Raw genomic sequence first — 72089 nt, forward strand, 5'->3', positions numbered from 1 at the left:
TAGTTATACTGTCTTTATTTTTCTCCAAATATAAAAATTCTTTACATTCAAATTCATCAATTGATTATATTTGCTACATTGTTCCTAGACCATTTTTGTTTTTGTGACATTAAGCTAGACCAAATAATCTGAGATAAATCGTATTAATAATTCCCTCTTAACCAATTTTTCTATTGACTCGTTATAGACCGCTGAAGTTTCTTATGTATTACTTCAGACAGAAATATTCCTTGTGTTCGAAAGGAGTCTTTCATTTGAGTTTTAAGGAAGAAAGATGTTCCATGATGTTGAAGAACGGATCTTAATTTAGACAAGTTAACAACCCCGGTTTGCGATATTTTGTAAAATACATATGCTTGTGACAAGTTGGATAAATCACAAAAATTTCTGAATTTTTCTTACAACTATTATATGTATAAGTTTTTATATTTGAAATAAAGTGAATTGTATTTTTAGTTTTTTTTTTTATATTAATTATGCTCCCCTTAGTTTTGCCATTTTTCCAACATCGATGGGAAAAGTGGCATGGGAGCCTTGAGGCTCCTATAAAATGAGCCTTAACGCCAATTTAAAAATTAAGCTTGCCCATCCGATGATGGGCAAGCAGTGAGCTACCGTTCAGATGGGCAAGCAGTGAGCTAGCGAAACTGGCTCTTGTTATTCAAGGAGTCGAAATGGTTCTACAGTAAACTTTTTTTTTTTTTTTTTTTTTTTTTTTTAATATAGAGGTGTTTTTGAGAAATCATTCTCAAAAACTCTAAGTGAAAATATTGTAAATTGCAATGTTTGTATTTTCAGTGTTTTGGAACAAATTGTTGCTTCAAACTGTTGAATAACCAAACATTTTCTTAGCATTTTGATCTTTGGGTTAAATCATATTTACCAATCAGTCTAATATCTTTGCATTACATTATAATTAAAAATTTTAAATTTTTACTACATCTAAATTCCTTAAATTAGGAATTTCTTTATCCATAATAATTTATTCAACAATAATGGTTGAACTAAATGAAAACTGAGCAAAACACCTAAAGGACTAGTACCGTGGATTCATTCATTGATCTTGTATATATGTGCATTCATTAAATATATTAAACTTTTTGCAACAAAAATACTTGGTTACTATTTAAAAAAAGTTTAGTAACAATTATAATGAATCTCCTATAGTACATTGTATTCATATACTATGAGTTACATATTTAAATAAACAAATTCGACATTAAATTACTTATGTATGAACTTCTCATATATAATCTTGCATTGATATACTTTCAAATATTTATTTAATTATAAACATTGGGTATTAACTTATTCGCGCAATGCACGTGTAAAACTAGTGTATATATACAGTCAAGCAAGTATCAATGCAACGTAAAGCATTTCAAAAATGCATTGTGTACTACCTAATTTTAATTGATGGTCAATTCTGGTGCATTTGAAAATGGTTTGACGGTGCACACATTTGTGAATATTGATTGTGCATTTTAGGAATGTTTGGCGATGCATATCAAAGGTTGAAAATCAATAAAAAGGGGAATACTGCGGACAAATCAAATCCGTGAACGATCAAAGTTTGAAAATTAATGAAAAAGGAGAAAATAATATGCAGTGACATTTATGTAAATTTTTGTAATTACGATTATGCATTTGAAAATACTTGACAGTACATTCACAAAAAACAGATATTACATTTAGAAAATCTTGTGATGACAGGGATGAGGTCGGAATGTGATAAAAATCAAGTAGTGCCTTCTTTTGCACTCAAAGCATTTCCAAATGCACTGTTAGACATTTTTAAATGCACAATCATAATTACAAAAAAATTACAAAAATATCTTCGTGTTTTTTGACATGTTTAATTGATTTTCAATCTTTGATGTCACTACATGGACGAACCAGATTTATCCGCAGTTCTCACTTGGAAGGTTATTCATTTATTGCCCCAATTACACTTAATAATCAAATATAATAGAAGTTATTTTCTAATATTAAAACTACATAATATTTATTTATTCATTGACGTGCTATTATTAAAAACAAAAACTCTTTATTTTCATTTGTTATTGATAAGGTTATTGGGTATGGGCCTTTATTTTAATTTTTGGTTTGGGACCAAGCCAAAAGAAGGAGGGGTGCAAGGCAAGAGACATGATTGTGCAAGATAGGTCCAAAGGGAGAAGGGTGCAAGCTAGGAGGCAAGCTCGTGCAAAAAGGAGTCCGGAGGGAAGCGGGGGCACTGGCTGCCGTGGGAGGCGCGGTCGCCGCCTGGGGCTGAGGCGGGACAACTGCTCCCCCCCGGCGCCCCAGTGGCGTGGCGACTGGTCGTGCCGCCACTTGGGACGACTAGGTGTGCATTGACGGACGCACGTCGCACTCCTTGGGTACGGCTGCCTGTCGCGCTCGGGCCCGTGTTTGCTTCTCCGTGTTCTTCGCGGGATGGTCGGAATGTCTTGGGTAAGTGGCGCCTGGTGGATGGAGGGGAGGTTGAGGCAACAGTTGCACGACAAGACAACGTGGGACACGTGTCTGGTGGGAGTTGACACCTCCTGGATGTCGTGCACGTGGAGGGTGCAGGTGGTTCCTCTAGTAGTATAAAAGGGGGAGGGGGTATCTAGTCCATGCAAATCATCTCTCAAGACATAATTAGCCTGTTATTGGTGATTTGGGTTTTCTCCTCCCTGTTGGTGTGACTGGGTTTGAGTACTGGTGGTAACTTATTTAGGCTATTTTATTCTGATCAATTTATTCATTAGTACTTTAATTATTCGTTATTATTGTTCGAGCCGCCTTTTGGGCCGGTATTTTGGGCTTTTGTATATATTCTTATTGGGCCTCACGCACCGGTAATAAAATCAATATTTTCCAACCCCGTTCTATATTTCTATACCCGGTTTATGGTGGATCCGGTCCCAATAAAACCATCATTGGCGTCGTCTGTGGGGAACGCTACGAAAAGCGTACGTTCCTAGTGTAACACCCCCGATTTTCATGCTATTTTAAAACTTAAATACGTAACTAACAGATATCATAAACAAAAGCAACAACGGAAGTCTAATATCAAAATAGGGAAAACCAAGGAGTGTTATGCCACATTCACCTCAACATGAATGCATAGGGAAATCTAAAACCATCAATCTATTTGTTCAACAACTGTGGCACACAGGCCAAAACACTAACTACATTGTTCAAGGGTTCTAATCTATCAACGGCTAACGCTCTCGCCATGTCTACTCAGGACCTGTAAAGCACATAAAGAAAGGGGACGACGCCCGGTCAGCGAATATTGCTGGTAACCTATCAATACGCGTTCAATAGCATATATAGATAGTATAATCAAAATCATTTTTTGAAACGGAATATAATATATATCAGTTCAAAGTCAAAGAGAGAAGTCAACTGCAAAGACTCTATTTCACTCTCAAAAGACCAAGGGAATCAACATCCCAAAACAACATCAAGACAAGGAAAACAACAGAACAACTCATCACCGCTCAAGATATAATCTACTGATCACAAAGTAGAAAACATCACGGCAAAGACAATGACAACAACAATTACAACTCGAGGCGTATTCTACTGATCACAAAGTAGAATACCACTCGACATGCTCATCAGAAGAGAATAGATATTCACACATTGGCACTACATGCCACAGTGACACTTCATGTCACAAGTTCCAAATTTCATCCTTATGCCCGGTTCCGACCTTATGACTACCCCCGACCTTATAACTAGTTCCAACCTTTACCTCCAAAGTCCAACCTTATGCCTCCGAGGACCGTCGTCCCCACTCCGACAATCTCCAAAAATTCCACCAATTTCAAAGTACACGAGGGTACCGTTCATTTCAATCACATAACCACCAATCACATGAGCCTGAAGCCCAAATCACATGAGCCTGAAGCCCAATTTACAACTCCATTATCATTTCATGGCCACCACGATGACCACATCTGTACCTTGGTGATTAATGTCCTATACCATTAATCGTGCAATCCAGGTACAGCCAACACACACATTCATCATTGGAATCAATCAATGGATCACAACAAAGATATGAAACAATACTCAACAAGGAAGGATTACAATCCGACTCCAAACGATGATCAACACAAGTTGTCATTCACAAAAGGAAAGAACAAACCGCACACACTAGCATTTCAACATCAAGCTAGCATGCTTATCAAACGGGTAAACCAAACATAGTTCTGAAGAACATACAAGACTCATCATGGTTCAACGAATCACAAAGTTGAACACTTAGCACGATTCAAGACACCAAATCCTACATGGAATCACATAATACAGTTCTAGACATACGAAACATCAAGAAAACAATCAAAAGGCCCAACAAAACAACATCGGAAAGTGAAAACATCAATTATCGAGTCAAAAGAATCACGGGAAACAAATCCCCGAACAACCACAACATTGTACCCCGCGGGTGGGGCCACAGGTGGACCTCCACCTATGATTCCGCCCGCGGGAACCAAACTCCACCAGTTGTGTACCCCGCGGGTGGGGCGGCGGGTGTTACACTACCTGCCGTTCTGCCCGCGGGTACCAACCCTGTACCAAAAATAATCCCTTTGGGGATTTTCAACACCAAGTCCAAATTCAAGTCCAAAACACCCAAAATCTCACAAAATACAACAATATGACTTGAATCCAAGAAATAGCCAAGCAATGGCATACAAGAACCCTAATAACAAGCTCTAGATATGCATTCTCACAAGACAATGCATCAAATCTCACATTTCATAGCAAAAATCACATGTAAAAGTCAAGAAATCATCATATAGGTAAGAAAATAGATTTTGTAAAGCATGGGTTACCTCTTGTAGCCTAAACCTTCACTTTTCACACCCTTAAAGCTTCTCCTAAAGCTCTCCTTCAACTTCAACTTCAAGAACACACCAAAAGACAACAAAGATTCTATCTTTTAGAAAAGACACCTAAAAAGGTATTAAAAACACTAAGGAGCCAAAGATCTTAGCCTCCCTTATGTCTCGTCAAGAAAGTTTGAATCTTGGAGACCAACTTGAAGAATCTAGGATTGTCCAAACTTGGCTTGAAGAAGAAGCTAACAATTTTTTTAGAGAGAAGGTGGAGCTTTGTGTTTAGGGTGTAAGGGAAATGAAATGAAGAATGACTCTAGGTTAGCTTGTGACACAAACATAAGGTGAAAAGTTTTCTTTGCCCTTACTAAAATGAGAAGTATAAGGATACAAGGGAACAATTCTTTAAGCCTAGAGTACAACTCCTTGACTTGGATTGACTAGTCAATTTCTAGTCCCCGACTATTTAATTTTCAGGATTTTAGGAATAAATTATCAATTAAGCTAGGATTAATTATCTAATTAATCCTTAAATAGATTTTGGATTTATGGGGTGTCACACCTAGTCTCTATCTATTCCCGAATAAGCCTAATACTCTAAAATGGTCGGATCGCAGAACGTAACTTATCCTCATAGGGTCGACGGGGAGGCACGAAAACCAACAAGGCTGGCCCCGCCCCCCTTCGGGGGCAAAGGTGCTCCAGTCAGGATAGCGAGGGCTGGTATGGGAACCAAGAGAGCCTACTCTACCTCGCTAGAGGAAGGGGCCGTCCCCGCGTATCACACGGTCGTCAATGTCGTGGGTGGATTCCCGAGACAAAACCCCCCAGCCCTGTTCTCTGGAAACTCCAGGGTTAGGCCAGGCTCACCCCGAGCCGAGCACAGCATATGGGGCAGAAGGGGTCATCTGGCCCCCTTAGATTGAGAATTTGAGTGGGGAAATGGGATTCTCGAGAAGCTCCCCCGACCCACTGACGAATCTGAAGCTGAAAACACATATCGTACCCCGATGGCAGTAGGGGCTCGTCAGTGCACGGGCCCCTTCCAACTGAGGGTTGCCCCGCTTGGCAGCTGGGCAAAGAAGATAGATGCCAAAATCACTGAGTTGCTCTAGTGGAAGGAACACAGTGACCTTCCGGAGGCACCCAAGATAACGGTAACCCCGCCGTTCACTCAAAGGATCATGAGGGAACCCATCCCTTCGAATTTCAAGCCCCCGAGTGTCAAGAGATTTGATGGCTCAGAGGATCCACAGGAACATATCATGGCTTATCAAGCCACCATGATGCTAGTGGGATTTTCGGAGGCCTTCTTTTCCACCCTGGCAGGGCAGGCCCATCAGTGGTTCACAAATTTGATGGGTAACTCCATTGACTCTTTTCATGATTTGGCTATAAAGTTTATTACCCATTTCATGAGGGGGAAGTAAGGTCGAAAATACTTTACACACACGTCACCACCGTGAAGCAAAACGCGGGGGAATATCTAATCGAATTCCTAGTCCACTGGCGAGCGGAGGAGGCGGACGTGGAGAACATAGACGACAAATCATCTATCGTTATGTTCATAGATGCTTTAAAGGTTGGGAACTCTACAAAAGTTTGAGACATAACACCCCGAACACATATATGCCGCTTTGATGGCGAAGGCGGACAAGTACACCCAGGCAGAAGAAGCAAATCGACTCAAGGGGAGCGGGGAAGAAAACCTCACAAAGAAATCCCGAGCAGAGGAACCAATCAAGAAGAAGGGAGCAGGCCCGCCAGTAGAAAAAAGCTCTATTGAACGCCCCACCCCCCCGGTGGGTGCCTCATCCTCCCGCGATGGCTCGTTCGCAGCCCCCCTCACCCCCCTTAAAGCACGACCAAGTAAAATACTCGCATACGCCGAAGAGTACCAGGTAGTTAGGGTCCGCGATCCACATGGTCCTGCGAATTTTTGTGCTTGACTAGGTCTTCGACTTCAATAGTTTCACTCAATTGAGTCCTCGATTGTTAGAATCAAAGACTAAATCAAGAAAAATCACTATAGTCAAGGATTAAATTGAGTAAAATTACTATAGTCGATGACTAAATTGAGTATTAATAGAGGTGAAATTACTAAGTTATCTTAATAGAGGACTCAGTTAAGTAAAAATATCAAAGTCGATGACCTAATTAAGCACCAAAAGTTGTTTAGAACTATAAAAAAAAATCATTATAGTCGATGACTAAATTGAGTATTAACTCGTTTATAAAAAGTTAATTTTCTTTGTAAATAATTTTCATAGTTGAATCACAAAACATATTCCTTATCAATTTACAATTAGAGTGTAGTCAACAAGTTTTGATCGCTAAACCTCTTATAATTATAAAATGTCTATTACCAACTAAACTACTTTAACCTTTTATAAGAATTTTGTATAATAGTATATTATTTACTTTCATTAAAACATCTACTCTACAGACACACATGCACACACAATGAGGGTTGAGTGACAATCATTATTACATGGACCATGGTTCACACAGTTGTGTGGACGATAAATAAAAAGTACATTTTTAATATATTAAAAATACATTATTTTTATACGTAAAGTACATTTTTTGAAAGTACATTATTTGAGTACTAAAAATACATTATTTTATATATGTTATCAAATAATGTACCTTCAATACAAAAATAATGTACTTTTAATATATTAAAAATATACCTGATATTTATGGTCCACACAACTATGTGCACCATGACCCATACAATAATTTGCCGTGGAGCGAGGGTGGGGGGGGGGGGGCACAAATTGACAATCGTTATAACGTGCACCAGGGCGCACATAGCAATGTGCGCCCCGCGCCTCTCAAAACGACGTCATTTTGGTAAGTTCTGTATTTTCAGGTATAAAATTCTGTGCATTCTATTATATAATTCTGTACATTCGAAACATGGGAATTTTCAGATATAAAATTCTGTGTTTTCAGGTATAAAATTATGTATTTTCAAGTATAAAATTCTATGCATTCTATTATATAATTCTGTACATTCTAAACATGGGAATTTTCGTTATAAAATTCTGTGTTTTCAGGTATAAAATTTTGTGTTTTCTATTATACAATTCTGTACATTCGAAAATAATTTTTTTTTAAGGAGTTAACAGCAGACACGCGAAAAGGTCCAAAACGACGTCATTTTGGACCAAAACACACAATGCATTGTACGCCTATTTGTATCTATTTAGTGATCAGTCCGCTAGTTTCTTTGATCCCACTCAGTGTTCCTTTGCGTATCAAGTTGATCCATCAATTATATAATTGTGTCAAGTTAATTGGGCTGATTTATTTAATTTAGCTATCGGATTGGTTACGTTAACCGAGTAAAATTTTTTTTTTTTTGCAAATTATACCATGCATCAGTGTCTACCTTACATTGTAGATTTTAGTCAAAAAATAACATTTAGATTATGCATTTATAGTTGACACATTCTGTACCTGCAGTTGATAGTTTCTGTACCTGTAGCTATCATATTATGTATCAGCCATGTAATTATCAAGTTATTTGTTTACATGTACAGAAACTGTTAACTGTAAGTACATAATGTGTTAACTGAGGCTATAGAATTTTTGTATCATGGTTGATGGTTCACAATGCAGTATGAACCTTGGTCCATGGTATAATAATTGAATCTTACTACCATGGATCATGGTTCACACTGCACTATAGACCCTGATTCATGTATATGTGTTTTGTGCTGTGACTTTTTGTATCTTGCGTTATGAAATTTTGTACTTTAAGAGTATGAATTTTGTACCTGGAACAAATTAGTAATTGTGTATTATATTATGAATTTATGTGTCTTGTGTTATGAAACTCTGTGCCTATGAACACGAATTATGTATCTAAATCAGATCTTTTTTTTTTGAAAGTTACTGGTTCTATTACATTGTAGTATCTGTTCATATACTTTCTCTAAATCAGATCTGAAAAATAAGTAAATATATAACATTCGTATGTGTCTTGTGTTATGACTTTTTGTGTCTTGTGTTATGAAATTTTGTACCTTACGAGTATGAATTTTGTACCTCGTCTTTTCAATCTAATTAGGTCCATAACAGGGGTGGATCCAGAAATCTTCTCCAGTGGAGACAAAAATTTAAAACTAACGATATATATATATATATATATATATATATATATATATATATATATATAAATGAAACACTTAGAGACCGAATCATAAATATTGCTGACTAGAGATGAAAAGTCAAAATACATCAAGATAAAATATATTTAAAACAAAATATAAAACATAATTAATTAGATAAAATAGTTTGAATGAAAAATACATTATAAATATCTCACTAATATTAATTACAAATAAACAATCCAAATAGAATTCTCACTATTAATATTAAAAACTGCCAAAAACAAAATTTCACTCATTTCATTATTAATATAAAAAAATGAAGAAAAAAAAAAAAGAAGCCACAATGTTACAAATAAAAGATCCAAACCATTACCAGGACTATGTGGTCTAATGGTATCCGGGTTGGACTTCCATTTGGAAGGTTATGAGTTCAAGCCTTAGTGGAGGCGTTATTGGTTCTTTGTGTTTCAGTAGGTTGAGAAAGTAAGGCGTTATTGGTTCTTTGGTTGAAAAAGTATATGAACAGATACTACAATGTAATAGGGCCAGTAACATTAAAAAAAAACCATTACATATTACATATTACTTAGAAGTTGCCCATGGCTCCACCCGCATTGTGTGTATATGTGTGCAGGGACGGAGGCAGTATAGGGGCAGCTGCCCTCGACCCACTCCCCCCACCCCACCCCTTTATATATATGTATGTATATATCGACATATATAGCATTAAATGTTATATAAAATTTATATTTATGTTTAATTTATTAATGGTTAAAGTGGCTTAGTTGGTTGAATTTCAAATTTAATTTCTAAACTAAAAAAGTGTATGGTCATAGGTTCAAATCTCATTAAAAACCATTTTCCTTATCTTCACTTATTTATTTTATATCATTCCTTCCTTCCCAAGATAAATATTGTTTAGCCTATTTTTATGCATCATTTAATTAACAAATTAAATGTTCTTTTAGTCTACTTTTTATGAATCATTTAATTAATGTAGTATACAAGTTTATATTATACTTCATTTTATTTAAATTATTTTATCTAATTGATTATGTTTCATATTTTGTCATAAATATTTTTACATTTTTACCTCACTCAAGTATATTTTTTGCTCCAACTCTAATTATTGTTTAACCTATCAAAAATATTCTATTGTAATTTATAATATATTTGTATTTTAACCTTATTATGACTATTTGATATTTCGTAATTGATATTTCTAACCGTCATTTAAACTTCGCCCCCGCTCAAGTATTTTTCTGGCTCCGTCCCTGTATGTGTGTGTAGAGATGTTTTGATGGAAGTAAATAATACACTATTATACAAAATACTTATTGAAGGTTAAAGTAGTTTAGTTGGTAATAAACATTGTATAATTATAAGTGGTTTAGCGATCAAAACTTGTTGGCTACACTCTAATTATAAATTGATTAATTAATTGATACAAAATATGTTTTGTAATTCAACTATGAAAATTATTTGAAAAGAAAATTAACTTTTTATAAACGAGTTAATACTCAATTTAGTCATTGACTATAGTTTTTTTGTTTTTTTTTTTTGTTTTTTTTTTTTTTGGTCTAAACAACTTTTTGTGCTTAATTAGATCCCCGACTTTGATGTTTTTACTCAAATGAGTCATCTGTTAAGATAGCTTAGTAATTTCGCCTCTATTAATACTCAATTTAGTTATCAACTATAGTAATTTTACTCAATTTAATCCTTAATTATAGTGATTTTTCTCAATTTAGTCTTTGATTCTAACAGTCAAGGACTCAATTGAGTGAAACCATTGAAGTCGAAGACCTAGTTAAGCACAAAAAGTCGTTTAGGACTAAATCGAGAAAAACCATTATAGTCAAAGACTAAATTGGATGTTAACTCTTTTTATAAACTGTGTAGTAAATGTAGTCTAAATATTTTAATTGTATGTCATCATATTCAAATTAATCTAGAAATATATAGAGCAGCTCTAATCAAAATAAAAAGTATTTATGAATATCATATTTTATCATAAATATTTTTATTGCGTTTTGAAGTTGTTTAACAATATTTTTGAATTTTCCCCCTTTCATGCTTGCACAAAATTCCAAGTCAAATGAATCTCTACTATTTTGTCTTCATAGACTCAACATAAGTAATTCATTAGTGTTTGACGTATGCGACTGCAAACCTCATTAGAGCCATTAGAAGTTTATTTTATTTTATTTTATTTTATTTTATTTTATTTTTTTTAATTTATTCTTTATTGTTTTCATTTTTAGAATAGTAAAACATTTGTGTGCTGGTTTTTAATTAATGTGGGGTGAGAGTTTTTTGTGGGTTTATTTTATTGCAAGTATGAATTTTTTATGGGGTCCAAGTAAAAAGAGAAAAGGCGAAATGGATCGTACTGGGCGCGTAATTACAAGCTTTTTATTTTTTATTTTTAAATTTTTTTGTCAAATTCCTTTATATATATATTTTTTTTTTCTCCCTCATTTATGTCCTAGTTGGTACCTCAAAAATCACAAAACATCCATTAAAAATTACTGTTTTCTATCTGGAATAGGTTTTTTTTTTTTTTTTTTTTTTTTTTTTTTTTTTGGATTAGTAGTGACTCTATTACAATGTAGTATCTGCCCATACATACTTTCTCAACTTATTGAAGCACAAAGAGTCAATGTCTCACTGGGATTTAAACTTGTAACCTCCCATTTGGGAGAGCCACAGAGGTGCCATTGAACTACAAGCTACTTGGCTTCATCTGGAATAGCTAAGAGAGGCAAATTATACCATAGACCCTTCAGCTTGCATTGTACTCTGATCTAAAATGACATTTAAATTATAGACGTGTAATTAACGTATTATGTACCTTTAATTAACATATTATGTACGTGTATATAAAATGAAGATACATAATATATTAATTGTAGTATGTACATATACTTTAGGGAAAATAACCCTTCTTCCCCCTAAATTATATACTTATAGCACTTTTTCCCCATTAATTATTAATGTATTGACATTAGCCCCCTCAATTATTCTAAAAGTGTTGATTTTTCCTCTCTGATATGTTAAATGGACATCTTTACCTTTAAAATAAATATTTCATTATTTTTCTTATCTAATAAATTATTACTTATATGTGGGGATGACCACAGTTCGGTTCAAACCGAACCAGACACTATACCAACGAAACCGAAAGGTTCCAGTTACAGTTTAGAATCGAAACCCAACATTTGAGCTTCAGTTTATTAAAATCGCAAACCGAAACTGTCAGTTTTGGTTCCGAACCAAAAAACTAAAATACATTAATTGTTGAATTTAGAATATTTTATAAATAAAAAATAGAATTAAAAAAAGTTCGAACCAGCAGTTCAAAACCGGATCCAGAACTGTGAATCGACGATTCAAAATCAGAACTAAATTTCGATCATATCTACTTATATGTGAATTCAGAATAAATACGAAAAAGAACATACACCCTTTGTAAATATTATAATTCTAATTTTAAGCTAATGTTAGTGGTTGTTTTGATTTCAAACAGCTGGTTCACGGTTTAGGATCCAATTCTTCCGGTTCGCGATTTTAATAAACCGAAACACAAATATTGGGTTCCGGTTCTGAATCATAACTGGAACTTTTCGATTCGGTTGCTATAGTGTCCAGTTCACTTCGAAGAATTGTGGTCATCCCAACATATAAGAAATAATTTGTTGGAGAAGAAAAATAAATGAAATAATTATTTTAATGGTAAAAATGTCCATTTAATATATCAGGTAAAAAATATCACTTTCAGAATAATTGAGGGGTCTAATGTGGATACATGAATAATTCAGGAAAAAAAAATTTCTATAAGCATATAATTTAGCGGAAAAAATGTCAGTTTTTTCATAATTTATTAATTGAAGGTACATAATATCTTAATTAAATTGTAATATGTACATAATTTATTAACTGAATGTATATAATATATCACTATAAGTAACATAATATTAATTATAATAGATACATAATTTATTAAGTGAATATACATAATATGTTAATTGCATATACAAAATTTGAATGCCATTTTTAACTAGTCACAGACTCATAGTATAACAATGGGTGAAGAGAACAATGGGCTCTATTGCCTTTGACCCTTGAGTTGAGCAAGAGTGCAGGAATCTAGCTAATTTTCCTTCACCAAATAAATAAGGCAAATTCTCTTATGAGACAGTCTCAAAAATCTCAATCAGTGAGGCAAATTATATCAAGAGAATTTGAATGTTATGGTATATAAATTTAGTAATATTATTTCATACAAATTATTTATATTTATACTATAAAGTATAATATATAAGACTTAAAGTGTTGATTATATCTGTAATTTTACTATGTAATGGCATTTTATTTCTTGCAGTTTGGTTGTTATAGTTTTTTTATAAAGTACTACATTTATGTTATAAAGTATTATGTACAAGGCATAATTAAGTATGGATGATATCTGTAATTTTGTTATTTATTACTTTCTTCCATGTGTGTATTACATTTATGTTGTAAAGTGTGTATTACATTTATGTTATAATTTATTATATATAATGCTTAAATTATTGATTATATATGCAATTTCTATTGCAGAGTACTACATTTATGGTATAAAGTATTATATATACGGTTTAAAGTATTGATAATATCTGCAATTCTATTATGCTATTACCACTAGTACAGAAACAGTCATTCGCGTCCAAAGTTAAGGCTAATTCGCGTCCAAAGTAGCTAGGACGCAGATGTCGGGGACGCTGATTGTATAAACAATTCGCGTCCAAAGTAGCTTTGGACGCGAAAAATGATAATTTGCGTCCAAAGTTTAAGAACTTTGGACGCGTATAGTATTTTTAATTAAAAAAATAAACACTATACGCGTCTAATGTTTATGAACTTTGGACGCGTAAAGTTAATAATTTTTTAAAAAATACAATACGCGTCCAAAGTTCTTCAACTTTCGACGCCTATAGTCATTCTATAAAAAAAATTATTTATTTAATAAAACTATCAATATTTTCCTGTACATTCTAGGATAACTATCAACAAATAATATACTTCAACATTAATCAATTTACAACACACCAATTCAAAAATTTCAATTCTAACATCTCTAACTAGGCAGCTTTCCCCTTTCTTTTGAATACGTGTTCGATTCATATCCAATTTTTAATCCAACTTATAATAACAAACTATTAAAAGCTTCCTTCATCTACATACCCAACAAAACTAGACAAATATATGGGGGGGGGGGGGTAGGGCATCCTTACTTTCAGTTGCAAACCTCCCATCCCCAATCCAAGTGGTTCAGGTAATGAACTACTAGAGCCATCAATTCTCTGAGAGCTGCCTGCCAAACTGCTTGAAGCCCCTTCTGGTATTTGCTCAGATTGGACTTGAATCTGACAATAATTACTAATTAGTTAATCAGTCCTGGTAATTAGTTAATTTACTAACTAGGTGAAAGTTAATTCTTTACAAAATATATGATGAACAGAGGAAAGTAGCAGCATGTGCACATTATGATTATTGTAGTTTGACAACAGAAAGACAGAAAGAACACACTGAGCAGAATCATGAAAGAATCCAGTGTAAAAGCTTTACAAAAAGGTGGCACACTAGGATCAAAATGTCTTACAGATAGAGCTGAAACAACATGGTTGCCAACTAGATGCTCCATAAGTCACAAAACAGTGCTCAATGCCAAAGGAGTTGGAAGACCACGAGCATTTGTAGGCAACTCTACTCTTGAAGAATCAATAGGTGATGGGTTTTGTAGATTATCTGGAGTACAAAGAAAAGGAAAGGCTTGTCAGCTTCTCAGGAAGCTATTTCAGAATATCAAAGTAAGAGAAGCAAACTGAGAAAATTACCATTCTGTGATAACACAAGCTCCATGCGCTTTATAAATTCAACCAGTGTGTGAAAAGAATCAGGTATGGGCTAAAACAAAAGAGAGAACATGTAAGCATATCAGTAACATCATACACCAAAAAATAATGAAACACAACTTTTTTTCCTACCAAGTTAAGTGAAGGAACTGGAATTGTTGCGCCAAGCGGTATGTGCATGGCTTGAGGTAAAGATTGACCAGGCAGTTGATTTCCAGCCTGATTTCGAGCACCAGGATTATTTTGGATGCCTTCTGCTGCTTCATTTCCTTGTGAAGCAAAAGTGGGAGCAGTAACCTGTTCATAAACCATAAAACCAACTGAACTCATATACCCACATACTAATATGGGCATATATTTACATCACTAGCAATCTAGTAACTGTAAAACAATGGGAGAAAAACAATAACCTGCACGCCAGGATGTTGGCCACCAATCTGGCTCCCAATTCCAACAGAGTTTAAAACTGCCCCAATAACCTAAAAGGCAATGGAATAATGAAATGTTTTTTTCTCAATAGATAAAAACACACAGGCAAAAGTAGAAAATGGAAAGAAAATTATACTGCACACCCGACACCCAGTGTTTTATTTTTTTTTTAAAAAAAGAAGGGAAAATGACACTTTTCCCCCCTGTGTTATATGCTTATAGCACTTTTTCTCCCTGAGTTATTCATGCATTCACATTTGCCCCCTCAATTATTATAGAAGTGGCAGTTTTTTCCCCTGATAATATTAAATGGACATTTCTACCCTTAAAACAAATATTTTATTTATTTCTCTTCTTCAACAAATTATTGCTTATACGTAGGGATGACCACGGTTCGGTTCGAACTGAACCAAACACTATAGCAATCAAATTAAAAAATTTCGGTTATGATTCATAACATAACCCAATATTTGGGTTTCCGTTTATTAAAATCGTGAACTGGAAAAAAATAGATCCTGAACCGTGAACCGGAGGTTCAAATCGGAACAACTACTAGCAATAGCTTAAATTAGAATTATAATATTTGCAAATAGTGTATGTTTTTTTCTGCATTTATATTGACTCTCACATATAAGTATAAAATCGCGATTTGAGTTTTATTTTGAACTGTCGGTTCACGATTTTGGATCCAATTTGAACGGTTGGTTCAAACTTTCTTTTAAAATTTTATTTTTTATTTTTAAAATATTCTAAATTTAACACTTTTAATGTATTTTATTTTTTCAAATCGTGGTTATAATTTGTTGGAGAAGAAAAATAAATGAAATATTTATTTTAAGGGTAAATATGCCCATTTAATATATCAGGGGGAAAAACTACTACTTAAATAATTTAGGGGGAAAAAGTGCTATAAGTATATAACAAAGGGGGAAAAAATGCCATTTTCCCAAAAAAGAATTTAATTATATAGTGGCATTTTAATTACAAAAATGCCACCGCCTCCCACATTACGCGTCCAAAGTTTAAACTTTGGATGCGAATTATTCGATTTTATTGATGTTTTTTGTACTAGTGTACTTTATTCCTTGTAAATTGTCCATTACAATTTTACTATAAAGTATTATGATATCTCTATCTCTATTATAATAAAGAGAAACTTTAAGAAAATGTAATTAGAAAAAAAATTCCCGCCCAAAAGAGTATCTGACAACTCTCTTGTCCTAAATGGAACCCAAAGTAAGAAGGTGAGGAGGGGGCTTTGCAGGGAGGGAGTGAATTGCATGGCAAGCTACTTGGCTAATAAATGTGGTGGGAATGATGTTTGGTTCTGGAAGGCTGGGAGTTTCCTGTGGGGTTTTTTGCATATGATGGCTCTTGAGGGCCTGCCTGTGTTCTCTTTTTCTCCCAGGGCATGATCTGATTTAAGCAGTAGCAATTGAGCTGCTTTCTTTTATCATTCTGCAGATGATGATGATGATGACTGTTCCCCTTGATCACTCTGTACGGAGTTAAGTTGTTCACACCTAAGGGTAAAGGGTCTAGCTAGGCTGCCATTGCTTAGCTCATGAGGTGAAGTGGTTCCTCTTGTGAAAGTATTTGGTGCCAATAAGGGGAGCCACCTTGTGAGTTGTTAAGAGTGAGGACATAAGTGACCTTCCCGAGTAAAACACAGAGATGGGGTGGGGGCTTGAGGTTCATATGGGGATTAAGTGCTTTAGGGCATTGGTTCCACACAGATGTATGGGGCACGGACCTTCTTATATATGCATGATCGGGATGGGATGTTTGGAAAGGGGTCATTAGTCCGTTGGCGAGGGATAAGAGATTAAGAGATGCACCAAAGGTGAAAAGACCTAAGGGGCAAGTAAATCCATTTGTGGATGAAGACTATGAAGAATGGTGAAGCTATACTTGGGGACGGCCATTTATATCCTGCACTACGGTGCGCGTTGCATTGTGCGCCCAGATGCAAAACGATGTCGTTTTATTTTTTATTTTTTATTTTTTTGAAATTTCGCTTGGCAGTTAATTTTTTTTAAAAAAAATCTCATGTTAAAAAATGTACATAATGTTATACTAGAATACACATAATTGTATACATGAATGTACATAATTATATAACAAAATACACATACTCTTTTTTAAAAGATAATATACATAATCTAACATAATACATAATAACCATAAACTTTTAACATAATACACATCAACTCTTAACATAATACACAAAAATTTCATGATTCGGATGTACATAATTGTATTAAAAAAATGCACATAATTGTATAAAAAATGTACATAATAAAAAATATACATAATTGTATAAACAAATATTCATAATCATGTCAACTTCCTACCGCGCTTCTCAAAATAATGTCATTTTGGAAGGCGCGAAACGCACAGTGCACTAAGTGCCGTGATGCAGGATATAACGTGATGCAGGATATAACGATTGACTTGGGGACTATCATGAGTTGGACCATTGTTGGTTTGGTGTGGATAGGCCTATGGCCCTCATAGAAGCTAGATGGGTGTAAGGCCGAGTGGCCCCTTGATTTTGTATGGCTTGGTTTTGTAAGGCCGAATGACCCATTACTTTTGAGTGGCCACTTTTGGGGCTATGTGAAGTGTGAACCTTTACTTTGGTAATAAAGTTAATAAAGTTTGACAGGTTTGAAAACAAAAAAAAAAAAAAAAAAAAAAAAACCTTAAAAAATTAATTGATTATATTTATACATTATACATAACATATCTGTTATATAATTATATATGTACATAGCTGTACACGCATTACCATATATATATATATATATATATATATATATATATATATATATATAATATATTAAGCATCTACAATACAATTCTAATCAAAGTCAATAATGTTAGGCCCTTAACTGAATAAAAAAAAATGTCGGTGCTAATTGTTTCTTAAAATGAATGGTTGATATTATTTTGATTTTATTATTTTTTTAATGATTTTTCTTATTTACCCTTTATTATATTATTTTCTTCCTTTAAATAACCTTAAATTCAGTTAGTATAAACTTTATTAACGGAATATTCCGTTAACTATTTATTATTCTTTAACTTACTCATTAATTTCTATAAGAATGGTCTTAGGTTCGAATCCCATCCCAATTAGAGTTAGCATAATTGTTAAACATATACCACGAATATGTTAAAATGTATTAAAAAATATAATATAAAATTTAATATAAACTTTGGTCAAATAATTAGCACGACTAAATACATAGTATTCAATAATTATAAATCAGGAACTTTGAAAATCATTTGATTTTCTTTCATTAAAAAAAAAGGAATTTAAGTTAAGTTTTTTTTTTTTTCCCGTTTAATTAATCTTCTTTTGATTATTGATCAAACTTCTCATGAGAATAAAACATAATATTTCAATTATGCTTTTATGAATGCATGAAAACTTTTTTAAAAAATTGTAAGTTAATTTTTACTATATTATTATAACAATATCTATTTTAACCTTATATTTTGAATTATTTATTATTATCCTCTATTGACAGCAATTGTCATTGACAAACTCTCAAAACAATTTGTCTCAATAACGAATGAAAATTAAAAAAAACATTGATTTCATTATTGTGGATGAAAAATATGTATTCTACTTTATTGATCTTATTAAATTAAAAATAAATTAGTAGCTACAACAAAAAATAGTACATATGCATTTTATTTTTTTTTTTGTTTTTGAAGGTCAACCTGGCAGTTGTATTTATAGATAAGCTGAAATAGAGTTTGGTGGGACATTGTCCCAGTACATAGCCGTAGCGAAATCAAAAGCTGTAGTAGCTAGCTAGGGAATGAGCTAATAAATTCTGTAATCTAGGAATAAAAATAACTGAGCAGAAAGTGAAAGCATATATATAGGTTCTGCAACTATCAATAGCATAACCTAGATACGAACGTGATGTGGTAGGTGGTCCAGACAGATAACTTTGAAGCAACTGGCAGTCCGTGTGAATTTGTATAAACTGTTCATCCCGCCTTCTAAGCCAGGATAAGGCTTCCTTGCATGCAAATGCCTCGACCATGAGTGGGGAGAAGCAACCTATTAGTGGGGCACTGAAAGCTGACACATAACGGTCGTCGGCGTCGAGAATAACTGCACCGACTGTAGCCGCATTTGTTCCGTGATGGTAACTGGCATCTATGTAACATTTCCTTGGCCTTGTCATCGCACCACATGGGAGAGGAGGGTGGCTGCGTGGCGGAGTCGGCGGACGCCCGGCGACCGGCATAACAGCAGTGTCGGTTGGCAGAATGGTTCCGGCAGTAGGGGCAGCCACGGCAGCTTCGGAGGTCGGAGTAGTTTGGCGTGCAGCCTGCCGTGTGTGGGTATGGTGATGGACGACTTCCCATGCCTTCACAGTAGCAGCTACAGTCACAAGTAATTTCGTTGGTCTTGGTAGACAGGCATCCCAGACCGTTCCGTTTCAGGCTCTCCATAGATGGTATAATATTGCAGCGGCATAAATAATTCCATTAAAGTCTAGAACATTCAAGATTGCACTAAACCAACCATTCATGGAAAACATTTGTGATAATATTGGGGAGTGGAAAGTTGGATTGAGTCCATATGGACTTTGCATAGTCACACAAAACTAATGCATGCATGGTGCCCTCATTCATCATTCACACATGGCACACAGCGGACTAACATCCACCCTCTTTATAAGTAAATTGTCGGTAGTAGGAAGGATATCGCAAATAGCTCTCCATAGGAATGTCTTCCACTTGGGTGGGATTTTTAACTTCCATAGGGTAAGCCATTTATCAAATGCTCCATTAGAATTATCCTCATAATTACCCACTATACGCCTGTACCCATTTTTGACCGAATAACATCCGTTAGGATCTTCATACCAATACCATATATCATCATACTCAGGGGCAACATGTATCATTTGGATTCTAGGTATATCACTTGGTTGAAAAATATTAGCTAGAATATGCGGATCCCAAGTACCCGTATCCTGGTCAATTAATCCCACCACTTTGGCTCCAAATAGATGTTGTGGCATTTGCGTGTGAACCATAGGATCCAGTTCATCCTGCAGCCATGGATGTTCCCATATTAAGGTAGATTTCCCGTCCCCAATTCGTCTCCTTATACCACCGCATATAAGATCTTTAGCCGCCATAATACTGCGCCAACTAAAACTTGGTTTATTTCCTATATTTGCCTCCAAGAAGGTATCTTTAGGATAATACCTGGCCTTATAAACCCAAGCCACCAATGAGTCAGTGTTAGTGAGCAATCTCCACGCCTGCTTTCCTAAAATTGCCAAATTGAATGCTCTCAAATCTTTGAATCCCAGGCCACCATGCTCTTTTGAGATACATAACTTATCCCAAGCTTTCCAGTGAATGCCTCGGTCAGTACCCGTTCCCCACCAATACCGATTCATAGCTCGCTCAATAGCTGTACAAACAGATATGGGTAGCAAAAAAACACTCATTGAAAAGGTCGGCATTACTTGAGCCACACTTTTCAACAAAATTTCTTTACCAGCCTGTGATAATAATTTCTTGTGCCAAGAACCAATCCTATGTCTGATCTTATCCTCAATATATGCAAATGCAGCCTTCTTATTCCTTCCCACAAAGGAGGGCAGACCTAGGTATTTCCCAAAATTGGGAGCCTGGGTTACACCTAGGATTTGTGCCACCATATCCTTATCATACTGCCTTGTATTCCTACTGTAGCATACACAGGATTTATGATAGTTGACTTTCTGACCAGATAAACTCTCATATAGCGACAAACAATTATTTATCTCAGATGCTTCCTGCATATTTGCTTTGAAAAACAGTAGGCTATCATCCGCAAAAAATAAATGAGAAATAGGAGGTGCACCTCTAGCAACCCTGCAACCATGTAATAATCCCCTATCCTGAGCCCGTTGTAATAAAACTGAAAGTCTTTCTGCACAAATAATGAATAGATAAGGGGATAACAGATCTCCCTGTCGGAGGCCACGAGTGGGTGTGATCGAGGTACTTCGGGAGCCATTTATCATAAAAGTATATGACACTGTAGTCACACACAACATAATCAATTCAATCCACCTGTCATCAAAACCCAGGGCCAGTAGCATCCCACGGGGGAAAGGCCATTCCATACGGTCATAGGCTTTGGCCATATCCAGTTTGAGCGCTCCCCACCCTACAGTCCCACACTGCTTTCTATTCAAGTAATGGCCCACTTCTGCTGCTATAAGAATATTATCAGTAATCAATCTGTTCGGTATAAATGCACTTTGTGAGTTCCATTAAAGGCTTCATTCTTTGTGTAATCATTTTGGACATTATTCTGTAGATCACATTGCTCAACGCTATTGGCCGAAAATCTGCAACCACCTCAGGGATTTTCTTCTTTGGGATGAGCACAACATCCGTATTATTTAGCTCAGAGGGGAATATCCGATTATTAAGACAACTGAGTATAAATGTCAAAATATCATCACCAACTACATCCCAGAAATGCTGGTAGAAACCTGGGTTCATACCATCCGAGCCAGGTGCTTTGTCCGGGGCCATCGCAAAAGAACACCCCTAACCTCAGTCACTTCAAAGGGGCGTAATAATAACTCATTTTGAGCCTGGGTAACACGTGGGGATACCTCCGCAAATAAATTGCTACCATCCATAGGGTTACTAGAGGAGAAGATATAGCTAAAATATTCCAAGATAATCGTATTCATAGCATTTCCTTCCATCCAATCCCCATTATCATTCATAAGCTTATAAATAGTATTTTTCTTTTTACGGTGAGAGGCATACCTGTGGTAGAATTTCGTATTGGTATCCGCATTCTTGAGTCAGTGTTGTTTGGCTCTCTGTCTCTAGTAAGTATCTTATTGGATTTACATATTGCTTAGAATTTTCTCCAGCCGGCTGGAACTCAGCTAGGGATGTAGGATCAATGCGTCCCCTAAGATGTAATTGTTCCTTACGCAGGTGCATAATCTTTTCACCGAACTTATGATACCGGTCACCACCCCATCGGGATAATTGACTCCCACAGTATGCTATGCAGTCTTGGATTCCTTCGTTCCTCCCTTCCTCCCATGATCTCTCCACCACACCCCTGCACCCTTCATCATACACCCAAGCCATTTCGAACTGAAATCCTCTCCTTCCTCCTCCCCCATTCTGAAACATCTCATGGATACTCAAGAAAAGCGCAGAATGATCTGATTTCCTCATCAGTGTATTAGTAACTCTGGCCCCTAGCACAATTTCGCGCCAAACATTAGAAGCTAGCACTTTGTCCAACTTCTCCTCAATGCATGCAGGCGTACCTTTCCCCTTCTCCCAAGTAAACTGATAACCCTCCATAGGCAACTGAGCTAAGCCACACTGTTCAATAGTCCCCCCAAAGCCGCGTAGGAGATTATCTGGATGTGGGTTACCACCCCTCTTCTCGTACTGAAACAGGAGATCATTAAAGTCCCCAATCATAACCCATGGAAGAGTGGAACGTGGTGCAAAAGACTTTAATAAATCCCATGCTTCTGACCGTCTATGGCGCTGAGGATAGCCATAATAGCACGTCATTCGCCACTTTGGAAAGCTGGACATATTTACTTCAATATCAATATGATTCTTTGAGTAGCTCAAAAGACTTGCCGTATTATTCTTTCGCCAAAGCAGCGCAAAACCACCACCCAACCGAGTCGGATCAACATAAAAAAAAAACCATCGAAGCCAAGATTGACGCGAAGTCGTTCAGCATGTATTCGCCCCACCTTGGTTTCCATGAGAAAAATAAAATCAGGCTTCTTACGCGACGCAAGGTCCGTTAATTCTCGAACTGTTCGTGGATGGCCCAAGCCACGATAGTTCCAACTGATAGTACTCATAATGATGGGCGGGTCTGGGAACCAGAACCCGCCACAAACAAGTTTTTTTGGATCTCTGTCATAACAATATCACTGCCAACATTTGCATTGCCCCTAGTGCCCACATTCACTTCACCTCTTCTTCTCTTGGACGCTGCCATGACTGTCACATTCTCCCCATGGGCAAACCCAGTTACTGCCTCCCCACGGCATATCTCATCAGCTCGCAAACCAGGCGCTATACCCGAGAGGGTTTCCACCATGGGGTTACTGTTTTTGTCAAGGAGCCATGAAGCTCCCACCTTGCGTGGACCCTTTCTCAATCCAGCGCGTAAACTTTCACCATATGGATATTGATCCATCGGTATGCCCGCATCTCGTGCCTTCAAACAATACTTGTGCAAATGCCCCATCAGACCACAGAAATAACAAAAGTTGTGCAATCTTTCGTACCTGAAATTAACCCAGCAAGTCGACTTATCTCTTTTTAGAAGCTTCATGCGCCGTTTTAGCGGTTTTATGACAGATATTGAAACCCTAATTCGGTAGAACGTTTTCCATGGTGCATCCGAGAACCTATCATCAACCTTTATAAATGTTCCCATAAAATTTCCAACTTGTTCCAGAATAAGATCAGATGTATAACTAAGCGGCAAGTCATGCACTTGTACCCACATGTCAACAGAGTCCAACGGTATCGTGACTGGAATAACTCCATCCTCAATCCGTTTGCAGACAAAAGTATGGTTCTCAAAGGACCATGGACCACCCTCAAGAACCAAACAAATATCCATCTCATGATAGAACACAAAGAGAAAAAACCCTGGTTGTAACTCCGAGACCTGAACCCCCTTGACCGGCTGCCATACCGAAGCCATAACTTGGCTCATAAACTCCATCTTGACAAGTTTGGTGGTTAGGAATTTACCAACGAGGCGCCATGTTCGTGCTGTCGCCGGAGGCTGCTCGTCGCTTCCCGCCTCAACAGGTTCGAAAACAGCATCCTCTTCGTCCTCTAGCACGACGTCCGCCCAACGTCTACTCAGTGTAGCCACTGCCTCAGATGTCGCTGCTGGCTCCATGCGATCGGAGGGATGGTTAAGGATGGCCGGCGCAATACCGGAGAGAGATGACAAGAAACGTCCGGAAAAACCTTGAGCAACAAGGAAGGAGAGAAAACCCTAGAGAAACCCTAGAGAGAGGAGTTCTTTATGATGCCTCTATTTAAAAAGAATTATTCATTATAAAATTTTTAAAAAGAGATATAATTTCATTGGTTATATTATCTTTATCTTCTACAATTCAAAGATTCCTTACCTTCAAATTTATTAATTTATTATATTCACTACATTGTCTATTGTATTCTTTTTACATTATTTTATAATTAAATATCAAAGTTATAATACAAAATATGTTGGCCCTGTTTGGTAAAATGGCTGTTAGCTGATAGCTGTTTGTTGTTAGCTGATAGCTGTTTGTTGTTAGCTGATTATGTTAATTAGAGGGTATAAATAGTTGATAACATTAGCTGATTGTAGAAAAGTGTTTGGTAAATTAGCTGTTAGCTGATAGCTGTTTGGTATAATTTCTTTTCTCAAAAAGCTAATTGAAAAGTTGCGTGGAGTAGATTTTTGAATTTTAGACTTTCGAAATTGCAAAAAGCTAATTAACCAAACATTTATATTGATATTTTAACTAAATCAAACAATTAATAGTGGTCAAATAAGCCAAAATTGACCTATAGGCCAATTTTTTTACCAAACAGGGCCATTATATATATTTACCAAGTATTTTATACAAATATAATAAATATTAATATTTTATTCAATACTTTCACATGATAACCTACGACACACGTCTCACAACACAGGAAACATGTAGGGAAAACTACCACTACCAAATATCAACATGTGCTTGTAAGATAAAGAGTTCATAGCACAACTAAGATCTCAGTCATATACACAACTATGCAAATCTAAAGCTTCCTACACCATAATAATCTCATTGCATGATGAATCCCTCTATGCTACCACCAATAACACAATTGCACATGACACACTACCAATAAAAAAAAAAAAAGGACATTGTTAGGAATATATTGTAAATTTTGATGAGCCGAATGTATTTTTGAAAAATCAAGTAGTCCCCATTTTTGTTCTATTTGAGTCAGTTTGAGTCTACGGAGTATGGTGCACCCATATCATGCAACCCATGTACAAGTCTGGAAAATCACAAGTTGATTTTAGATGTTAAGCGGGATTATAGCTTAACAGAATTATGATGCGAATAAGTCACCAAGAACCATGTTAGAGGAGTTGGAAGAAACGTGTGTGAGCTATGCCAAGTGATCTTAAGTTCAAATCTCAAATGAAGTATTTTTAACTTGCTTGGGAGACTAGCTTGGACCGTATGGGAGACTAGCTTGGACCGTATAGGAGACTAGCTAACATAGAGACTAAGTAAGGAGAATGCACAAGTCTCACAAGAGCCATGCACCAGATGAAGAAACACACCAAGTATGGTGGACCAAGCTTAAAATCGAAACAGAGCATCTCACCATGGACAACTATGAAGTTTTTACAGAGGTTTCAGTATATCATTTTACAAGGATCATGAAGGAGAAAATATCTGATATATTTTCATCTGAACATCAAGTTTTTACGGTGGAACCGGAGACCCTTGAAGAAGGCTGATTCGCGGAGAAATTGCTCTATACTCAAGCAAGAATCAGCAGATAAATTATTTGATCAACTTGACATGCCAGAGCATTTATGAAGGACAAGAAATATCAAGTTTGCCGCGCCGAACTTATTCAAATTTTGGAGGCTACAAAATTCAAGACACGGCAACGGGCAAATTATTCAAATCATCTGACAAAAGGAGAAATGACATCTACCTAATATTTCAGATCAAGTTGACAATATTATTTGATCAACTACAATTCAAAATGGACGATCGAGATCGAAAGTTTATCAACGGGCAAATAGCTTTCACTGGCTATAAATTGTCCAAGCAGACTTGAAGACAAGCACGACTTGAACACGGCTGAAAAATTGAGATATACAAGCAAGAGAAAAGCAAGCAATATTCATATCAGCCAAAAAGCAATATATTGAGCTATACACGATTAAATTCAAGTCTGAGTGAGAGAAAATTTTTATCTCTTTGTAGATTTCTCTACTGAGTGTAGAAAGAGGGCGGAGTAACTAGAGAGAGTGAAAAACCCTGGTTGAGTGTAGCTTTGTGCGTAGCACTCGGTGTAAAGGGCAGAGTAACAAGAGGAGCTTGTGAAAACCCTGTGAGGACGTAGCTTTGTGCGTAGTTCTCGTGGTGTAGGAGTACAGCTTGGTGCGAAGTACTCGGGAAGGCGAAGTAACAAGAGGAGCTTGCGAAAAACCTTGGAGGAGTGTAGCTTTGTGCGAAGCACTCGGAGAAGTGTCGGTGGACACTTATTCACTATTGTATCTGGGTGATCGAAGAATAGTGAATTTCCTCCTTGAAGTGAAAGGAGAAGAGTGGACTAGGAGGATTACACCACCTCTGAACCACTATAAATCTCTCTCTCTATTTACTTACTACTCATATATTTTGTGCATGCTTATTCTAAACTGAGAACTAACCCGATTACGATTTATCGCATATCTTTATCTGTCTGGGTTTGATAGTTCCCACGTATGCATGCAAGCCAAATTTTACGTACATCATCTTTGAACCATATGAAGTGTTTCTAACGTGTTGCATGTTAAGAATCTCTCTTTGAGCACCGCACTATTAAGCATAACACTTTACCGCTACTTATTCCGCTGCACATGCACTCTAAGTTGTTTATCTTGTTGATGCTTGTTACTTAGAGTTGAAATTACCAAAGTGTTATTTGCCTTGTGTGTTTTTCAAAGAATGTTAAAAAGTTAGAGAAGTCTATTCCCCCCCCCCCCCCTCTAGACTTCTCGCCACCCTTTCGGGACCAACAGACATGTACAGTGACAATGCTACCCCAAAGAGAATTAGAAGATAGGTGTACGGAATCTTCCAAGGATCACTTAGTACGGTATTGAGCGTACTAGAAGATAGTTAGAACATAATAAATTGTATAATAATTTGTATAAATTGTATTGTACATCAACTACTAACGTTGTTTACCATGAAGTGTTTAATAATGTGTACTATTCTATTTGTACATAATATTCAATAACAAGATTTTTTTTTAATATAATTGTGTGATTAAAGGAATGTGCGAATGTATATTCTCTCTATTTCAGTGTGTAAGTACAGAAGATGAAAGATCTATATATACAAGCTAAGGAAAGACTAAAGCCATTAGATTCAAAATTCAAACCCCAAGGTTGAGAGTGATTCTCTCAACCACAACCTAACTTCTCTAACACTCCCCCTCAAGCTGGAGCATAAATATCAAACATGCCCAGCTTGTTACATATATACGACATCCGACTTCCGCTCAACCCTTTCGTGAATATGTCAGCTAATTGATCACCACTACGAACATGCTCAGCCGAAATCAACCCTTGTTGCACTTTCTCTCGTATAAAGTGACAATCCACCTCAATGTGTTTCGTCCGCTTGTGGAAAACTGGATTATTCGTAATGTGAATGGCCGCACGATTGTCACACCACAGCTTCACAGGAAGTTTTACTTCTACACCCATCTCTTTTAGAATGTTATGCACCCAAACTATCTCACTGGTCACATGAGCCATAGCTCTATACTCGGACTCTGCACTTGACCGCGCCACAACACTTTGCTTCTTACTCTTCCATGAAACTAAATTGCCTCCCAAAAACACACAATATCCTGTCATCGACTTCCTGTCACTAGGCGAGCCAGCCCAATCCGCATCGGAGAACGCCTCAACACCTGTATGTCCATAATCAGCATAAAGGACCCCCTTCCCAGGTGCACTCTTCAGATATCTCACAATACGAACAGCTGCTTCCCAACGAGTTCGTGTAGGTGAACTCATGAACTGACTCACCACACTCACCGAAAATGCAATATCCGGACGAGTAATCGTGAGGTAGTTTAGCTTCCCTACCAGTCTCCTATACCTTTCTGGATCCTCAAACACCTCCCCCTCATCTGGTACAAGCTTGACCCCTTGTTCCATCGGCGTATCACACGGTTTCGACCCAAGCAGTCCAGTATCACCAAGAAGGTCCATCACATATTTTCTCTGTGAGAGAAATATGCCCTTCTTTGAGCGAGCAACCTCAATCCCCAGAAAGTATTTTAGTATTCCCAAGTCTTTAGTATGAAACTCAGCTCCAAGGAAGGACTTAAGAGCACCAACCCCGTCTACATCACTACCTGTGACCACAATGTCATCCACGTACACTATCAGTAAAACACACCCACGGTTAGTATGTTTATAAAAGACAGTATGATCATAAGCACTCCTCTGCATTCCAAATTTCATAATCGCACTGCTAAACCTCCCGAACCACGCACGCGGGGACTGCCTCAGACCGTACAAAGATTTCTTTAACTTGCACACCTTCCCAGACTCCCCCTGAGCTACAAACCCTGGTGGTTGCTCCATATAAACTTCTTCAAGTAAATCACCATGCAAAAAGGCATTTTTGACATCTAATTGATATAACGGCCAGTGATTAGTAGCAGCCAAAGATATAAAAACACGTACCGAAGCCAACTTAGCCACCGGGGAGAAAGTCTCGGTATAATCTATACCATACGTCTGTGCATACCCCTTAGCCACTAAGCGCGCTTTGAGTCTAGCAACAGAACCATCAGGTTTCATCTTCACTACATAAACCCATTTACACCCAATAGCTACCTTACCGAATGGAAGATCCATCAAATCCCAGGTTTGGTTCTCTTCAAGAGCAGCCATCTCTTCCCCCATAGCCTGTCTCCAACCATCATGACCCATAGCTTGTTTCAAAGATGTTGGCACTTTAACTGACTCTAACTGAGATATAAAGACACGTGAAGAGGGGGATAAATGGACATATGACACAACTGAAGAGATGGGATGAACACAACGACGCGTACCTTTACGAACAGCAATTGGAAGATCGGAATCTGTTGACGATGACGCTGGCGAGGAAGGATTGGCTGATGGACCTAACAATGCCTGAACTTCTCTTGACCGTCGGTGATAAACCTGTGTAACAGGAGGCCTTGTCTCACCCCAACCCACGGAAGGAACAGTAACAGTATATGTAAGAAAATCGTCTGACACTGAATTACAATCAGATGAGGTGAGAAGTTCCTTAAACACAACATCCTCAAAGAACGACACATCAACAGACACTAAGTACCTTTGTAAGTCAGGAGAATAACACCGATACCCTTTCTGAGTGCTAGAATACCCCAAGAATATGCACTTCAGAGACTTAGGATCAAGTTTCCCTCTGTGAGGACGGATATCCTGAACAAAACACGTGCACCCAAACACCCTGGGTGGAAGGGAAAATAATGGACTGGACGGATAGACAAGGTGACACGGAACCTGGCCTTGGAGTACTGTCGAGGGTAATCGATTAATCAAGAACGAAGCTGTATGGACAGCATCCGGCCAGAACCCTTTGGGAACTTTCATCTGAAATAACAAGGCCCGGGCAACCTCCAACAGATGGCGATTTTTACGTTCTGCCACACCATTCTGTTGAGGAGTGCCCACACAAGAGGACTGGTGTATTATGCCGTTTTGGCTCATATACTCGGAAAAAGTACGGGAAAAATATTCAGTCCCATTATCACTACGCAAAACTTGAATAATTTTATTGAACTGAGTCTTAACCATAGAACAGAACTTACAAAAGACTTCAAACAATTCATCCCTCGATTTCATGAGATATAACCAAGTGTGTCTCGAGAAATCGTCCACAAAGATTACAAAGTATTTGAACCCGGACTTAGACGGAACCCGACATGGTCCCCATACATCTGAATGAACCAACTGAAATAAAGACTCTACCCTTTTATTGACTCTAGGCGGATATGGTACCCGACAATGTTTTGCAAACTCGCAAGATTCACATTGCAAAACAGACAAAGATTCTAAGTTCGAACACAACTTCTTTAAAATAGGTAAAGGCGGGTGACCATACCGACAATGTAACTTGGAAGGAGACGTACTACCCAACAGACTAACAGGAGCCTTTTCAGGACTAGGAGGGAACTGTTCCAGCACATATAGCCCACCAGCTTCCTTTCCTCTACCAATAATCGCCTTCGTCAAAAGATCCTGAAACAAACAATAACCAGGAAAGAACACAACACAACAGTTTAAACTTCGAGTGATTTGACTTATCGACAGTAAATTGAACGGAAATTTCGGAAGGTATAACACACGAGAGAGAGGTAACGACATGGTTACACTGGTACTACCTCTACCCGAAACTGAAGCGGATGAACCATCCGCTAGAGTAACTGTAGTACCAGGCGGAAAGGAAGAATATTCAGAAAAGACATTTAGATTACCTGACATATGATCACTGGCTCCAGAATCAATAACCCACTGTCAGGATGAGGATGAGACACAAGCAGTAGGATTACCTGTTTGGACGAACGTGGCTGAGGAAGACAGTAACGTTTCCTGACTGTTTATAGGTTGTGAGGTAGACACTTTTAACTGTTTGAACATAGCCAACTCTTCATCTGTCATTACAACCACATTACCCTCTGGTTTGGAGACAGAATTGGCAAAGCTTTGTGGTCGGAGAGGTTTTGGACATTGGTTACGTAGATGACCGGGCTCTCCACAATTATAACAAACCCTTGGACCTTGACCTCGTCCTCTACCAAAACCACCACGTCCTGGGAATCGACCCCCGCGATTACCAGAACCTACACCTCCATTATCCCCTTGCGCTACAAAAACATGCTTCTCCGATACCCCGCTACCTGTACTTGAGGCATTCTGGACCATAGTAAAAACTTGGTCTATTGATTCTAATTCTTTATGCCCTAGCAACTGAGACTTCACAACATCATATTCTTTATCTAACCCTGAAATCCAGCTAAACACATGCAACTGTTCACGTTGCTGTTTTACTGTGTCCAAATCCGTGACTGGCATAGCAGTACACAACGCCTCACTCGCACTCTTGAAATCATAAAAATAATCTCGGATGTCTCGTCCATTTTGGGAGGGACGATGGACATCCTGAGACAATTGATACAATCTCCTCAGGTTGTTTGTTCCACTTATTTACCAAGTCCCAAACGTCCTTGACAGTCTTACAGTGTTGCATAGACAGAATGATTTTCCTATCAATACAATTTATTATGCGTGATAATAAAGCTTTATCATCCCTGTTCCATTCTTGAGCCTCAGTTTGCTCTGTTGGACACGTCCCAGTCAAATGTTTATCCTTACCCATACCCCCCAAATTAATTTCAACCAAAAATCTCCATTCTCCAAAATTAGACCCATCTGGTGCAAGCACCACATCCACTAATTTGGTCGGGGTCGATATAATATTACATGTAATATTTCTTGCATCCGCCATAAAGAAAAAAAAACTTAAACAAAAGAACCTGGGAAAGCCAACCGTCCGTACTCTGACACAAGCCTGAAGAACACTCCAACCACCCTTCAACAACACATCTCACGCACTGCACAGCTGGACTGGGCTCCTCACTGCGACCACGCCGGTGTAATCGGCGTCGGAAAAAGCCACCGGAAAACTCCCCACGCGCCGGCGCGTGGATCGGCGGTCAACTGTGACGGTGGCGCGTGGCAGCGCGTGGCAGCTCCGGTGGCGTCGCGGTTTCACGGCGAAGAGTCGCCGTCGTCCTCCGGTCGCAACCCACCCCTCACTGCTCTGATACCATGTGATTAAAGGAATGTGCGAATGTATATTCTCTCTATTTCAGTGTGTAAGTACAGAAGATGAAAGATCTATGTATACAAGCTAAGGAAAGACTAAAGCCATTAGATTCAAAATTCAAACCCCAAGGTTGAGAGTGATTCTCTCAACCACAACCTAACTTCTCTAACAAATTGTAATTCATGTATTTATTTATTGTACTTCAATTAGCTGTATCATAAACAACTTCAAATAATTTTAATTATTATTTATTCATTATAACATTACAAACAAATTTTTAATATTTAGTCGTGCATCGCACGAGACAATACTAGTAAAGTATTATAGATAAGGTTTGAACTTCAAAGTATTAATTATATCTAGAATTTTGGTATGATCCATTATTAATATTAGATTCAACCCGTCTCACCCTCTCAGGGATTGAGACCGCGAGGTGGTCTTATATGAAACCAATCGAAAAAACTCTTATGCGACCGACTCATGGATCCTGGCCTATCTGTGAAACTTGTTTGGTCTTCCATAAGTATTACATTTATCATCATAAGTATTATAGTTTCAATTCCCTCATAAGTAACTCTTCAATATCTAAATATTACACTTTGATTTAAAAGTATTACATTTTTCTTAATAAGTATTACACTTTTCATTATAATTAATAATCCATTTATCCATGGCTAGTATAGTAGTGTACTAGTGTTACACATTTTCTCATAAGTATTATGTTTTTCTTATGTTAATCAATTAATTTATCTCTGATTAGTATTACAATTTTTCTCATAAGTAACTATTCAACATCTAAATATCACATTTTGATTCAGCCTATGTTTGGCAAACTTAGCTGAAAAGGTAGTTGAAAGTTTAAAAGGAGCTGAAGGCTGAAAAGCTATAAGCTAAGAGCTGAAAATTGAAGAGTTGTTAAGCTTGAAAGTATTTGGTAAAATTAGCTTTTTGATAAGCTGATAAATGTAAAAAGACAAAAAAGGACATCTTTATAAAATTTAAATGAGTTTGTTTACATATTAAACTTTAACATTTTGTCTTTAAAAAAATTAATATTTTGAAATAAAATTATTAGTATAATCATGATCTAGCATCTCATAATGAAGTAGCAATATTGTTACGAATCTCCTTTATCTAATAATAATAATAATTGCGGTGAAAGTTGCAGATAAAGGAGCACTACTGGAAATTATGAAATTTCCGATCACCTGAAAGTGATCTTAAATCAAGTTGATACCAAAAAGTGGTCGGAAATAGCAACAAAGGTTTTTCCGGATACCAAAAATGGTCGGAACAAGACTTTCCACTTTGATTTAAAATCACTTTCAAGTGGTCGGAAATTCCATAATTTCTAGTAGTGGAGGAGAGAAAATGATTTTAATTAGGAAGGGTAAATGATGTCATTTCTTTAAAATAATAAGGACAACGATGGAAAAAAAGTTAGGAAGCTACTAGCTTATTTTGAAAGCTACCTAAGGTAGCGTTTCAAAATAACCTCTTATTTTAAACTACGAGCTTATTTTGAGAACGTTACGAAACAGAGTTTATAGCTTATTAATAGTTTAAAATAAGCTATAAGTTTTTAAATAAGCTCTGTCAAACAGATAACATTACTACATTTTTTATAAAAAAAAAATATCACATTTTTCCTCATAAGTAACAATCGATTTAATTTTTTATTAGTATTATATTTTCCATCATATGTATTACATTTATATCTAAGCTCAATTTGTTTTACAAAAATATCTATGAGACAATCTCACAAGAGACTCACCAATCAATAATTAAAAGTTAACAACAATTCGACCTTCGAATTGAAGAGAAGAAGAGTAATAAAGTGTTTACCAACTAAAATTCGCAGAAACAAGCTAGCATAGAAGTCTAATTGTCTTGCAAATAAACTAACATGATCCATAAATGATGATTGATGAAGTAGCAATTATATTGGACCCAAAAATCTGCGTATATGACTATATGAGTGTATATGCAATCATTATATAGTGGACTTTTGATGTAATGTTCATTTTTATTTTTTAATATATTAAAAATTTAGAGAAAATTTCAATTTTGATCCACTGACTATTGGGGTTGTGTTAATTGCAACACTTGACTTTCAAAAATGTTTATTTAGTACCTTGACTATGCAATTTCTATCAATTTTGATCACGCCGGCCAAATTGCCGGCCAAATCTCATCGGAAAAATTTAATAGGTCAATTTATGAGGGTATTTTAATAATTTTACTCCTCTTTTTTCTTCTCCGATGAGCTTCTCCATTTCCGGCGACGTTCTTCTCCATTTCCGGCGATGTTCTTCAGCGGTTTGCACTTTCTTCCTTGCTTTGATGCTTTGTTTTACACATTTCTGGTATTAAATGCTTGAAGTTTTACTCTAATTCAAGTGTTCAGTGGGTAATGGATATAGAACAGGCAGAATTAAAGATCAGATCAAGAAATAATGAAAGGAGGAAATTATAAACTTGAATTTAGATTTGTGTAATTAACAAAAATAGTGGACTTTTGTCAAACTTAGTAACGAAGGTATTGATTCTGGTTTCTGTTGTTAATCTGTCTTCTTTCCTTGAAAGCTTTACTGTTTTGAAGATCGTGGAAACCGTCGAGTTGCATTGAGGCCTGAACTTACTCCTTCATTGGCAAGACTGTTTTGAAGATCGTGGAAACCGTCGAGTTGCTGAAGAACATCGCCGGAAATGGAGAAACTCATAGGAGAAGAAAAAATAGGAGTAAAATTACTAAAATACCCTCATAAATTGACCTATTAAATTTTTCCGGTGAGATTTGGCCGGCAATTTTGCCGGCGTGACCAAAATTAATAGAAATTGCATAGTCAAGGTACTAAATAAACATTTTTGAAAGTCAAGTGTTGCAATTAACACAACCCCAATAGTCAGTGGACAAAAATTGAAATTTTCTCTAAAAGTTTATTTTTAATGTATTAATGATTCATTTTTTGATATACTATATAAAAATGAACTTTCAGTATACTAAAAATGAACATTTATTAGTAATCCACATTGTAATGTATACTATAATCCATAGTATAATTGATGCAAAATTATTTTGGAAGAGAATTTAGATTTTTGGCAAGTTTATGATAAGATTTAGAAGTAGAATTCCTATAAGGACAAGGGCTTTGTATTGATAAAATTAGTTATCTAGCAATTGAAAAAAAAAAAAGAAAAAAGAAACTTATAAGAATACTAGTTTTTTACGCCCATTGCGCGATTGAGATAATGTCCAATGTTTTTTTTTTAAATAATTATTTTAAAGTATATCAAGACAAGATTATATTAAAATTGTTCATGCATAGATAATTGAATGTTGAATTTGCGTATTTAAATTGGTAATTCTAAGTTTAGAAATGCAAGATAATATAGTCAAGATTGATTATAATTGTCAATAAAATAATTGTATGGGTATGATTGAAACCAAATACGGGACATAAGGGAGAGCAAATAAAAATTAAAGTATAAAATATTAAATATATACTAATAGTAAGACTTTAATATTAGAATTAGATTAATGTTGTAGTTATAATTCTATATTAGACTTTAATATTAGAATTAGACTAACGGTGAATTAACGGTACTTAATGGAAAAATTAATGGATCAGATAATCATATAATTTAGGATAAATTAAGAAATCTCAAGGAAAAATTAAAATTTGAACTATCTGCACTATTCATTTGATTTAATAATTTGACGATCATTTTTTCTATCCAATATTTATAATTAAATAAATATTTGAAAGTATATAAATGCAAGATTATATATGAGAAGTTCAACATAAGTAATTTAATGTCTAATTTGTTTATTTAAATATGTAATTCATAGTATATGAATACAAAATAATATATGAGATTCATTATAATTGTTACTAAACTTTTTTAAATAGTAACCAAATATTTTTGTTGCAAAGGGTTCTAATATATTTAATGAATGCACATATATACAAGATCAAAGAATGAATCAACGGTACCAGTCCTTTAGGTGTTTTGCTCAGTGTTCATTTAGTTCAATCATTTAGTTCAGAATGAAACAACAACACCGGCTTCAACAACACTTAATAGACAACGGTTAAAAAACCGTTGTCGTTTCTAGAAAAGACAACGGTTAAAAAACCGTTGTCTATGCGCGGGACTTACAACAACACCGGCTTCAACAACAGAAATTATACCCCTACGACAACGGTTAATAACCGTTGTCTATGTGCATTTTTCTTGTAGTGATTATTGTTAAATAAATTATTATAGATAAAGAAATTCCTAATTTAAGGAATTTAGATGCAGTAAAAATTTAAAAATTTTAATTATAATGTAACCCAAAGATCAAAATGCTAAAGAAAGTGTGTTGGTTATTCAACAGTTTGAAGTAACAATTTGTTCCAAACCACTAAAAATACAAACATTGCAATTTACAATATTTTCACTTAACTTTTTTGAGAATAATTTTCCCAAAACACATCTATATTTTAAAAAATAATTATTATTAAAACAATTATTATTATTATTATTATTATTATTATTATTATTATTATTATTATTATTATTATTATTATTATTATTATTATTATATGTATACCCTTAGGTCATTTTAAATGTTAATTTAAACAGCTAATTTTTTCAAATATCTTTTTACCAAGCGTTGATATAATTCGATGGTCAAATCCGCTAACGCTAACCACTAACTGCTGATTGTCAAACAAGGACATTGCGAGGTAGTTTCTCACTTCAATTTGTTGTGTGATTTGTGTTGGCACCGTTGGTAGAAAACACAAATAATAATCAAAAAATAAGATTATTATTTTCTGGAAAGAAGGGAAGAAAAGATGAAGAAATTTGGCTAGTGTTTGGTGTTGGGTTTTTGCAAGAGTCGAGTGAGCACTCTTTCCTTAAAACCTTATTTGCCACCTCCCAAAAGATGCTAGGAGCGTTGTGGCCTAGGCTTCCCAGGATAAAACTTGCTATGATTCAGTGTTTGAGCATTCAAACAAAGAATCCGGCGAGCAAGACGTGGTTATGAACACAGTATGGCTAAGAAGAGGAGTAGAAGCAGAATTTTGAGGCTGGAAAAACAATGTTTCGTGCAGTGTTCTTGCTGTTCTCACAGTGTGTAAAACTCTACTGCCTCTACCCTCTCTTATATAGGGTTGAAGGAGCCAATAGCCTTTATTATGGCAATTAAAAATGACATTAAAGCTGCCTTCCAACAGCTATAACAGCAGGCCACTACCTGGGAATTGAATTCAGAATTCAAAATTGGAATTAATAGACAATTAATTCCGTAACAGATGAATTCAATCCCCTCAACAGTCAGAACTTTCGGGTTCCAGACCGTTAGCGTACAGGGTTCGGTCTCAACTTTCGACCTCATCCAGTTTCGGCCCTTGCACCTTTCGTGGACTCTGTTGCACGAGAGTTGTGCTCTCGGTGCACCACAACCTCTCGTGCTCTGTTGTAGCACGAGAGTAGGTGTGCTCTCGGTGTGGTGTGGCTATACCAGTTGGAAAATGATACTGAAGTTTGGCATACCTTAGCCCGCAAGGCCAGTCAATTTCCGGACGACATTCGTGCCCCCAGGTGCCGGCGCACACGAGCTCGGGCTTGAATCAAGCCTTTTTCAATCTCTGCTAGTTGGAATTTGATTTGCACCCACCCCCCCCCCCCCCCCTGCGCGAGAGAGCCTCTATGCTATACAATTCTACAAGCTTCAAAAGAGCTCTTGTATATAAGGGGGGAAAATCTTCATTCCAAAGCAATGTGGGACAAAAGCACACTTTTTCCCTTCATTTTCCAACTCAAATGGGTCTACTTTGAGAATCAATATCTCATTCACCCATTATCCGTTTTGAGCGTACAATATATCGATCTCTTCGTCTCACTACGAAGAATCCGAATCCACTTTAACCCGACCCAAATTGGAAGTGGACCCCACTGATAATTGTACCACAAAATAGCCACTTAACATGCCATTTTATGCCATTTTTAGCTATTTTTTCAACAATCCCCCACATGAATGAAAAATTGATTTTCGGGGTATTTTGAAATCGGAAACAACTGTGTTCAAACGGTCGATCCCTGCATAGGATAGGTACGGAGTCACTATACCCTTTGAACCTTCCCTCGTAAAGACATGTTTACTCTACTGGCTGTACGGTAGAACGCGATGTCTTTGAACCGACTGCCGTTTGTGTAGACGATGACATATCTCACACAGGAATCTCCCAACCATGCTCTTGCTCTCATGAGTGTGCCCGTTTTGGTCGTGGGTCACCGTTCCTGGTTCTGCGAGAGTTTCTAAAGAATTGTGCCCAACAATTCTCCTTTGAAGCGACCCTCACTTCTCTCTAACATAGGTGATTCTTTCTCGAGTATCCCGCATACTCAAGAATCATTAAAGCATTAACATGCTAGCCTCTTGCGGGAGTCACTGTTTTAACGAGGAGTGGTAGGGAGTCCGAGACCCCCACAGTGACGCGCTCCGTTCCATAATTTAGTTGTCCCATTGAACCTAGGTGCCAGCTAGGTTGGGTATCCACTATAGAACTTTTTAGTCCAAGGGCATTAGACCCATTCCTCGTGTCAACTTCTCCACAACTTCTCTTCCTAACCCTTTGGTTAGCGGATCCGCTATATTGTCTTTTGACTTTACGTAGTCAATCGAGACAACACCAGTTGTGAGCAGTTGTCTAATGGTATTATGTCTACGACGCACGTGTCTAGACTTACCATTATACATATGACTCTGTACTCTCCCAATTGTGGCTTGACTATCGCAATGCACACATATTGGAGGTACCGGTCTTTCCCAATTAGGAATATCCTCTATAAAATGGCGTAGCCATTCAGCCTCTTCACAACCTTTGTCCAAGGTTATTAGCTCAGATTCCATCGTGGATCTAGCTATCACAGTTTGCTTAGAGGATTTCCATGCAACGGCTGCACCGGCTAGTGTAAACACGTAGCCACTCGTGGACTTAGAGTCCTTAATATCAGATATCCAATTCGCGTCGCTATACCCTTCAAGTACAGCGGGATATCTCCCGTAGTGCAGTCCAAGATCACGAGTATATCTCAAGTATCTCATAACCTTTACTATTGCCTTCCAGTGCATAGCACCGGGGTTACTCGTATATCTACTGAGTTTACTAACCTCATAGGCAATATCCGGCCTAGTACAGCTCATAAGATACATCAAACTACCAATAACCCGAGCATATTCCATTTGTGAGATACCTTCTCCGTGGTTCTTGGTTAGATGAATATTTGTATCAAATGGTGTCCTAGCCACTTGACTATCATCCTTGTTAAATTTCTCAAGGATTTTGTCAATATAATGTGATTGGCTCAACACGAGACCATCAGGTCTTCTAACGATTCTAATCCCGAGGATTAAATCAGCCAAACCCATATCCTTCATGTCAAATCTCGCATTTAACATGTTTTTGGTAGACTTGATCATCCATCATTACTACCAACGATGAGAATATCATCGACATATAAACAAAGGATGACGTAGCCGTCTATCGTTTCCTTAACGTAGACACATTTGTCACTTTCGTTTATTTTGAACCCGTTAGTTAACATCGCATGGTCAAAATTCTCGTGCCACTGCTTGGGCGCTTGTTTTAAACCATATAGCGATTTAACCAACTTACACACTTTCCTTTCTTGGCCCGGAACCACGAACCCTTCGGGTTGTTCCATATAGATTTCCTCATCTAATTCGCCATTTAGGAAAGCGATTTTCACATCCATTTGATGAACTTCCAAGTTCCGCAGCGCGGCTATGGCAAGTATCATCCTTATGGAGTTTATTCTCGTTACGGGAGAATACGTGTCGAAGTAATCGAGGCCCTCGCGTTGCCTGTAACCCTTGATTACAAGCCTAGCCTTATACTTCTCGATGGAACCGTCCGGTTTCATCTTCCTTTTAAAGACCCACTTGGATCCTAAGGGTTTACTACCCGGAGGAAGATCAACGAGTTCCCAAGTGTGATTCTGTAGGATAGAATCCACTTCACTTTTTATAGCCTCTTTCCACATTGGTCCTTCCGTAGAAGTCACGGCTTCTACATACGTTCGAGGCTCGTTTTCTATCAAACAAGATAGAAAATCGGGTTCACTTTCTAATAAACAAGTTAGAGTACCCGAATCGTACTCTAACAAGTAAGTTAGAAAATCAGGACCGAATGATTTTCCAACTCTCGCCCGCTTACTGCGTCTCGGCTCGAGCTCGGGTTCTCTCTCGGATTCCCCACTATCATTATCCATAGTTTCGTCAAACGTTCGTTTTGACGTACTTGGTCCCTCGTTGGACCTACAAGGATATATATTTTCAAAGAACCATGCATTCCTTGATTATATTATCGTGTTCTCGTGTACATCCGCATTATGGGACTCGTGTACTAAGAACCGATAAGCACTACTATTATGTGCATAGCCAATAAAGATACAGTCCACCGTCTTAGGACCTATCTTTACTTTCTTAGGTGTTGGCACCAAAACATTGGAAAGACACCCCCACACTTTCAGGTACTGGTAGGAAGGTTTCCTACCGTTCCACAGCTCATAAGGAGTCTTATCGAGCTTCTTTCGGGGTACCTTATTCAAAAGGTAGTTACATGTCAAAATCGCCTCACCCCAAGCATCTTGAGGTAGACCCGAACTTATAAGCATCGCATTCATCATATCTTTCAATGTACGATTCTTTCGTTCGGCAACACCGTTCGATTGAGGTGAGTAAGGTGCAGTACGCTCGTGTATTATCCCTACACTCGCACAGAAGTCACCAATAGGTGCTTCGTACTCACCACCTCGATCGCTTCTAACCTTCTTAATTCTCCGATTAAGTTGGTTTTCCACTTCATTCTTATAAAGAACGAATTTATCAACGGCTTCGTCTTTGCTCTTAAGCAAATACACATAGCAGTATCGTGTGCTATCGTCGATAAATGTGATAAAATACTTATTACCACCTCTCGTTTGTATCGATCTAAAATCGCACAAATCACTATGGATTAATTCTAGTGGTTCAGTTTCCCTTTCAACCGACTTGAAAGGTACTTTCGTTAGTTTTGCCTCAACACAAATTTCACACTTGTTATTTGTGTCAATTTGAAAGTTAGGAATATGGTCCATGCTAATTAATCTACGTATAGAATTAAAATTAACATGACCTAGTCTACCATGCCACAAACTGGAAGACTCAAGCAAGTAAACAGAATTAACTTTGCTTTTATTGATAACAGGAATTACATTGAGCTTAAAGAGCCCATCAGTTACATATCCTTTACCAACAAAAATCCCTAACTTGGACAAAACTACTTTGTCTGACTCGAACACCATGCGAAAGCCATGCTTGTTCAACAGAGAGCCAGACACAAGATTCTTCCTCAGCTCAGGAACATACAGCACGTTGTTCAACGTTAGTTCCTTCCCGGAAGTCATGTTCAGAACCACCTTGCCCATGCCTTCCACAGCAGACTGAGCAGAGTTTCCCATCCACACCTTTTCACCATCAACGGTCTCAAAGGTGTTGAACATCTCTCGGTTGCAACACAAGTGCCTGGTTGCACCGGTATCAATGAACCACTCACGAGGGTTTGAGCCCACGAGATTCACTTCGGTCACCATAGCCGAAATGCTAATCTCGACCTCCTTCTGACTGCTATCTCCAACAACATTGGCTTCAGAACTCTTGTTCTTTTTCCTTGGAACCTTGCATTCAGATGCTCTGTGGCCATGCTTGCCACAATTGTAGCATTCACCAGGAAACTTGTTCTTGGTAACGCCACCTTTCGGACCTAGCTTTCGCTTGTCCTTCTTGTTCCTCTTGGAGCTCTTACCGTGCTCCACAACGTTGGCCTTAGCGCCAACAACGATAGGAGCCTTCCTATCATTCGTCCTGTTCCCTTCCTCAATCCTGAGTCGCTGGATCAGGTCCTCCAGATTCATCTCCTTTCGCTTATGCTTAAGGTAGTTCTTGAAGTCCTTCCACCCTGGAGGCAACAAATGGATCACAGATCCCACTTGGAAGGCTTCACTTAGCACCATGCCCTCGTCACGGATCTCATCGAAGATTAGTTGCAAATCTTCTACCTGACTTAGCACGGTTTTTGAATCAACCATTTTGAAGTCGAGGAATCGGCCAACCACAAATTTCTTTGAGCCGGCATCCTCACTTCGGTATTTATGATCCAAAGCTTCCCACAACGCTTTTGATGTGCTTATCTTTCGATATACATCATATAGCGTGTCACACAATCCATTCAGGATGTAGTTTCGGCAAAGGAAGTCCGAATCCTTCCAATAGCCAACTGCCATCACGGATTGTGCATCTTGTTCCTTCAACTCGGGAACACTCTCGGACAAGAACCTTGCCAGGCCGAGAGTTGCTAGGTAGAACAACATTTTCTGTTGCCACCTCTTGAAGTTCGAACCAACACCGGTGAACTTCTCCGGCTTTTCAGCCGAACCACTTGGTACCGAAGGTACCCGAGACATGGGAATATATCCCTCGGTGCTCCCACCATCTTGTGAACCAACGTTCACTGGTGTAGCTAGGGAATTAGCAACATTGTTGCCATTTCCTCCACTGTTATCCGCAACAACGTTATTGCCGTTTCTTCCATTGTTGTCCGCAACAACATTATCCTCCCCATCGATTGGCAGTACGGGATGCTCCATTTACTTCAAGGAAATTCGGAGAAGACCACCAACGGGAAAACAAATGTAATAAGGTTTTAAGACTGTTGGCACCGTTGGTAGAAAACACAAATAATAATCAAAAAATAAGATTATTATTTTCTGGAAAGAAGGGAAGAAAAGATGAAGAAATTTGGCTAGTGTTTGGTGTTGGGTTTTTGCAAGAGTCGAGTGAGCACTCTTTCCTTAAAACCTTATTTGCCACCTCCCAAAAGATGCTAAGAGCGTTGTGGCCTAGGCTTCCCAGGATAAAACTTGCTATGATTTAGTGTTTGAGTATTCAAACAAAGAATCCGGCGAGCAAGACGTGGTTATGAACACAGTATGGCTAAGAAGAGGAGTAGAAGCAGAATTTTGAGGCTGGAAAAACAATGTTTCGTGCAGTGTTCTTGCTGTTCTCACAGTGTGTAAAACTCTACTGCCTCTACCCTCTCTTATATAGGGTTGAAGGAGCCAATAGCCTTTATTCCTCTCGTGCTCTCTTGTAGCACGAGAGTGCTCTCGGTGTGGCTATACCAGTTGGAAAATGGAAAATGATACCAAAGTTTGGCATAACTTAGCCCGCAAGGCCAGCCAATTTCCGGACGACATTCGTGCCGGCGCCCGCACACGAGCTCGGGCTTGAATCAAGCCTTTTTCAATCTCTGCTAGTTGAAATTTGATTTGCACCCCCCCCCCCCCCGCGCGCGCGCGCGAGAGAGCCTCTATGCTATACAATTCTACAAGCTTCAAAAGAGCTCTTGTATATAAGGGGGGAAAATCTTCATTCCAAAGCAATGTGGGACAAAAGCACACTTTTTCCCTTCATTTTCCAACTCAAATGGGTCGACTTTGAGAATCAATATCTCATTCACCCATTATCCGTTTTGAGCGTACAATATATCGATCTCTTCGTCTCACTACGAAGAATCCGAATCCACTTTAACCCGACCCAAATCGGAAGTGGACCCCACTGATAATTGTATCACAAAATAGCCACTTAACATGCCATTTTTAGCTATTTTTCCAACAATTTGAACACTCTTTTTGTCAACAAATCTCTCAAGTAGTTAATATAATTGGCTTTATTAATTTAAATTTTAAAATTTTTTCATGGTATTAATAAAATACTTGGTAAATAAAAAATATAGAATTATTTTGTTTTATAACTTTGATATTTAATTAAAAAATAGTGCACAAAAAAGATAATAGACAATGTAGTGAATATAATCAATTGATTAATTTGAATGTAAAAAATTTTTACATTGGAGAAAAATAAAGACAATATAACTAATGAAATTATTTCTCTTAATTAATTTATTGATAATGAATATTTTTTTTAATAAAGACATTGTAGGGACAATGTAGTGAATATAATCAATTGATGAATTTGAATTTTGAATGTAAAGAATTTTTATATTGGAGAAAAATAAAGACAATATAACTAATGAAATTATTTCTCTTTTTTTTTTTTTTTTGAAAAACCAATATGTCGATTGTATTAATTGATGAAAGACTAATAGCATCAGGTGGTATAGAATCCCAATACATAGAATGTTCCTGAGTAAAAGCTAATGAAGCTAAAGTATGAGCATGTAAAATAATCTGTCTAGGCACATAGCTTAACGAAACAAAATTAAATAAAGACATCATCGTTCTGCACTAGTCGATGACTAACCCAACATACGAGTGAATAGGTGTAGTCTATTGGTGACAATATAACTAATGAAATTATTTCTCTTATTTAATTTAATGATAATGAATAATTTTTTTTTTGAATAAAGGCATTGTAGACACATAATTCTAAAATAAAGAAATGCATATGTATTATTTTTTGTTGTAGCTACTAAATTATTATTTAATTTAATATGAGTAAAATAGAGTACTAATTATGCTAACTTTAATTGGGTTGTGGTTTGAACCTAATACCTTTCTTATTGAAATCAATGAGTAAGTTAACGGTGAACTAACAGAAATTAACGAAAAAGATAATGTTTAATGAAAAAGTTAACGGATAATCCTATTCATTAAGGATAAATTAGGAAATCTCAAGAAAAAATTAAAATCTGATCAATCTGAGCCATTTATTTGATTAAAAAAATTGACCGCCATTTTTTCTACCCATTATAGGCCTAACTCTCTTGGGCTCTTATTAGTGTATATATATATATATATATATATATATATATATATATATATATATATAAGTAGATGTATAAGAATAATGATAATATACCAATTACATTTAATAATATTATAATAATACAAAATAATTAATATCTTTTATAATTATAAATAAATGACAAAAACTTACATGGGATCGTCTTATGGATCTTTATCCATAAGATAAGTGTGCTCAAGATAATTTGGGTCTCATATTATCTCTGTCTAATAATATTATTTTAATTTATTTGGCACATTATCAACATTTAGGCAAATTGTGCTATGGAAACATGTTCACCATGCGTTCATCACATAGGTAGATCCATAATTTCTATACTATAGATTCATATTATTTTTTTTGACGTAGATTCATAATTTTGTTTTTCATTTGTTGTTACAGATATTATGAATTTACAGTACATAAATTATGAATTTACAGTATAGAAATTATGAATCTACAGTATGGAAATTATGAATCTACAATACAAAAATTATGAATCTACAGTACAGAAATTATGAATCTACAGTATAGATGTTATGAATCTACAACTTAGAAATTATGGATCTATCCCGTTAACAACAAATGAAAAATAAAATTATGAATCTACGTTTTCAAAAAAAAAATAAAAAATTATGAATCTACAGTATAGAAATTATAGATCTACACCTGTGTTCACTATGCGCATGGTGAACACGTTTCCACAGCATAACTATCCCAACATTAGCTATGGGCTTATTAATTTTTTTTTTGTTAAGCCCATTGTAAGTATTTGTTTGCCCATTTTTCAATATTAGTTCTGTTGGCCCATTTTCACCCGCATTTTGTTAAATTATTGTGTGGACCATAATAAAAAGTATATTTTAATATATTAAAAGTATATTATTCGTGTACTAAATATACATTATATAAAATAATGTAGTTTCAATACTCACTCAAGTAATTTACTTTCCCTAATATAATATACATTATAAATATATTAAAAAGTACATTTTTTGTGTACTAAATGTACATTTTTTGATAGTATGATCCTTACAGCTGCTTGAACCATGGTCCATACAGTAATGATTGCACCATTCTCACTTACCTTCCATTGAAGTGCAATTATTTTCTCTATATTTTTGACTTAGACTAACATTATCCCAGTCAATGTACTCGTTTGCAAGATGATTTGGCATGTTACATAGATTTCTTTTTATTTTTATTTTGTTTTTATAATCCTAGGTGTATAATAAGTACATAAAAAGCTGCCATTCGGCAGCGTTTTTGTACTTTAGTTTTGCAAGACAACAAAAGCTGCCGTGAAACTGTACATTTTTTTTTTTTTTAAATTTCTTTATTATTATTTTATATATATATATATATATATATATATATATATATATATATATATATAATGAAATTGTGACCTATTTTTGAAAATAAGAGAGATTTAAGGATGCAGAATAAATAGTAGAAAATTTGTAAATTTGATGATGTGGGAGTGAGTCTATTTTAGAAAGTGAGAGATTTGCAGAATTGCAGGGATAAGGATAACCTTAGCTTCCAAGTTCTTCTTCACATATGTACGTCTATCTCAGGCTTCTACTCATCGGCTCTTATTTTTCTTAAGCATGCAACCAAGGTTGCAAAAATCGCTAGGCGTTTCTCAGGCGCCTAGGCGCTCGTTTATTTTTTATTTTCTTATTTTTAATTCAAAAGTTTTTTTTTTTTTTTTTGAAAAAACAAAATTTATTTAAGACTTGGTAATTATAAATTATTTAATACTTTAATAGTTAGTACTAAAATATTAAAAATGACGTAGGTTTGAGCAAAATAACTTATTTAAAAAAACACTGAAAATAGCTAACAGGTAGCTTAAACACCTGCCTAGACGACCGCATAGCCCACCGCGACCTAGTTGGTGCCTAGGCCGTGTAGGCGGCCGCATAGAACGGCAATTCCATCGAAATTCTAGGTGACCGGCCACTGCCTAGCGCCTAGGCGCGATTTTTGCAACAGAGCATGCAACACTCATAGCTCATTTGGAATTCAAATTTTCACCAGCGATTTCCACTCCATTGTGGTGAGCAGGGCTGGCCCTGGGGCATGGGCAGGCTGGGCCCTTGCCTAGGGCCCATGCTTTGAGGGGCTCACCCTCCCCTCCCCCTCTTTACTACTGTACTTAATAATTAATCATGACTATTAGGGAGATTGAAGTTAATGTAATAACCAAATTACCATTATACAGACAATATACCAACTATATTGTTTTTGCTATAAAATTAAAGACTTAATATTATTATTAAGGCCGTGAAAACTATTGATAGATTAAAAACATAATCAACGAACTTTATTAAACAATAGTTTGTAATTCTTAACGGTCAAAATAACAATTAAATCCTTAAATTCTTAATGTCTTAAAACAGGCCAAGACAATAATTATAGCACTTAATCACTCAAATTAGGCTCATAAATCTCAATGGCCCAAGTGAATTATAACATGGATGGAAAATGGTCTAATACTGAAATAGATCCAAATTTAATATTATTACCAACGATGAATACCATTAACAAAATATAGCAGTTAGTAATAATTAAAGCTTAATAAACATGTTATAATCAAATAAAAAAAGGCTATAATTATTATTAAAAAAATATCAATCCAAATGGTGGGACCCATACTTTAATGACCCAAGATAGGTCCCAAATAGCTTGTTCAAAATAGGTTCACATAAAACTAAAAAGTGCTCAAAAAGAGAAACCAAAGCAAGCTACCTTAACAGGCCATAATGCCTAAAATTGGCCTAAGGATCTAAAATTGAAATGCATGCTTTTATGAATGTATAATTATATTAATAAAATAATTATAAATATACGTAGCCATTTTGGATTTACAAATTAATATATTATTAACCCATATTTTCTTAATAAATTGTAATACTTGAGACAATTTAAAATGTACCTTAAAATTAAATTAAAATTCAAACGGCAAATTAAAATTTAATATCCCCAAATCGAATGATAATTTAATAATTATTTAAGGAAGAATTAAATTAGATAATTAAGCTTGAAGAAGTCTAAATATAATGATGAAAAATACTTAAGCAAGCCCAATAACTAAAGTAGGTCTAATTTTTTTTTTAAAACACTGGACCAGGTCTGCCCAAAATGGGCCTGACCCGGCCCGATATTTTATAGTCCATCATCATCTTCTTCTTTCTTCAAAAGACAGCAACCCTAGATGCCATGGCGAACGGCAGTCGCGACTGAAACAAGGAGGAGCAGTAGCAGCTTGATGTCGCCGGCGTCTCCTGAAGGAGGGAATGGAGCAGCAACTTCGGTCCGCCGCATCTCCTCATTGCAACGCCAGAGACAACCGATGTTCGCCTCTGTTCGCGAAGCCACCGCCGACCGACGACCTTCTCAGGCCCGTTCCTATTATTTTATAGGTCCGGGGCATGACAAAAGAAATGGGCCCTACCGATATTAACATATATTTCATACTTAAAATTTAAATTACATAAAGGAAAAAAAATTAATATCAAATAACTTGAAATAAGATTAACAAGCTTTCAAAAAAAAAAAGAAATAAGATTAACAAATTTTTAACAATTTTACATACAAAATAATACTTATGAAAAAATTTAAGTACTTTCACAAAGAAATAATTTATAAAAATGAATAAACAATTTAAAATCAAATAAGCTAGCTTATAAACAATATCATATACTATCTTATAATAGAGTCAATGATACTAAAAAAAAAAGTTTATAAACAATAACATTGTTATCATAATAAATAATAAATTAATTATTAATAAAAATTTCTAAAACAACACTTACAACTGCTGCGAAGCTAAAAATCTGATAAAAAATATATGATTTTTAAATATTTAAATTAGGATTATTTGAATAAAATAATTTAAATAGAAAGCATATTATAAATCACAAATCTTATTTATTTATATGTTTTTATAAATTCTTTTTCCATTAACTAGATATTCATAAAAAAAAAAAGTCTTTTACTTTTTGACATTCTGAATAAAACATTCAGTTATCTAGTCTCACAAATCAAGGCCATTTTGTTGACTAAAAAAATTTGAATAAAGAGCATATGATTTTACAATAGTTATGATTGTTTGAATAAAATAATTGAGTTAATTTCATTTTTAGTCTATTATTATGGCATGACCAATTATGGTCCCCTATCAACAAAATTATTGAAATTTTATTAAATTGAAAGGACATTTTGATCTTTTTTATTTTATTTTATTTATTTATTATAAGGAAGGGGGATACCCTACATATACACACTACTTGCCTCAACCGAGGTTCGAACCCATCACCTCCCACCTAGGGGAGCAATCTGATAGCAGTGGACTACAAGCCACTTGATCTTTTTAATACAAAGTGTGTTCACCCGTTATATTTTATATGTTTATTTTTTTTAAAAAAAATCATAATTGAAGTGTGAAATGTCCTTATATTTAACGAAATTTCGACGATTTTTTTGATAGAGGGTCAAAATTGATCATGTTATAATAATACTTGATCCAAAAAAAAAAAAATATTTTGATAAAAAGGATTAAAAGTGGACTGTCACCGATAAATCTAGGACAAAAAATGAAATTAACTCAAAATAATTTTGCTAACTAATACAATAGAATCACAGATTACGGGGCCTTTGTTGACTAATATGATATAAAGTCATAAGGGATCAACCCCTAGTTCTCTAGGTTGTAATTTAGGCATTTACCAACCAAACAACCTCGCCTTTGTGTAAGAGAACTGTATATTATTTTGTTAAGCATATATACTATATATAAAAGGTGTGGGTACCAAGTGGCCCCCCTCCAAGCATGGGCCCTGGGCAAGAGCCCAGCCTGCCCTTGCTCAGGGCCGGGCCTGGACCTTCTTTACGGCGTCCGACGATCCTTGCGTCTTTTGCATGTCGCCATCGGCCCTTCGTCGTCACCAGAAGAAACCAGCTCTGTCCAAAATCGAGGAGCAGCGATTGGAGCGCACAACGGTGTCACCTGAAGTAGGGGAGTGACAGGGACGTCGCCGGAGAATCCAGCTCGCCTCCGCCGGCTCTCCTCGTCGCGACACCAGGTCTGCCAACGCCACCCACCGCACGCGATAACCACGATGCAGATTACCTCTCGCAGTCTCGCTCGAGAGCTCGAAAAAAAAAAAAAAAAAAAACGACGACAGACGGGGCAGTGCAATTTTCCAAAATAAAATCCCCCTTCACTGTCGTTCATGCTTGGCTTAATAACATTAGATCAGTTCGCCGAAAAATTTCTATAAATCCGGCGAAAATAAACTTAGGCAGAACTGCGAGAAGGTGATAGAATATACACACACCAAATATTCATTACGATTAATTCATTCAACCGTCCAACAAATAAAAAAAATTACAATTATTCATTCAAAATATACACACTAAATTACTCAATTATATCATAACCAAAAGATATATTTTAGATGCATAGTTTAGTGAATTAGGATGAATTTAATTGTAAACCAAGGCATATACAAAACTCAATGTATATGAAATTAATGTTGATTTTAAGACAATAACAATCAACCAGACAGAGATTATAAAGGCTCTGATACTAAATTTTAGAATATAAATAATCTAATTATACTGAATAATAATACTACTAGTTGTGTTGCCTCTTTAACGGTAGACCGTCAGCCATATTTGAGCAGTATGAGTACTGTAACTGAATGTGCTATATACTTGACTCAGAACCCTAGATAGCGTATTGGTGTCTACTGAACAGTATGAGTACCGTAACGAATGTGCTATATAATGAATATCATGAAGTCCATCGATCCAGGTTTATATTAGACACAGAGTCTGATTGAATAACAAGTTCTAGTTATTCAGTCCAACCAGACCACTTAATAAGTCTAGTCAACTTGCACCACTTAATTAAAGCTCTAATATATAATATATATTATTAGGGAAAATCTTACAGAAACCTCACTTTGCTCATCAAGATTCATAGATTTTCTTGTTCCTTAAAAAGAACATACAAAATACTTTTCAACAATAAGATCGATCATTATCTGTTTTTTCTGATTAATTTACAAATACTAAATCAGAGAGCACGACTATGATTAGCATACAATTTATACATTTCATCAAGTATTTTTCTTTTTAAGCGTTCATCGGATTTACCCTTCCACTATCCCGTAATTTTGACACAAGTTTTTTTTGTTTCTTTTTTTCTAAGTATAATTTTTGCTTGAGCACACACTTTCTTCCTAGCTGATGACGAATTGGAATACATTGATACGATATGGCAATGAATATCTTTAGTTACAATATATAATTGATAACAAATAACTATAAATACTTGGGATTAAAATTTTCACCAAAACTATAGAACTAAAACACTTCATACAAAAAATAAAAAAACATTTCATACAAATCAGATTGAACAAAACCTAGAAATTGAGGAGCACAAGATCTGAAGTAAGCTAAGCTGCTCAAGTGCCTGTCTTTGAATGCCTTAGCTTGCCATACAGAAGCTTTCCATCATATATATCATTCCTGTAATCAACTGTCACCATGATAGCATGTAAAAGTCACCAACTTTTGCATATCGCGAAAGCACTCTAGACATTTCTCTTTCTTTGGGATTTCTTTCAAGGTGATTGGGTACTCAAAAGCACAACAAGAATGACTATTTGATGAACAACAACTATGGGTCTGGTTGTAGTAGTCTTTGAATGCTTGGTCAAAACTTTTAAGGGACACGTTTTCCTTCCAACTCTCGTGCTCATTAGTGACCCTCAACATTTTAGCTCCTTGCCCACAAACAACCACCTTTTGCCCTTTGCTTAACAATGCCCATCCTTCCATTGTTGCACCCTTACATTCATAGCCCAACAATTTTTTGAACCCTTGTACAATTTCATCATCGCATTCATCGCCATGACAATTGGTTGCATTTAAGTAATTGATTCGTGACAATAATGCACTTTGAAGCCTTGTCCAAAACCTCCAAACATGGTCGGGACTTCTTAATACATAGCTCATCTTTTCTTCATCAATGCTTGCTCTTACTTTCTCATTTTTTCCAACATACATCAACACTATGTCTAACAGGGATTTTAATCTTACTTCACGTACTTTGGAAGTGAATTCTCTAACCCATTTAATGTCATTTCCTCCATATAAGAAAATATACCGTTCCTCCTCAATCTGATGAAAGAAAAAAAGAAAGCATTACAAAAATGATTGTTACATATTAAAGTTTAAACAAGAGAAAACATATATTAAACAGTAATGTATTATCATAAGCAACAGAGTTAAAATCAATTTGTTATATTAAATTTCTTCAAAAAATATTTGCAGAGTTCACTTTTATAATGTTTAAAACAATATAGGATGTCTTGTAGGCATGCAGGTAGTTGTAACTAATAAGAAGTTGAAAATGGCCATACCCAAGATGTTACTCCGAAGTCAATTTCATCGACCACAAGGCCAAGACTCCAATCTTTTTCTTTTTTCCATAGAGCGTTTTCTCTTTCACTTGTGTACGCATTTGATTGCTCTATCTGAATTTTCAATGAAAAAATAGTAAATAATTAATGTTACAAAATGAAACAATTTAAAAAAAATATATTTAAATTTAGAAGAAATTTGTAGGGGTAAAATAGCAAATCATTTAGTTTTTATGTGTTATTTTCAATTTTAAAATTCTACAATACAGTTAAAAGTTAGCGTTTGTAAGTAATGTGATGAAGAATTGGAGACAGTAATAATTACACTGAAAGAGAGTATAGGAGAAACATATCATATCATACCAGCTCATATATCCTAGTGTTAGTTTGGTCTGCCCAAGTTTTTATCTTATCATCAATTTCACGTGCCAAATGACTTATCTGTTCATCAACGTCAAATATCAAACTATCAAGACCACGAGACCTTTCTTTCATCTCCTTTTTTATGAAAGGGATTATATTGTCTCGTGCCTCAACTCTCAATTTCTTATCTTCAATATAATCAGCATCCCATATTTGTATCATATGCATCGTGTTTGTATGAATGATCCTTCCTTGTTGGTCTAGCAAAACGAGGATAGGCTCTTCTCCAAACTGAAAGTGAGGGAGGAGATTCTCCCTAACAAATCTAGTGAAGCTTCGTGTAATCCTTTTATGTGGATCATCCATCATTACAAACTTCATTTTATCTCTAAATTCTTCATATTGCTCAATCGACCACGCTGCATGATCATCCACAATCGGAATCCAAAGTATATATGGAGTTGAATTTGAATGCATGTAAAAGTCATTGAGAAATTGAATCCTCTCATTAGAGATGTCAAGGCCTGATGTTAGTAACAGCGCCACTTTTTTACTCTTATCATCAAAAAAATTTAATCCAAAATTTTTGGACCTAATAAAAAAAAATGTTAGAACCCAAAATAAATATAAAAGAAGCATATATATAAATTAAAATCTTCACTGTCAAACATATGTGGAATGCATTTCAAACATATGAGGAAATGAACACCATTTTTCAATGTTTACAGTCTTACCTCGTTACGAAACCTTCTAGAAAGTGAAATCTCACTCTCACCAATGACATTTAATATTAACTTTAAAACTTCCAATTTATCAGAAGAGTTGTGAAATAAAACATGCTTTAGTGCTTGATAAGATTCTTCTGCTTTCTTCGCTTCTATATGAAGAAAAAAAATTTAAATACATTATTTTTGACATGATATATATAAATATTACTCATCGCATGCAAATTTTGTGTAAGCTATATTGTTATATATGTAACCAATACCTAGTGCTGGGAAACAAGTGAAGAGTAGTATATCTTTGATCTTGGCCGTTATAATGTTCAGTTCACTTTGAAACCTGAAAATTAATAATTATCTATAAACATGCAATAATCACAACTTATTAATTACATTACGTATTAGGGTGTTACTTATCTTTTTTGAAGATAAATATATAATACAAAATACTAATTTTATAATTTTTTAATTAATAATTCTACAGATTAGTTGAGAAGAAATTTTCACAATAATATATCATAATTTAAATTTTACTTGATGTTTGTCAGAGGAAGACAAGCACAAGAGGCCACAATACAAGCAATGCTTCTACCGATCCAATAGCTAGCCATTGGTAATGCCAAACTAACTGATTGGGACAAGGAATCTGATGATGATTGATTAATCTCAACAATGCATTTGGTGAGATCCATGGAACACTTTATCAAATCATCAATTGGCCAATTTGGGTCATTAGATGTTGAATTTGTGATTTGTGTGACGATTGACAACTGCTTTGCCAACCCTTTTCTATAGCGTAGTCGAGAAAAAATGTTGAGTTTTCCTAAGCTAATGGAAAAGGCTGCCAGCATTAGCACCATCTTCGCCTCCCATGAATACACAGATAATGTGCTTAATAGACATATTGTGATAAGGTGTCCATCTATGATGCTTGATGACTTGGATATTTGCTGGAAACAACAGTAATTCAAACCAACGAAATAATATAGAATAAAAGAACATTAAACAAAGCATTATTATCATCATATTGAATTCCAACAATTCTTTAAATGCAGAGATCATTACCACCATTCATATGTCAAACACCATATATACCTCAAAACAAAGGTGTTGTATTTTAAAAAAAAGCTCCCTAAAATTGAGATCAAACTCCCCTAGCATCTCTTCCGTGGCTTCTTTATCTACCGCCTACACCAATAAAATGAAAATGCATTGACAACTTCTTATTCAAATACAATATAATACTGATAAATAAGTTAACTAACCTTTTCAGAGTTGAGAATTTTCTCAATTGCACTAAGAACAACATTAGAATTGAAGCTTGTACCGTCAGGATTATGAGTTTCACAAACTAGCTCCATCATAACATTCTCATCAATATGAAAGTTTGCCATGTTGAATTGAAATTAATGACAAAGAACCAATCTAAATGTGATTTGGAAAAACTAAAAAGATTTTGGCTTGTGAACACAATGTAAGAATGGTATGCATGTGTATTCATTCACCATCTATATATAGTACATAAAGTTGTAAACAAAATAATCTTATTTTGTTCAATTTATTATTTTTTATTTAAATAAAAAAATTAAAAAAAATTAAAAAATAAAAAAGGTACTTGCCTTTAAAAAATGGGTAGAAATTATAATATTTTGTTTACTGCTTATTATAAAGAGAATGTGCTGAATATATATTCCCAGCCCCTATCCTTCCTTTCGTCTTCAATACAAAAGCATATTATGTATTCTCTTTTACTCTAACTAAGGTGGAAGTTAAGGTATAATATATATATATATATATATATATATATATATATATATATATATATATATAGAGAGAGAGAGAGAGAGAGAGAGAGATGGAGAGAGAGAGAGAGATTTATTAAATGAGAAAGTGTTGCAAATGATTCTTGACTTAATCATTAAGGTGGAAGATAATCTGTACTAGGAGCAATAATCATTTATAGGACATTTTAGTCTCTTCTTTAGTTTGTTCTCATGTTGTGTCTTAGACAATAGAAGAGAAAAATAGAAACAATTAAACTAAGGAATAAGGGTCAAATAGACCATTGAACTGCACACAATAATGCAATTAGGCCATTGAACCTGAAAAAACAACAATTAGGCCATTAAACTAACAAATTTCTTTCAATTAGTCTAATTTACAGGTTTTGCAGGTTAGTAACAGGTCACCCAAAAAATTTAAAATATTATTTAAAAATAATAAATTAAAATATATTTAAAAAAAAAACGTTTCTTCGTCTCCGGCCATGGAGATGAAGAAAGTTTCTTCGTTTTTTTTTTTAAAAACTATTTTAATATACTTTAATTTATTATTTTTAAATAATAATTTTTTTAAAAACTATTTTAAATTTTTTTGGTGACCTGTTACTAACCTGTAAATTAGGCTAATTGAAAGAAATTGGTTAGTTTAGTGGCTTGGTTGTTGTTTTTTTAGGTTCAGTGGCCTAATTGCATTATTGTGTGCAGTTCGATGGCCTATTTGACCCTTATTCCTTAAACTAATAAAAATTTCTATCCTTTCCACTTTAATTTGTTCTTCTCGCTAATAAAATTTGGAGAAGACTATATGCTTTTCTTTATTGTTTCTTATATTCTCAATTAATCTATAATTGACGATCAAATTTTTTAATCACCGCCTCCACTGAGGCTTGAACTCACAACCTTCGAAATAAAAGTTCAACTCGGATACCATTAGACCACATAATCTTGGTAAATATTTCCTAATTTATCCTTAATGAATATGATTATCCGTTAACTTTTCTGTTAAATATTATCTTTCCCGTTAAATTCTGTTAGTTCACCGTTAACTTACTCATTGATTTCAATAAAAAGGTCTTAGGTTCGAACCACATCCCAATCAAAGTTGGTATAATTAGTACTCTATGTTACTCTTTTTAAATTAAATAATAATTTAGTAGCTACAACAAAAAACAATACATATGCATTTCTTTAATTTAGAATTATGTGTCTATAATGTCTTTATTCAAAAAAATTATTCATTATCAATAAATTAAATAAGAGAAATAATTTCATTAGTTATATTATCTTTATTTTTATCCAATATAAAAATTCTTTACATTCAAATTCATCAATTGATTATATTCGTTACATTGTCCCTATAATATCTTTATTAAAAAAAATAATTATTCATTATCAATAAATTAATTAAGAAAAATAATTTTATTAGTTATATTGTCTTTATATTCCTCCAATTTAAAAATTCTTTACATTCAAATTCATCAATTGATTATATTCACTACATTGTCTATTTTCTTTTTTTGTGCACTATTTTTTAATTAAATATCAAAGTTATAAAACAAAAAATAATGCTATATATTTATTTACCAAGTATTTTATTAATACCATGAAAAAAAATAAAAAAAAATATAATTAATAAAGTCAATCATATTAACTACTTGAGTGATTTTTTGACAAAGAGAGTATTAAAATCACACAACAAATTGGAGTGAGAACTACCTCACAATGTCCTTGTTTGACAATCAGCAGTTAGCGGTGTAAGCAATGAAAATTTAAATGATGTTGTTGGACCGTGGTGGATATTTAATTATTAAATTAATTATTTTAATTAAACTAATTGGACTAATATTTATTTAATTGGGTTAATTAAATGGTACATTGAATAATTAATTTTTCTAATTACTTAATTAAATGTAATTGAATGTTGGATTGTTCGGCCCAAGTTGGTGGAATATTTAATTGAGTTAGACCAGGTCGCTTGGATTAATTGGGTTGCCTAATTAGCGGGTTTGACTTGGTTTTAGCCCATCAAAATTTTATGTGGATTACATAATTTTGAGGAAATTGGATTATTTGATATTATTTGAAATTTAATGAAATGATGAACCTGGACGCAATAGCGTCCCGATACATTCCCTAATTTAATTAAGATAATTAAATTAAATTAAGGGATAGAGTTAGTTAGAGATTTCTTCTCTACACTTACCACTATAAATAGTGGTTTCAATTTCAAGAATGGGAGCTCTGGAAATCTGCATGCCGAAGCTCTGCTGAAATCTTGCCAGGATATCGTCTGGAACACGCCCGTAGTTATATATATTGCGTATATTGCGCTGAGGAATACGCCATTTGAACACCGGAAGCCCTTCTTTGAAGATCAAGCTGCATATTAGCCCTTCATTGAAGAACAAGCTACATAACTCCGGAAGCCTTTCAGCAAGGAACTACTTCCAGTTCGACATACTCCAGAACTCTGCATACTTCCAGTTCTGCATACTCCCAAACTCGGCATACTTCCAGTTCAACATACTTTGAACTTGGCTTACTTCCAGTTCGGCACACTCCCGAACTTGGCATACTTCCAGTTCAGCATACTTATGACCCGGCATACTTCCGACAAGGAACTACATCAAGTTCGGCATACTCCGAACTCGGCACACTTCCAATTCGACATATTCCAAATTTGGCACACTTCTAATAGGCATACTCGTAGTGGAGAATCAGAGGACTTCTCCTATACAGAGATTGTACCCCTTCCCGTTTGATATATACTTGATACTTCATTGTAACCGACACTTTGAATTTTGAATATATACGATTCGAGTTTTTCGCGTTTACAAGCGGTTAGCAGTTAGCGTTAGCGAATTATATTAGCGGATTTGACCAGCGAATTATATCAATAGTTGGTAAAAAGATATTTGAAAAATTAGCTGTTTAGATTAACACGTAAAATGACCTAAGGGTATACATATATTTAATAATAATAATAATAATAATAATAATAATAATAATAATAATAATAATAATAATAATAATAATAATAATAATAATAATAATAATAATTTTTTAAAAATAAAAATATATATAATTAAGTCAATTATATTAACTACTTAGGGGATTTATTGACAAATGAGTATTCAAATCACACAACAAATTGAATTGAGAAATTATCTCGCAATGTCCTTGTTTGGCAATCAGTAGTTAGCTCTTCAATATTAGTATATATTTAATATTTTATGTCCTAATTTTTATTTGCTCTCCCTTATGTCCCGTATTTAGTTTCAGCCATACTTATACAATTATTTTATTGACAATATGCATTTGTAAACTTAGAATTACCTATTTAAATATGCAAATTCAACATTCAATTATATATGCATGAACAATTCCAATATAATCTTGCCTTGATCGACTTTAAAGTACTTATTTAAAAAAAAAAAAAGAATATTGGGCATTATCCCATTCACGCAATGCGCGTAAAAAAACTAGTATATATAAAGACCTTGTTCGGTAACCAAGTTTGCTTATGAATCAATTTTTGCTTGTTTGACCACTATTAGTTATTTGACTAGGCTAAACAGTCAATATGAGTGTTTGATTAATTAGGTTTTTGCAACAACTTATTGTTTCATGTAATTTTGCAAATTCTCTTAATTAGGATATTTAGGTTCTGGCAATCTGAATAACAGGCTGACTATCTTAGATACTTGATTGAGCAGTCATTCAGATAGAACAGCAGATAAAGCGAAATGCGGAAGACTAAGGTAGAAAGTAAATCAACACATATGTTTGTTTACTCAGTTCGATACAATGTGTATCTACATCTGGGGGACGATCACCGAGGCGTCTAATCCACTAACTCATAATCCAATGTACAAAGGTTGAGAAGAACAATCTCACCCAAGTGCCCCACACAAGGTTAGTACCCAATCTACAAAGGTTTAGTGGATTGTTGAAATCGGAGAGCCACGCATGCAGAAGTCCAATGAAATCCCTTCAATTGGAAAGCTAACTGTGATGCAGTCCGCTTCACTGACGCAGTCTCAAGTTGTTTCCACAACTGAGTGATCTTCGCGTCCTTTCGTTTAAGCAACGTTGATGCTTCTCAAGTTCTTCTTCATAATCACCAAGAACTTAATGTCTTGAGAAGAAGCATGACAACCAGAGATGTGTATTTAGTTTAGTATAGAGTGTTGCGGCTTTAATCAATGCAACCCTAACCTCTGAGCGAATAAGGATATATATACTTCTTTGATTTGAACACTCTCCAAATATATCTCTAATTGTAGATGGTAGGACTTTTTGTGAAGAAGGAAATCTTTAAGATTCGGTCCATACCTTTCACGTTGATCCGCTGATATTCTTTCCAAAACTGTCACCTCATAACCGCGTTCCAGCTCTTTAGAAAACTTTTCTTTATCAGATTTTTAGAGGCTTGATCTAGCAGTGCGTCTGTTGATTGTACTGATCAGTCAGTCTTGTTCAAGAACAAACAGACACCAAGCTAAACCCTATCTTAATTTGCCATAATAATATTGCCCATTATATGTTGGGGATTTTCTTTCAGAAATCAAGCACTAACAAACTCCCCCTTTGGCTATTATTCGGCAAAACAACTCAACTAAAGGTGAAACATCTTAGCTAAAGATAGAGAAGTGCATAATAAAAAGGCCAATACTGGCAACAGTTATAGCAAAGGAAATATTGTTTGATTTACAACCCATAAAGTCATCAGCACACAAACCGTGCTGGATAAAAACATAGATCAGACAAATTCTTCACAAAAACACGCCCAGACAGGGCAAGAAGGTACTTCAACCAACCACAAAAATACCATCACAATCACAAATACTCCCCCTAAGTTATAGCACTCCCCCTTTTTGCCAATGATAGACAAATGACACGTTAAGCATTAGAGGGACCTTTACTGTCAGTCTTCACATTGTCACCGGCAGTAGACTCAGACAAACTCATTCGGAGTAAAACAATTGAAAGTTCAGTGCGAACCGCACTGAGCTAAGTTGAAATAATATTACTCACAGTCTCCAGCTCAGATACACGAGCCTTCAATCGCAAGGACAGCTGCACATCTCGAGCATAGGGGGTATCCGCAACAGCAGTTTCAACCTTAGAAGTATGCGGAGCATCGACAAGCGTAACATCCCTGATGTGTTTGCCAATCAAAAGGCGTGGATCCACAGTATGTAGTAGAGTAAGAGCAATGATCTCACTTGGCATCGGAATCAAATCCTGGGAAATTAGCACACCAAAGATGAGATTGGGATACGGAAGCCTTACCTTCTGTTCCTTGGGATGTATCAATGTGAGAATACGATAGAAGATTCATCTCCCTAAATCAATGGTCATCTTGGTGCCAACTCGAAACAGAAGAGCAGCTAGAGTCTTTCCGACTGTATGAAAATGTGCTGATGGCAACCAGTTGTGCAAAGCAATCCGGTGTAGAATAACAAACTTGGAGATAAATTGAGAGCTAGACAAAGTATCATTATCACCAGTTGGCCATACAGGTGCCAGTCCTCCAGTGAGGGTCTTCGCAACCAAATCCCAGTCAGAAATTTCTTCTTCCTCAACTGTCTTCAACCCATAGTACTGATTGATCATGTCTGGTCCAAACACATACCACTTACCCCTAATGAAGATTTGCTGGCACTTCTCGCTAGTAAGATTGTCAATCTCCTCATTTAGGTTGCAGTAGAATTCGTAAGTCAGCAACTTCGAGTAAGAACAAATGGATGTCACTGTCTTCAGCAGACCAACCTCACTCAGCAGGCAAATACATCACAAACTAAATTCAACTGATTCTCATCCACTGATCTCTGTACGATCAGCTCACGTCTCACCATTGTAGACCACTTGTCTTGAGTAGTTTTAGAGACAAACTGTGGTTTGTAACCAGAAGTATCAGGGCTTTCGGGAACGACAGTAGGAACATTCTGCACATCAGGAGTAACACTCTTTCCTCTCGGCTTTGAAGCAACTTTCATTTTTTGGGTTGTTGTTGACAGAACAACTGTCGGAGCTTTATTTTTAACAGAAGACCTCAGGGTCTTAAAAACTTTTCTGAGTGGCGGATCACTTTCAGCCTTCTCAGAATCAGCCGACCTTCTTTTCTTCTCTGGTTGAGTAGAATCTATGGCCTCATCACCAGCATCCACAACAACTTTCTCTGGAACTCCTTTTCTTTTGGACTTTCTCCTTTCTCTGACAGGTGAGCTCTTTGTGGGACTCGGAGATACAGAGTTGCTAGTCTCAGACCCATGGACAATAGAGGATGCTAGAAGCTTGGTGACTTCTCTGATTTTGAAGGATGTGGAGTCTGGGTGTGCTGTCTCTGCCACTGTTAGAGACTCTATTGTGTCAGAGGATGGAGCCTTTGAACCATATACTTCAGCCAGAATTCTTTCATCATCACTGTCGGTTGGAATAAGAGGATCATGCCGTGGTTGTATCATGGAAGATGTATAGACATGGATATCATCAACTGACTCATAAGGGCGAGGGCTTTCTGACTGTTCAGAGAGAGAAGCAACAAACTCCTTTTGTGGATTTTAAACCGGACACTTCTCACCAGTTTCAACCGGACACCTCTCAATAGAGGGCTTATCAGATATAGTTGATTCAGGGTCAACAGGAACCACAAGACGATCAACATCAGAAGATAACACAACTAGATTTGACTTATCAATATCGTCAGACTTGGGAGCAATGCCCTCAGATTCAGTCACAATAACAGGTTTTACAGACTCAGTTTTTACAAAAAACAGCTGGGGTGGAACATTAGATTTAGCAGGCAATAAGAGTTCTGGAGATTTCGGAGTAAAATCAGACTTCTCAGTAGGTAGATTAGACTCAACATCAATAGATAACAACTTAGAAGGCTTATCAGGAGAAATTTCAATACGAGTGTCAGAAGTGTTTGACCTGTTTTGTAGAAACTCTGTTTGTCGCTTGGCTTCCTCCTTGGCTGCTTGAAGATATATAGGATGTGGTTCTTCCCGTCGTTGAGAAATTTCCTCCCATTCCAGAGCCCTTTGTGCAAAGAACTTGAGGAATGCCCCTGCACGATTTCTGTCTTCTGGTTCGTCAATAGAGGCAGGGCTTATATCATCATCTATATCAGAAGCCATCACCAAAAGATCGCTTGTATCCTCGTCTGAACAGTTTTCATAGAACTCAGGGTAGTCGGATATCACTGTGACACGGATCTCGTCTCGAAGAACAGGGTCCAACTTCAGCTTCTTCTTTATCGCTAGTTGGAGAAGCGTATTCACATGCTTCTTAGCACTTTCTGGTGAGTGATTTTTCCTTCCCAAATTGATCATGATGTTTCTCACTACATCAGCCATATCTACCAGTGTTTTGAAAGAGAGGGTGAGGAAAAACCCTAGGCAGAGATATTTGAGAGATGGTTTACAAAGAACGGAGTTGTGTTGAGGATTTCTTTTTCCACTAAGAGCGATCAGACGAAAGATATAATCCCAAGGGTGAGGAACGATAATCAATGCGGTTGATAGGATGCATGCAGCTATGAAGTGATTGATGCAACGGTATAACTCCTTTTTAGGGATTAAACGGAAGATTTGAAATTTGAAAAAAGGCAATTTAATTTGGGTAAACTAGGTTAAGATATTTACTTAACAAAACAGAAGAAGGTTAATTTAGGAAGTTGAATTTTTAGGAATTTGACTCGAGGCTGAGAAAACCAAAACCCTTCTTCTAATTTACCATTCTGCCTTAACAATCCATCCGACAGATCCCCAGAGCAGATCTGATAATCTCAAACCGATTTGCGTCTAGAGGCTTAGTCAGTATGTCTACTAGTTGTTTATCTGTCTGAATATATTCCAACTCTATCTCTTTTGCTTTAACTAAATTTCTTATATAGTGATGCCTTATATCAATATGTTTGGCCCGGGAGTGTTGAACTGGATTCTTTGAAATGTTTATAGCACTGATATTATCACAATAAAGTGTCATAGAGTCATGAGTGAGATCATAATCCAGCAGCATCTACTTCGTCCAGACAAGTTGAGTGCAACATCCTCCAGCTGCTATGTATTCTGCCTCAGCTGTACTCATGGAAATTGAATTCTGTTTCTTACTTAGCCATGATACTAAGTTCTTCCCAACAAAGAAGCATCCACTAGATGTGTTTTTTCTGTCATCAATGTTTCCTGCCCAATCAGCATCACAGTAAGCAATCAGACTCAGTTCACTGTCCTTGGAATACCATATTCCATATTGAATTTTACCCTTGATGTATTTCAAAATCCGTTTAGCAACTATCAAGTGTGACTCTTTGGGGGCTGATTGATATCTAGCACACATGCCAACACTGAACATTATGTCTGGACGACTGGCAGTTAGATAGATCAGACTTCCAATTAGACTCCGATAAGGTGTGGAATCTACTGATGGACTCGCATCATCTTTAGACAACTTTGTAGAGGTTGAAATAGGAGTCCTAGGTGCTTTACATGATTCCAGATCAAACTTCTTAACCAAGTTCTTAGCATACTTTTTTTGGGAGATAAAGTATCCTTCGGAACTTTGTTTAACTTGAAGTGCTAGGAAGTAAATCAGCTGACCAACCATGGGCATTTCAAACTCTTTTGTTCATAACTTCCACGAAATCATCAATATACTTTTGTAGAGTAGACCCAAATATAATATCTTCTACGTAGATCTGAGCAATTGTAACATGCCTTCCAGTGGTCTTAACAAACAACGTTTTGTCAACACTCCCTCGATCATAACCATGATGTAACAGATATTGCGTCAGTCGTTCATACCATGCCCTTGGAGCCTGTTTGAGTCCATAGAGAGATTTCCTAAGTTTGTAGATGTGAGTTGGGTGAACCGGATCTTCAAATCCCTTAGGCTATGCCACATAAATATCTTCATGCAAATAACCATTCAAGAATGCTGTCTTGACATCCATCTGAAACAGTGTGAAACCCAGAATGCATGCTATTGCTAGTAGGATTCTGATTGACTCCAACCTAGCAACAGGTGAAAATGTTTCATCATAGTCAACTCCTTTTATCTGAGTATACCCTTGAGCAACTAAACGAGCTTTGTTTCTTGAAATGTTACCTGCTTCATCAGTTTTATTTTTGAAAATCCACTTTGTTCCGATTATGTTTACACTGTCAGGTCTCGGGACAAGATCTCACACATGATTTCTTTCAAACTGGTGTAGTTCATCTTGCATTGCCTTAACCCATAAGTCATCTTGCAAGGCTTCCTTCACATTTTTTGGCTCTATTTTTGAGGTGTAACAGGCGAAACCAACTATTTCTATCAGATTGCTTTTCACCCTACTTCTAGTGTGCATTCCATCAGTTGGATCACCAATTATGTTGTCTGATGGATGATTTTTCTGAGTTCTGGTGGGCTTATTTTTTCCATCTCCATCAGAAAGCAATTTGTCTTTGTCCGAATTACCTTCATCTTGTTCCGACGATTCATGTGTGTCAGTCTGTTTGACTGTGTCAGACGTTTTTGGCGGATTACTGATAGGGGTGTCTGACGTAGGATCAGTCAAAGATGCTTTATTTGATTCTTCTGGATTGTCATCAATAACCACATTTACTGACTCCATGACTATTTGAGTTCTTTTGTTGTAGACCCTATAGGCTTGACTGTTTGGTGAGTATCCAAGAAATACTCCATCATCACTCTTAGGTTCGAACTTTCCTCTTTGTTCCTGGTCAATTAGAACATAACACTTGGTTCCAAACACATGAAAGTATTTCAAGTTTGGCTTCTTTCCTTTCCATATCTCATATGGCGTCTGAGAGTCAACTGTGAGGCATGTAGCATTACTCTTGTCATTTCTTGCAAGGTTCGATTCTTCCTTTCCACAACCCCATTCTGTTGTGTTGTTCGTGGAGCGGAGAATTCATGAGCTATCCCATTTTCTGAACAGAATTCTGAATATAAGGTGTTCTCAAACTCCTTTCCATGATCACTTCTCAACCTTTGGATTTTTACAATGGGCTTGTCCTTTTCTTTTTGAACTCTTATGCATAGAGTTTTGAAAGCATCAAATGCCTTAGATTTTTCTCATAGAAAATACACCCAACTGAACCGTGAGAAATCGTCCACACACACAAAGATGTATTTCTTTCCTCCAATGCTTTCAATTTGAGTTGGTCCCATAAGGTCTATATGAACTAGTTCTAGACATCTCTCAGTAGTAATCATCTTTACTGCTTTGTGAGGAGCCCTGATTTGTTTTCCAATAGCACATGAACCACAAACTCCTTCCTGTTCTACTTTAAGCTTTGTTATCCCTTGAACAGCATCAAGCTTGATCACTTTATCCATATCTCTGAAATTTATGTGTCCCAAACCTCTATGCCACAATTTTGATTCATCCGCTTTTGACATAAAACAAGTAGTTTCATTTGTTAAAACATAGCAATTGTCATAATAGCGAGTTCCTTCCATTACCACTTGATCTGCCTTATCGCGGACCCTACAGCAGTTCCTATTGAAACACACATTCCAATTCTGATCACACAGCTGACTGATGCTAATAAGATTTGCTTTCAGGCCACTGACCAAGAGAACTTCGTCCAGATGTGGTAGCCCTGGCACATTTAAAGTCCCTTTACCAACTATCTTTCCCTTTTGTCCGTCCTCATACGTCACTGATCCACTACTAGGTTGAATAGCCATAAGGCACTTGGCATTCCCAGTCATATGTCTGGAACAACCACTGTCGAAGTGCCATCTTGCTTCAGTCATAGAGGCAGTCAGTAGAATTGTGGGATAGCAGATTACCTCCGTTTTTCTGACCCAAACTTGCCTCGTGAAAGGAGTGATAGACTTGTTCTGATATTTCTCCTTTCTCTAGTCTCTGTAGAAGAAGTAGCATTCTGGTCTGGTGTGCCATTTTGTTAGATAGTAGTGACAAATGAGTACATACTGTCTGACTTTAACATACTTAGTTTTAAACTTTGAGTGTTGAGGCTGAAAATTGACTCTGCTATGTTCAGCCTCAGTAATCAGAGCAGACGTGCTTCCTTTCTAATAGAACTGAGTTGATCTTGATGATTGGCCTTGTTCATGATAGATAACTGAACCACCACCAGATGTACCTTCTTTGATAAAAACAAGAGCTGACATTGAGGAGTGTCCTCGTTCAAATCCAAGTCCCTTTTTATCATTAGGATTTCGACCAGAATCCAGGATTTTGTCTAAGGGTGAAGTGGTATCCATCATCTTGATGGTTTTCTTCAGATCCTCCAATTCTTTTATCAGCTTTCCCTCTCGAGATCTGATCTGCGCAATAAGGTCTTCTTTCATAACTAATTCCGAGTTTAGTTTCTTCAGTAGATCATCTCTGTGTTTCAGATCTTCATTCAGATTCTTGTTGATTTTCACTAGTTGTTCCCAACTCCCAACCAGTTTGGTAAATTCCATCTCTAGCTGAACATGTCGCTCTTCAAAATCATCTGATGAGATGTAGGATTCACCGTCAGTTTCATCTTCTTCTGAGTGAACCTCTGTTGCTGTGAAGAAGGCTACGAAGTTTCCAACATTTTCATCAGACGGGTCATCTGTTGTTTCCTCTTCATCATCACTTAGGGTTGACACAGACAAAGATTTCTTTCTTTTGAGATAAGTTGCACATTCAGATTGTATATGTCTAAACCCATCACACTCCCGACACTGCACTGACCGATTTAGTGGGTTAACTATGTCTGTAGGTGTGGTTCTGAATTGCCCTGTTCGTCCAGTCTGGGACTGACTATTCTTTGTGAAAGAAGACAATTCTGATTTCTGATATGAGGAGTTTCCACTTTTGTACTGAGTCCTGTTAGGCTGTCCTTGACTCCTTCGATTGAAACCTTTCAGTATTTTCTTGAAGTTTTTTGTTAACAAGGCTAGAGCTTCATCATCTATATCATCTGTGTCAGATTCTCGATCAGCCTCAGCTACAAAGGCCACTGACTTACCTTTTCTGCTGACTGCAGGATCGTCATCAGCCAACACCTGAAGTTCATAAGTATGCAGATTACCCATAAGCTCTCCCACACTCTTCTTTTCCCAGCTTGTGTTTGCCTGAATTGCAGTTACTTTCATTCGAAAACGTTTGGGCAGAGAGCGAAGAATCTTCTTGACAACTCTTTCATCTGTAAAAGGTTCTCCAAGTACTGATGCTCTGTTCATCAAATTCTAAACACGACTATGGAAGTTGGATATAGTTTCTTCTTCACTCATTCTGAGAGCTTCGAACTCTGATAGAACCATCTGAAGCTTTGACTGTTTGACATCACTGGTACCCTCATATCTAGTTTCAATGATCTCCCATACAAGTTTTGCTTCCTTTATTCCTGTAACCAAGGTAAAGACTGATTGATGTAGAGATCCCACAATAGAATTCAATGCTTTATTATTCAGATCAAAGGATGACATCTCATCTTCAGTCCATGTCGTCATTGGTTTGATCTCAACGGTTCCATCAGCATTCTGGACTGTCGGAGGACTCCATCCAGTGAGAACAGTACGATAAACTCTAATACCTTGCGCTTGAAGGTAAATCTACATTTGAGCCTTCCAGAAAGAATAATTGTGACCATCCAATTCGGGTGGTTTCATACTTGCATCCATCCAGAATCAAAACAGACGACCAGCCAGAACGCACAGACAAAGAGCAGTCTAACAACCAACAGACAACCAAGCAAACAGCTTCTTACAGAGAGAGAAAATGCAAAAAAAATTTCCGTATGGATCAAGTCAGTATGTAGACTTAAAAGCTCTGATACCACATGTAATTTTGCAAATTCTCTTAATTAGGATATTTAGGTTCTAGCAATCTAAATAACAGACTGACTGTCTTAGATACTTGATTGAGCAGTCATTTAGATAAAACGACAGATAATGCGAAAAGCGGAAGACTAAGGCAGAAATTAAAGTAAATCAACACATATGTTTGTTTACCCAGTTCGATACAGTGTGTATCTACATCTGGGGGACGATCACCAAGGCGTCCAATCCATTAACTCATAATCCTATGTACAAAGGTAGAGAAGAACAATCTCACCCAAGTGCCCCACACAAGGTCAGTACCCAATCTACAAAGGTTTAGTGGATTGTTGAAATCAGAGAGCCACGCATGCAGAAGTGAAATCCCTTCAATTGGAGAGCTAACTCTGATGTAGTCCGCGTCTCTGACGTAGTCCCAAGTTGTTCCCACAACTGAGTGATCTTCGCGTCCTTTCGTTTAAGCAACGTTGATGCTTCTCAAGTTCTTCTTCATAATCACCAAGAACTTAATGTCTTGAGAAGAGACATGACAACCAGAGATGTGTATTTAGTTTAGTATAGAGTGATGCGGCTTTAATCAATGCAACCCTAACTTCTGAGCGAATAAGGATATATATACTTCTTTGATTTAAACACTCTCCAAATATATCCCTGATTGTAGATTGTAGGACTTTTTGTGAAGAAGGAAATCTTTAAGATTCGGTCCATACCTTTCACGCTGATCCGCTGATATTCTTTCCAAAACTGTCACTTCATAACCGCGTTCAAGCTCTTTAGAAAACTTTCCTTTACAGATTTTCAGAGGCTTGATCTAGCAGTGCGTCTGTTGATTGTACTGATCAGTCAGTCTTCTTAGAGAACAAACAGACACCAAGCTAAACCCTATCTTAATTTGCCATAATAATATTGCCAATTATATGTTGGGGCTTTTCTTTCAGAAGTCAAGCACTAACATTTCAAAAAGCTAAAATTAAAAAAAAAAAAAAAAAGATGTTTAAAACATCTTTTTTCATAGCTTTTAGTAAGAGAATTGCAAATTTAATGTTGTGAAAATGAGATATATAGACTTTTGAAAGTAAGAAAATATTAGAGGAATATATATACATATATATATATATATATATATATATATATATATATATATATATATATATATGCGTGTGTGTGTGTGCGTGCATGCGTTTCTTTTGTCTTCAATAGACAAACATATTTTATGTTTCCTTCACAAAAGTTAGAAATTATATCATACTTTATTCTCAAAACAAACCTAATTAAGGTGGAAGATATAATATAAAGTGTATATATATATTTATTAAATGAGAAATTATTGATAATGATTTTTAACTTTTCTCTTATTTAATACTTACGTGATCTCAGTCTTGCTGGACTAATTCTAAATTCATAGAACCCCACACTATAGAGGTAAATAACGAGTCATGCAATCACTTTACTGGTTAGACTCCAGTCTTCATACGTGCACAAGGAACAAATCCACACCTTTCATCATATCGAACATTTTGACCATTCGTATATGCATTGAGATTCAGACTCCCACACTGTCGCATTCAATCATGACAACCATTCATGCAACTAACCACTACTATACGCAGGGTCGGAGTTACAATGGGGGCAGTGGGGGCAGCTGCCCCCACTCCCCCCACCCCCACCCCCACCCCATATATAACCATTGTATCTATATATGTATATATAGTACTAGTGTTAGTATAAGTATAAAAAACATAAAGTGTTAACAAGGGTTGAGTCAGATCAGGTGGCAAGGAACATGTGTTATATAATGAAAGGCTTAGGTTCAAATTTCTCTTATGGTTATCAACATGGATTTTTACTATTATTATTAATAGTTGATTGTTGTACACTTTTATGGCTTCACTATTATTAATAGTGAGTCAGTTTTTTAAAATTACTTTTTAATATTAATTAATAGTGAGATTTTTATACACATACAAATTATTTTATCAAATTAATTATATTTCATATTTTGTTATAAATATTTTTATAATGTTTTGATGTGTTTTATTTTCTGTCTATATCCAACAATATTGTTATAAATATTTTTATAATGTTTTGATGTGTTTTATTTTCTGTCTATATCCAACAATATTTATGCATAACTTATTAAGTATTTCATTTTATTTTTCAAACTATCTTTTTGTTGTAATGATCCGCCCCCACTGGAAAAAAATTATGGCTCCGCCCCTGACTATACGCTAAGTAATCCGGGGGCTAATGATTCTTTATTTCGTCATTAAGATAGAGGATAATTATTGGCAGGAGCAATATAATCCAGTATAAAACATTTTAGTCCCTTCTTATTGAAGACATTTTATCTTTAATTTTCTTTTCATGTTCATGTTGTGTCTTAGACAAAAGAAAGGGAAACAAGTACATACAAGAAGTAAAGAATTATATGCTCTGATGATCTTATATAAGACGTTTAATCCTTTCCACTTCCTTCTTCTCGTTATAAAATATGGAGAAAATTATATGCTCTGATCTTGTAGTCTTGTTTATCGCTTCTTATGCACTCAATGTATAATATAGATAGAATAAAGTGTCACCCATAAAACAAAACCAAAAAAAAAAAAAGTGAAAATATATTAAGGTGTAAAGTGTTAAAAAAATGCATTACCAAATACCAAGATAAATCTCTAGTCTTAATTGCACAAATATATTCCACATTCTCTTCACAACAGTAAATCATTTTTATAATGAAACCATGCACGGATAAGTAAATAGATACACCCATGAAACAAACGTATATAGCTCAAGCGACAAGTTTTATTTATAAATTAAAAGAAATATTATTATTGTTTTTTTTTTTCTTTTTAAGAAATTTCAATTAAATAGTTTGAATAATAAAGTTTTCAATTGCACCTTGATTGAACCAATGCAATTATCTAAAAATATAAAAGTTCAATGGAAGCCTTATAGCACAACTTGCTCAACTGGTCACCTAATTCAAATTAAACTAAGTTCATAAGCTTTGCAAAGTATAGCATGGATTACTATACACATTTCCTAATTTTTCAAGACACAATTTTCTAATAAATAATTAATCTTCCGATGATATAAACATAATTCAGCGTTTTGATGATGAAACTTGATGAGGTATAATCTTACAATATTACGGAATAAATGTTTAACAAGTAAAATCTATTGAATTAATTCATTGTTCTGTAAATCAAATTTAATTGTTTCTAATTTATTTATATATGAAGAGTTTCATTACTTAACAAAAGTTTTTTAAATAATATTATATTTTCATTTTATATTTTAAATTATATTAAACACACAAAATAGGTACGCATCACAAAAAACACACGAATTAGGTACGCATCACCAAAAACACACCATTAGGTGTGAGTAAAATCATCATACAGTGTTCTGAAATACACTATTATGTGTGGTGAGTTATATGGTGTATGTTTTTTGGTGTGTTGTGTATTTTTGGTGTATTTTTCATTTCATTGTGGTGTGTTTCACTTACACTGTTGGTGCTTATCGTTAACACTATTGGTGTATTCTTGAACTCCGTCGCACCGCCGCACGGGAAGGGTCCACCGCAATTGAACTTTTTCCTATACATATACCCGTGCGGCGGTGCGGCGGAATTCCAGAATACACCAATAGTGTTAACAATATTCACCAACAGTGTAAGAAAAACACACCACAATGAAATGCAATAAAACATCACAAAATACACAACAGATTCAAAAAAATGCACCATATAACTCACCACCCCCAATGGTGTATTTCTGAACAGTGTATGGTGTTTTTACTCACACCTAATGGTGTGTGTTTGGTGATGCAGGGCTCTGTTTACTCTGTTTTTTGTGGTGTATTTTCCTAACGTTGATGGTGCATATTTGTTGAACTATTGGTGTTGCTGCACCGTAAGAAATCACCGCACCGTAAGACACTGCCGCACTTGAACTCGCCTCTCTCTCTCTCTCTCTCTCTCTATATATATATATATATATATATATATATATATATAGATTTTGGTTCCTATGAGGTCAGGTCTTCCCGTGCGGGCAGTGCGGCATACACCATTAGGTATGCATAAATACACCATACAATGTTTGAAAATACACCAAAATAAAATACCAAAAAATACACCA

The 72089-nt window shown here is 35.8% G+C and overlaps 2 protein-coding genes and 1 long non-coding RNA gene across 3 annotated transcripts; all 3 read right to left on the reverse strand.

The window, feature by feature from the left end:
* Positions 1-14829: 14829 nt before the first annotated feature.
* LOC109180775 lies at positions 14830-15427 on the reverse strand. Its single transcript, XR_002054115.1, has 3 exons — positions 15267-15427; positions 14989-15153; positions 14830-14908 (listed from the first exon to the last, which is right to left on the reverse strand). It is a non-coding gene; the product is annotated as an uncharacterized LOC109180775 (long non-coding RNA).
* Positions 15428-23179: 7752 nt separating this feature from the next.
* LOC109180762 lies at positions 23180-24244 on the reverse strand. Its single transcript, XM_019330470.1, has one exon. The coding sequence runs from the start codon at positions 24242-24244 to the stop codon at positions 23180-23182; it is 1065 nt and encodes a 354-aa protein (XP_019186015.1).
* Positions 24245-53018: 28774 nt separating this feature from the next.
* Positions 53019-54837, reverse strand: LOC109180796 (protein SIEVE ELEMENT OCCLUSION B-like). The gene is made up of 6 exons (XM_019330500.1): positions 54634-54837; positions 54464-54556; positions 53903-54318; positions 53635-53708; positions 53381-53523; positions 53019-53238 (listed from the first exon to the last, which is right to left on the reverse strand). Exons 1-6 carry the CDS (start codon positions 54760-54762, stop codon positions 53209-53211), a joined length of 885 nt encoding a protein of 294 aa, XP_019186045.1. The 5' UTR covers positions 54763-54837; the 3' UTR covers positions 53019-53208.
* Between the last annotated feature and the right edge of the window lie 17252 nt (positions 54838-72089).

Source organism: Ipomoea nil, unplaced genomic scaffold, assembly GCF_001879475.1.
Source record: "Ipomoea nil cultivar Tokyo-kokei standard unplaced genomic scaffold, Asagao_1.1 scaffold1034, whole genome shotgun sequence".
Lineage (NCBI taxonomy): Eukaryota > Viridiplantae > Streptophyta > Magnoliopsida > Solanales > Convolvulaceae > Ipomoea > Ipomoea nil.

Coding starts and splice junctions, on each gene's coding strand:
- LOC109180762 (XM_019330470.1), bottom strand. CDS start 24,244: ATGGAGCCAGCAGCGACATCTGAGGCAGTGGCTACACTGAGTAGACGT.
- LOC109180796 (XM_019330500.1), bottom strand. CDS start 54,762: ATGGCAAACTTTCATATTGATGAGAATGTTATGATGGAGCTAGTTTGT. Junction 54,319..54,463: donor TACAACACCTTTGTTTTGAG/GTATATATGGTG, acceptor TGTTGTTTCCAG/CAAATATCCAAGTCATCAAG. Junction 53,239..53,380: donor CTAGAAGGTTTCGTAACGAG/GTAAGACTGTAA, acceptor TTTTTTTATTAG/GTCCAAAAATTTTGGATTAA.